The sequence below is a fragment of the Miscanthus floridulus genome, chromosome 4 (assembly GCF_019320115.1).
Source record: "Miscanthus floridulus cultivar M001 chromosome 4, ASM1932011v1, whole genome shotgun sequence".
NCBI lineage: Eukaryota > Viridiplantae > Streptophyta > Magnoliopsida > Poales > Poaceae > Miscanthus > Miscanthus floridulus.
The window spans coordinates 122,250,336-122,322,203 of NC_089583.1; the positions used below are offsets into that span (position 1 = coordinate 122,250,336).

General features: G+C 45.6%; 3 protein-coding genes and 1 long non-coding RNA gene across 7 annotated transcripts in view; 2 read left to right on the top strand and 2 right to left on the bottom strand.

Moving 5' to 3' along the window:
• Positions 1-11,471: 11,471 nt before the first annotated feature.
• On the bottom strand, positions 11,472-14,996 carry LOC136550607 (myb-related protein 1-like). The gene is made up of 7 exons (XM_066542236.1): positions 14,278-14,996; positions 13,974-14,175; positions 13,782-13,858; positions 13,625-13,682; positions 13,449-13,536; positions 13,299-13,368; positions 11,472-12,282 (listed from the first exon to the last, which is right to left on the bottom strand). Exons 2-7 carry the CDS (start codon positions 14,173-14,175, stop codon positions 11,722-11,724), a joined length of 1,056 nt encoding a protein of 351 aa, XP_066398333.1. The 5' UTR covers positions 14,278-14,996; the 3' UTR covers positions 11,472-11,721.
• On the top strand, positions 12,289-16,874 carry LOC136550608 (uncharacterized). Its single transcript, XR_010782355.1, has 3 exons — positions 12,289-12,630; positions 16,436-16,518; positions 16,609-16,874. It is a non-coding gene; the product is annotated as an uncharacterized lncRNA (long non-coding RNA).
• A 1,144-nt stretch (positions 16,875-18,018) lies between these two features.
• On the bottom strand, positions 18,019-30,655 carry LOC136550606 (nuclear pore complex protein NUP214-like). Of its 3 annotated transcripts, none has more exons than XM_066542235.1 (18): positions 30,262-30,655; positions 29,960-30,177; positions 29,397-29,565; positions 28,486-28,635; positions 27,211-27,335; positions 26,496-26,608; positions 25,398-25,540; positions 25,135-25,297; positions 24,834-25,006; positions 23,959-24,725; positions 23,613-23,765; positions 23,470-23,527; positions 22,950-23,083; positions 22,752-22,870; positions 21,938-22,253; positions 21,433-21,640; positions 19,370-21,319; positions 18,019-18,614 (listed from the first exon to the last, which is right to left on the bottom strand). In XM_066542235.1, the coding sequence occupies exons 1-18, from the start codon at positions 30,470-30,472 to the stop codon at positions 18,505-18,507; spliced, it is 5,280 nt and encodes a 1,759-aa protein (XP_066398332.1). In that variant the 5' UTR covers positions 30,473-30,655; the 3' UTR covers positions 18,019-18,504. The 3 variants fall into 3 exon arrangements, with proteins under 3 accessions (XP_066398332.1, XP_066398330.1, XP_066398329.1); XM_066542233.1 differs by having other exon boundaries at positions 19,370-21,313; positions 22,746-22,870; XM_066542232.1 differs by having other exon boundaries at positions 22,746-22,870.
• Positions 30,656-71,354: 40,699 nt separating this feature from the next.
• LOC136552943 (probable lysophospholipase BODYGUARD 4) overlaps positions 71,355-71,868 on the top strand; it is a 2,017-nt gene continuing 1,503 nt past the window's right edge. The window contains exon 1 of one of the 2 annotated variants that reach the window (XM_066544519.1): positions 71,355-71,868. This exon is cut by the window's right edge and continues 442 nt beyond it. In XM_066544519.1, coding sequence (XP_066400616.1) covers positions 71,420-71,868 — 449 coding nt within the window. In that variant the 5' untranslated portion in view covers positions 71,355-71,419. The other variant, XM_066544518.1, reaches the window with a different exon arrangement.

Consider the following 71,868-nt stretch of genomic DNA (forward strand, 5'->3'; position numbering starts at 1 on the left):
CGTCATTGCTAATCTGTTGCCTCAGGTGACGGGGAAGCTGGCAGTGGATTGGTACCAAAGATGACCCCGAGGGCTAGGTAGAGTTGGCCCTTTGATTCGAAGCGATGGGAGCACCCCAAGATGCGTCCTTTTGACGATGAGGGCATTGGTGTGATGGTGTGGATCCGTTGTGGGTTTCTTCAGTACACCTCCTTGTTGTTCTCCATGACCTTAAACCTACGGAAAAGTAGAGGATGTACTGAAGACGAAGAGGAGTTGAGACAAATAGGGTTGTTTTTCGGTTCACAGCCATAGCCCGTATATATAGCCCGGGAAAGCGAGAAGATAGATTTCGATGGAGGTATGAACTTGAAATCAGAAACAGAAACAGATCAACACTCCGGGAATTCAGGGGACGGATAATGAAGAGATAACAGATTCGCATTTATTGCTTCCCTAGATAACAAAATATCGTGGGATGGATACATTAACTAAAGATTAACCCACTAGAACTTCTTTGGATTGAAGGGAGTCTAGATTTCTGCAAGGCCGAAACTCATTGTGAGCCAAGTTGCATCAACCCATCAATAAATTATACCAGAGAAGAAGAAAGTTTGCCCGCCTAACATATGCTCAACAGATTTCTCGATAAATTGAGGAACTATGGGAAAGAAGCATGAGGCTTTCCTGGTGGGCATTTGGAGGAGCAACAAGGGGAAGGTGATCACACCCTTTAGCCCTCACAAACACTAAAACAACCTTGTGAGCATGAAGAGAAGACTCATGTGATATCACAAGAATTCTTCTAACCGCAATGGCTGGTCTTCTTGCCCACCGAGGCGCTAGAATAAGTGACACAATCACCCTATGCATAAGAATTCTTCTAATTGCTCAAGATCTTCATAACAAGACCATGGAGGGTCCAGCGGAGTCGGGGACACTCAAAGAGATAGGAAGAAGAAAGACATGGCTAAATTGTTGAGTTGCTCTCGCTAAGGTTGGATAGATATTTTATAGCCGACCCGTGAAGATGAATCCAAGTGCCCGTGAAGAAGTGATAAGTTTTGAGGCATAGGCTCATGAGTGGACGCAAGCAGTGACAAGCAGTAGACCTCAGATCAAGGTTCTCTACCCGTGACTATGGACCAATCAGGGATACATACATGATAATTTTGGAATAAAATTACTTTTATCCCAAAATTGGAGGGCATGTATTTACACCAAAATTTGAAAGAAGAGTCATAGGGACTTGAAGGCTCCTAAGGTTATGTCATCAGAGAATCAATTGCGTGCAGATCGGAACCAGCTGATTCGAGCACAAAACTAGAATCGACTTTCTTTAGATAGCGCCAGTGGATAATGACAAAGGTTATGATCAGCGTCAAGACGAGACATGCTGGACTCTATAAAAAGGGAAAGATTAGAGTCCAAGTTATCTTAAATTAGGAATATTTTTGTTTATGCTAAGGATTGTAACGAATCATGGTCGAGTAGGATTCATGTTTAGGTCCCGGATATAAATATCAAACCCTAGCTATTGTAAAAACAATCAATCAAATACAAGTCAATTACTTTTTTTTGGCTCCGGCCACCCCTTAGGAGTAGGAGTAGAGTAGATCTCGACGAGTTCTTCAGCGAGTATGGCTGCATCGATCTGGTCAACCTCTACTGCTTGTCTATAAGTACCATCATGGTTTATACCTCTGTTCGTATGGCTGCATCGATCCGGTCGACCCCCACTGCGACTCTGGTATAGGCTAGTTATCGACTCTTGTCTAATTCAAGTATGGTCTGTATGATTCTACCTCATACCCCACTGCTTGAATTAGATCAAGGTCAAGTTATCGGCTCTACCTTAGTATGGCAGTCTTTAGTAGATTCATTAAGTTACTGATATTGCTTATTGCTTTCATCGTTTATCTAATTACACTAATATCACTCTGTCCGATTGAGATTGATCTGGATCGGTCTTATATCTTGTTTAGCTCATCGTTTGCTAATTTAAAGTTGATCTAATCTACACCTTAAACGATGAATTATTTTTTATCGGCTGTTTTACATCAATCTTAATCGTGCATAGCGTGCGGTTAAGGCATATCCGATCTCAAGTAGAACTATTAGTTAATGAAAATTGTTCCATGGTCCGTCATCATGGCCTGTGGGATTCTGCCTCTCACCCCACTGTTAGCACCATGGAGTGGGATCGTTAGTTGGTACACTCATTTCTGAGGAGGCATGACCTTAACTGTGCGCTATGCCTGAATCGGCTGTTTAGCCGATATCGAGTGCTTTCACGAACAGTTCATATTACGAGATCATTAAAGTAGAGATAAGTTGAAAGATATGTTAGCCCCATGATCTTATTATTGTATTACGGTCTGCACGATTCTGCCTCATGCCCCACTGATATTAGTAATGAGTTAGGATCGTCGAGTCTATTATTGTTACTATGGCCTACATGATTCTGCCTCATGCCCCACTGGTCATGGTGATGGATGAGATCTAACATGTTCATTAGATTTATTTTTATTAAATGGTTAAGTGGTGTTGAATTGTCTCTTTATATAAAAAAGAGTTTGATTACTTGTAATCATTGGCTCAGTATAAATCGATCATCATTGATATTTTATTGCCATTGATTAATATTTGCTTAAATAATATTTATCCTGAATGATAACTGATTCTTCGTGTACGACCCCATGAGCTTTAATCGATTTATTCTTATGAATATACTGGAATTGACTATTTAGTCGATCTCCTCTCATATTGGCTCTTAGAGCCACACATGCCGTGGGCTACAAAAAGAAGGCCAAGGCTCTCAGAGTCCTCCCATCCAAAAAAGCCTCCAAAGGAGTATTCTACTCCTCTACAGGCTCAGGGGCTAATGTTGGGTATCGATATTAGGGATACCCAAACCAAGGAAGTTAGCACCCATGTTGATTTTCCTGGATGGCTCGAGACGTATTAAAAGGTCTTGCCCAACCCCAAGGTCACGGGTTTCGTCTCGCCCGACCTTGAGGCCGCGGGCTCCGTCTCGTCTAACCCCTTATGTGTGGGATCCATCTCGCCCGACCATAAGGACGTGGGTTCCATCTTGCCCAAAGTCACAGGCTTTGTCTCGCTCGACCTCGAGGCCGCGGGCTCCGTCTCGCTCGACCTCGAGGCCACGGGCTCCGTCTTGCCCAACTCCAAGGACACGGGTTCCATCTCGTCCGACAGGGACCCATACCGCCGCCAACCACTCTAGGTCCAAACGTATGGGCCTAGGTTAAAACTCTAACGCCAGGGAAGAGGCTGGCACACCTTGATATAACTTGTGGCCATGACGGGCCATACATGGAGATTCACATCAAGAACACTATCGGGCGTGCTGGTGCTGTTCTGCATAATCCTCATACGGACGTTGATAGGCGCGTTAGTTCACCACGACGTCCACCGGGGTGGAGTGGAATGCCTTGATCGACAGATAACGCCTGCGCATGGCGCTAGTGACGAATAGGGCCATGACATAAAGGAGAAGAAGGACCTAGCAACCCTAAAAGCCTTCTTCTCTCTCTCATTCTTCTCCCTTTTCTCCTCTATAACCCACACTTTTCCTTCGCCTATAAAAGGGGAAGCAGGGTGCCCCGTGAAAAGGGGGATCTTGAGACAAGAGAACGACACGAGCACACGGTAGAGCGGCAAGTGAGCTCTCAGCATCCGTTCACTCCTTCCACCAAAGACTTGGGATCCTTTCTCTCTCTCTCTCCTATTTATAACCCTTACTATAAACCAAGTGCCGGTAACATGAGCAGCAGCGAACTGGACATAGGGACGTTCTGCCCGAACCAGTATAAACCCTTGTAACCTCCAAGCACACCATTCGAGCAAGACACGTAAATACAAATTTACTCATCGGTGGTCCGAAAACACCGACAAGACTATTCCTAAACCTTAGGCATTATGGTTCTGGTAGAATGGATGACAAAGCTCCAAGCTGGCTGAAAAGGCAACACATTTCCAGCTTGCTGATGACTCTGAGATTGAGAGCCCCAACTAACCCAACCCATGCATGAGGGCTTCCCAACGTACCACCGTGCATGTCAGCTCCTAAGTCCATATCATCCAGTTTGACCATAGATGGCCAACAGGCTAGCCTGGCCCGACCCGACACGGCAACGGGCCGACACGACCCGATGGGGATCGGGGCGACAAGGCACGACATGCCCTGCGGGCCGTGCCGCCATGGGCTTCGTGCCTGGTCGATGGCTCAGGCATGGCCTGCTGGGCCATTTTTCATATCGGGCCGCCCCAAGAAGCATGGCTAATCCTGCGTGCCGGGTCAGCCCAAGGCCCACTACACCGACAGAGAGAGGGGGGAGGCCAAGTTGTCGTCGTTGCGAAGGTCGTGGACGACGCAACCTCTCCACACCTCGACTTGGCTAGATCCGCGGAGGATGAGCGATGAGGAGGCCAGATCCACGGAGAATGAGGCTGGATCCACGGAGAACGAGGCCAGATCTACGCAGAGGAGGCATGGGGAACAACAGAAACGCATGGCAGTGAGGAGGAGGTGGCCACCGTCGGTGGCAGTGCGGGGTGGTGAGGAGGCGGTACCACCATCGGTGGCTCACCGCTGGGGGACGCGGAGGCAAGTTGGGAGAGTGCGGTGGCCAACAGGAAGACGAGTCGTGCGGGGAGAGAGTGGGGCGGGGAGGTAACGTGGCGAGCGAGTCGCGGCGCCGACTCGCGACCGCGACCGCGAGCGGTAGGGAGTGCGGCGGCGGGATTGGAGTGGAGGTGGGAGGTGGCGATAGGAGGAGAGGAGCCCACGGCGGTGCACCCTGCCGGCGAGTCATGAAGAAGAGGGTGCGAGCGAGAGCAGGAAGGAGGCGAGGCGAGCGACTGGGCGAGAGAGAGCAGAGTACGGTGGGGTTAAGAGAGGAGGGTTGGGCTACTGGGCTGTTGTTGGGCCTTTGGCCATTTTCCTCACCGGGCCTCACCAGGCCTTTGGCCATTTTACGGTCCAGGCCGTACCAGCCTGCATGCCTAGGGTAAGACCCAGGCACCGTCTGTTCCCTTAGACCGTGCCAGCCTGGGCCCACTAGCCATCAGGCCAGATCGGGCTTAGGTCAGAAAAAAAAACAGACCTCATGCCAAGCTGACGAGCTCAAGCTGCACGCACATCTATAAACTTGACAGTGCTTCTTGGAGAGGAGTCAGTAGCTCTGCCTGACAAAAAAGTTGAAGTATACTGTACTCCGTATATTGGAGCGCGCGTTGCAGACAGAAAGGAGTTGCCTCCGTTGGACCCAGGCTGGTTTAGATTGGAGTTAGAGTTTTGTTTAGATACCATTCAAATTCTAAGTTTTTTTACTCTCTCCATTATATTAATTTTTAGCTGTTTGTATGGAGTATTAAATGTAGATAAAAAAATAATTAATTACATAGTTTAGTTGGAAATCACGAGATGAATCTTTTGAGCCTAGTTGATCCATGATTGAACAATATTTGCCAAATAAGACGAAAATAGTACTATTCATCAGGTTCAAAAAATTTGCAAAGTGAACCAGGCCTAGGAATCAGTATTTGGTACTGTAGTACTTTTGTTTGTATTTAACAATTATTGTTCAATCATAGCCTAACTAGGCTCAAAAGATTCGTCTCGTAATTTACAATCAAATTGTGTAATTAGTTATTTTTTTTATCTATATTTAATACTCCATGTATGTGTCCAAAGATTTGATGTGATGGAGAGAGCGAAAAAACTTATCTAAACAAGGCCAGCCAATAAAGCTGAGTACTGGAGCCAGTGAAGGGACATAAAGCTGTTTGCTTGTGTCAGGCCAAAGAGCTGCCTCCGTTGTGAGTTTTGGGACCTCAATTTTTTCTTTCCTACGCGTACAGCTGTTTTTGGGTGAGGGCAAGAAACTTGACCGCCCGCGTTGGGGCTGCCCTGAACGGAGCAGGCGACATGGCCACGCTTGTCTCAGATGTTCGAAGCCTGCTCGATCCATCCATGCAAAATATATCATTTGAGAACTTTTTGGCACAACTCGCTGTCTCGCTGCGTGTAGGCACGATATCTATCCACAATCCACCCTGGCTGCCCTTGCAGCCACACAATAAAGATCTTTTGCTGTGCTGCCATAATTTGTCGACTACTCTATTCTATACACTAGAGATCATGCGCCACTTGCAAATGTACTGACCACACACTCTCACATGGACCACGGTGCATGCAGATGCAGAGTACAGTGGTCCATCTTACACTTTTCGTCGTAGATAAGAATTTTTTCCCGAGGCAAATGATATAGTGCCCACTTTTTTATATAGTTGCCGGCCACTTGAAGCCAAAAGAAATTTGCATAGCAAAACGAAATTGAGAGAGTAGTAGTATTTGTACGTGTGTCTTATTACTTATTAGAGTCGGCTGATTAGATTATTTATGGTGAAACCTATATATGTAGGGTTGAAGTATTGGACGTGACATGGATGCTTGTTATTTTTCGGCCGTAGACAACGTGCCTATAAACAGCGGGATGGCTATGGTGATGTGACGAACCCACAAAGGATGACTTGGTCGATCCCAAGACCTGACAATTTAGCCATTCATAGTGAAAAGTTTGCTTGCAAAAATATCATCATTGCCAGTCACGCCTACTCCCTCCAGTTACCTAAAAGATGTTGTTTTGGATGACGTCTCCAAAAATATAACTTTGATTGCTATTCTTTATAAAAATATTTATTAAAATATAACATATGTATATTTTTATATAAATATTTTTCAAGACAAATCTATTCATATAGTTTTTACATTTCCAATCTCAATAACTAAAAAATATTTATGATTTATATTCCAAATGTTTGACTCAAATCTTGTTCAAAACAACTTCTTTTAGAGCAAGTATAATAGAGGGCTGCAAAAAGGTTGAATGCTGAGGTGGAGGAGAGAGGAGAGGAGAGAGAAGAAGCGGGCTGTAAGTTTACAGCCGGCTTAGACATCAGAAACTAAGAAAATATATGAGAGAGATAAATAGGCTATATATTTATTGTGAAGAGCTAGTCACTATGAGTAGGTAGAGAGATGGGCTGTTATAGCCAGCAGCAGCAGTTGTATTATTAGCCTTAGCTCTTAGGAAACTGGAGGGAGTAGTATCAATTCAATAGATCAGTTATCATGTAAGTGTCAGGGAAGAATGCCCAGAACGAGAAGGGTGAGAAAGAGACCAGTGGATGAAATGTGACCAAGCATAGAACAGTTAATTAATTACACTACGTAGAAAGGGAAGGAAAAGAAAAGAAAATGACGCTGTTCAAATATCATGCTTCGACCTCATGTTTGCACAAAAATACTATTATATTTATTGCATGCATGGTACTACCCTATTTATTTTATTCCAGAAATACATAGCAACGTTGTCTGTCAAATAAGCAGTGCCCAATGAGAAAGGGAAAAAATGCAGGTGACCAGAAAGCGACTAGTGGGGGCAAGATGGCCATGAACAAACAAAAAAAAAAAACAATACCGCCACAAACAACAAGAAGCATGCCTGTTGCTAGCAACAGTGTGGCAGCGAGCTGGACAGCTCCGTTCGCCGAGGAACAGCGTACTGACTGGTGGGCCAACAGCTAGCTGCCCAAGGCAGCAGCACGGATTTGGAAAACTGCATGGATTCGTGTGCATCCGCTGCGAGCCTTGGCGTGTTCGATGGATGGTTTTTTTTTTTTGACTTATAAGGCCGCGTTTAGAAGCCAAAATTTTTTGGTTTTGGGTACTGTAGCCTAGTTTGTTTGTATTTTAGTAATTAGTATCTAATTATGGACTAATTAGGTTCGAAAGTTTCGTCTCGTGATTTCTCACCCAACTGTGTAATTAGTTTTTTTTCGTCTACGTTTAGTACTCCATGTATGTGCCGCAAGATTCGATGTGACGGGTACTGCACAAAAAATTTTGGAACTAAACAGGGCCTAAATCCGGTTGGTTCTAGTTCGTTGTGAAAGAAAAATACTATTAGTTGGTTGATAAGTCTTGACTGAAACTAACCAGCGAATAAGTTGTTTGTCCATTCCTCAAAATGAGAGGATCTAGACCATTTCAAAGAGAGCAAAAAACAGTGTGCTTTTCCATATCTCCAGTATAGAATTTCCATGTTTGCAAAAGCGGTCATGGTTCGTCAGCCTGTTCGTATGGCTGTGGCTTGTCATAAACGATCGTAAATTTCTAGCCAGAACAATATTTTTCTCTCACATAAACCAGCCAAGCAGTACTTCTTCACGAACCAGCAACGATACGAACCAGCCAACCGAACAGGGCTGCGTGCCCCCGCGCGACTGTCTTAGGGTTTGTACTACTGGTCTACTGCCTGCGTGAGATAAACTAATCCACTCTAGTGGGAGTAGTTAGATTTGAGCACAACCAAGATGAATCCATCTCAGTACAAGACACACACAGGTAGTAAGCCGTCAGTAAGTACTTACTCACTCACTGTACTTAGGGTTTCTTTGGCAGGATTTTTATTAGGACTTCTTCACTGATTTAATCAGAAGTCCTTTAAAACTTGGAGACACATCATCTCTCCCTCTCTCCCGGTGGCCGCCAATGCGGGTGCCCCCCCGGCGCGGCCTGCTCCCGGCCACGGGCCTCCGGCCCAGCGTCTTAGATCCACCCAGTACCGACGCAGGTGCCCTGCCTCGCTCCTCTCCTCTCCGCTTTAGTTCTTTAATCTTCTACGGTTGCTGGTGTGGATTAATTGCTTACCGGTAAGCAGATCAGCCTACTAAAATTAGGGTTCAAGATTTTTTTGTCCACGCATACCAAGTACTATTTCCTAAAATGTTGTGCTGCATATATGTTGGATTCTTGAAACTGCAATTTTTCTTCCTACGCAGTGGATTGTTAGTCCATACTTAGTTCATCAAACCTCCTCAAATGGTCAAACAATTCTTTAAGTTTGAGTTATGCAATTAGATGCTTTCCACTCAACTTTTAGTCTGAAATAAATTGTTGCTCCATAATTAATTAACCAATCCTTCTAGGAAGAGACAGTTCTGCAACGACTACTAATTTGGCAATGCCATTTTTGGATTATGCAGTCTTTCCAGGCCTCCATATCTTGGAGCCTTCTGTGCCGCATTGCTGCGAGGGGGCTCAGATTTAAATGCTTTTCGGCAGCTCTCCTAGCACTATTTATTTAATCAAATATCGTCATATCGTCTACGTTACGGCGTACATGTTCTCTACACCCCAGCGACAACGGTGAATCCTGCAAGCTTCATGGCTCCATTCGCTGCGGCAGCGACTGCAGCTACGACAGATCGGCGTGCTACAGGACGGTGCAACTGAGGAGCTGCGGCGATAGCCCGTCACGCTTCCTTTTCCAATCGAGTAGCACGTCCGCGCCTACTACCCGCCCACTCTCCTGACGCGCTACCTCTGCATGCAGCCACAGGTGACGTGCTTCACTGGATGCACGCGTTCAACGGAAGGGATGCCTGCACCACACCTCCACCTCCCACTTTGCTTGCTTGGGCGGGCCCCACAGCGCATGCATACAGCTCTTGCCCGCACCTATCCGCGCGCTGCTGTTGTCGCCCAGCGCTGCTGCTGCCGCGCCGCCTGTTCGGCTGGGGCTGAAAGCATGAAAGCATGGAACGATCGTATACGATCGTGGAATATTACTGCTATCTGGTTTGGTGTATGAGAGAAATACTCTTTTGACTGAAAATTTACGATCGTTTACGACCAAATGAACAGGCCGCCGGGCCCGGCCCTGCCGGCTGCTGCAGTACGCAGGCATGTGGGGGCCACCGCGCTTCTCGCACGCACGAGGGGACCACCTCCATCTGTGCCCACTTTCCGTGCCCGGTCATGCAACACTTGCAACATAAAGCATTTACTGCAACGTACGTCCGAAACAAATAATTTTTTTACAAACATACGCTTGCAACATACGTGTATAGCCAGTGCAACATATGCAACATCTAGATAAAACACTTACAACATACGTTTGAAACAACTGAAACATTTGAAACATACACTTGCAAAATACATGTATAACCATTGCAACATATATAACATCTGGATAAAACACATACAACATCCAAATGAAAACCTACATCTAAAACGCATGAAACAATCGGAGCTAGCCATGGAGCGACGAAAAAATTTAGGCTAATACTTAGCTACCACGCAGATGTGGGCCGCGCTCCTCTCACAAACAGACAAGCGTCTTGGCCAGCCCTACAACTGGCTAAGCGCCTAAGCCGGTTGGCCAAAGCAGCAACGCGGCAAGGACAACTTGCCTGGGCGTAGACAACACACACAGAGAGAAAGAGCAGCACGACAAGCAGAGCAGGCCTAGCTAGGCGCTACACAGCAAAGGGCAAGCACGGCAGAGAGGTCTGCATCTCTGGGCACGTGCAGCTAGGGGCCTAGCCGGCTGGTCCAGCTAGCGGACGCAGGAGGCAGCCGGTCCTGTCTCATGCGCATGCACGGCCCCCCACACCGCATGCACCTTGAACGAGTGATCCCACGCGCTCCCAGGGTGCGGACCCTGTCTGATTGTAACAACACGCCTCTTTTTTTTATCGGGCATAACGTGCATGGGGTCCGTCGGTCTGTTCGTACATCCTCAACTAAGCATTACTGTTTTTCAATCATCCGCTAGTGCAGAAACCGGCTGTTGATCCTAACAAGAATACCATCTGACTCATCACTCAGTTAAAAGAAAAATACAATTCTCGTTTTTTACAGAAATCAAACAATTTTAAGTCGGACTAAATCTATAAAAAATACTAACATTAATGATTTGAATTAGTATCGTTAGATTAATCATCAAATATATTTTTATAATATATTTACGTAGAGTTATAATTCTAAACTCGATATAAACTTATAGCTACTCTTTTTGGGATGAAGGTAGTATGAAATGTGGATGTTTTAGCAATTAACACATTCATGCTTCCACATCAGGAGCAACGTTTTGCTCGGCACCATCATATCAGGTGAAGCGATAGCTGAGAAGTAGAGTAAAGCTAAAGCAAAAACATTTGGCGGCGAATATGACCCCAAAAAAATGTACTACGTAGCATATATCATACACATCGATCTACAGAGTTAACTAATCAGACAGCAGAGGAGAACGTCTGGGTTCTCTTTCTCGCATGCCCTCATAGAAACTGAATTTCACCGCCAATCCATCATCATCATCAGTCACTGTCATTGCTTAGGGGTGTTTGGATCCGGCTACTAAAATTTAGGAGGTGTATTGGGAGGATATTGCATGAGGTGTTTGGATATTAATAAAAAAAACAAATTACATAATCCGTCAGTACTCCACGATACGAATTTTAAGCCTAATTAATCCGTCATTAGTATATATTTACTGTAGCAACGTTATCAAATCATGGACTAATTAGGCTCAAAATATTCGTCTCGTAAATTAGTCGTAAACTATGTAATTAGTTTCGTAATTAGTCTATATTTAATACTAATGCATGTGTCAAACATCCGATGGAACAACGACTAAAATTTAGGAAGGGCAACCAAACACCCCCCTTAGTTATTTGCTGCACATGGACGACAACGCGCAGGCTGTCGGTGATAGTACCCCAGATCTTACTGCAAATGGCTGCAGGGCACGGAAATGCACAGCACAGCGCATCTGTGAACCTTGCTGTTTTCAGTTTTCACTACTGCAGCTAATTAAGCTACGAGGAAGAAGACCTGTCTGTCTGCATCTCATTGCTAAACGACGATCATCAGTTCCAGCTCGACCCGTTCAGGTCGATCCTTTGGCTGTCGCGAGGCCTTGGTGGATTGCTCCTGCCGTTGATGCTAAGATCCAGCTCCTGCTGGCCATGGTCATCCGAGGACCCTCCTCCTCCTCCTCCTCCTCTCCTGCCGGGCTCGTCAAGAAACAGGAACTCCTTGCAGATGGCGGTGGCGGTGGCGCCGCCTCTGTCGTTGTTGTAGCCTCCGCTGGGAGTGGGAGGCGGTGCAGCAGACGAGAGGCCGATGGACAGCAGGTCCTGGTCCCTCTCCCTCTCCCTCTGGCACTGGGACCCCTCGCATGCGGTCAGGCAGCTGTCTACCGATCCATCGCCGCCTAGGTGGCGCTGGTGCTGGTGGAGGTGCTCCTGCTGGACATGGGCGCGCCTCGTCGCCGTGGCTCTCGAGATGAGCTCCGACAGCTGCTGTGTCGGCGTCTCGCCGCCGTCGAGGTGGACGCTCTGCTTGGCCAGCGCCTCCTGCGCCTTCTCCAGCACGGACTGCAGGTACTTGCCCTGCGCTTCGATCCGCAGCTGCAGGTGTCTCTGAACCTGCGCCATCAATGGAAATTGAAAAGTATAAATGGGCCTAAAGTGGAGGTAATGGGCCGAGCCCATCTGAGCCGTGCAGGTGCAGCACAAGGAAAATTTGGCTTCGAAACTGTCGCGGACGGGCTACTGTGATCCAGTTTATAGGCCGAAATTACGGTGCGTGCGTGCCTCTGGAATGGGCCCAATACCCCATTTGCTGGATGAATCTGAGACGTACTGTGCTCGGTAAGATCCAATGGCTGCACGATGGCCGGAGTGGCAGGCCAGGGCAGATGGCTCCAACTCCGGCCGCCGGCGCCGCCTCTCGCCGGTGGCCAGCTTACAGCACTCTACTCTGTGGAGGCCGAGGTATCGTGATCCGACCAGAGGGCTTGTCATGCCCTTTTACTTTCTTTTAGCTCTTCCATTTGTTTCCTTGGCTGGTGAGAATTCGACGCCCATGGGGCTCTAGACCTCTAGCCTATAATGCTCTCTTTTGCGTGTAGCATTTCTTGTTAAGCCCTCTAATATAGTTTATAGTATAACTATTTAGTGTCATAAATGTTGCTGATTTTCTCTATGAAATCAGTCAAACTTATGATAGTTTGACTTGGACTAAATCTATGAGGTCTGTTTTTTTTCTACTATGGAAGGAGTAGTATTATGTTAGTTAAAGATTTTGACATGGAAACATTTTTACAAAGTGTTCTCATTTTTTTATTTTCCCCTGCAGTTGTAATTTTGCACGATCGGAAGCTATTAGTGTTCCTGGCGCTAATAGCTACTAGTGTTCCTGACGCTACACAATTTTTGCTTTTGCATTGCTTATACGTTCACACTTCTCTTCTGATTTTGTTGTTATTGTTTAACTATATAGAAAAAATGTGAATTGTCTTGTCCTTTTAATTGTATTAGTTGGGTTCCTGGAAATTCAGGCAACTCAAATATAGCAACTTCCATGTGTTTATAATATGGAGACACTGAGTTAGGCAGGGTATGCAATAGATTTTAATTAAATTACAGAGTTGATTGTATACCTCTAGCTGCTCATGAAGCCGTCTCTGAACTTCGATCTGCATCTGGAGGGATTCACTTATGTGCATTGACCTGATAAATTTCTGAATTATGTCAGCTTCTGAAAGTTGGAGGAGAATGTTTGCAATTAACAATTTTTACTCGCTTCCCACCTGTTTATCTGGGGCTCTAGGTTCAAGTGTGGTGGTGGTGATCCGCTCCCTTCGCATGGGTTGTCTGTTCCTGTCCTGCAGCTTAACACTGCGAAACAAAGGCAAGTTTAGTATCTCCACCATTGGACGGTTGGGATTTTAGTTACTTCAGGTTTAAGAAGCATTTAGTAGCCTACCATTCTTTGCGTTGACAGCATTAGCTTGGGCCTGGAGATTCTTGCTGAGTCTGTATTTCTATGAGACAAACAGAAAAGCATCTACCTTAGTTTGTGACGGTGACGGCAAGCCAATTTTTTCATGCCATACAGCAGTAGCAGAGAACTCAAGATGTACCTGGAGATGGCTCTTAAGATGGTACAGGGTGAGTCCAGGGATTCCCATCAGCCTCATGATTGTTTTTGGCGTAGCTTCTGCAAGAGTTCCGCATGCGGAGTTTAGAAGGTACCATCATTGTGTTAATTCAGGCTTCCTGCCATGTGCCGTGTACGAGTGACAGATATAAGTTTTGATCACATGTATACTCACTGTCTGGCCCTCCTAGCTGATGTACTGCCTCCACAAAACGTTCATGCAGCTCTGGTGTCCATTTCAATCTAGGATTAGCATCGGTGGAGAGGACGAGTCCTGCATCTCCTCCTCCTTGCAGGAGAAACTGCTTCTCAGGAGGTAAGCCCGGGCTTGAGGACAGGTGCTGGTTACGGTTGTGGAGCTGTTGCTGATGATACATCTGTCACCAAGAACTCCATGTCAGTACGTTTCTTACTCGGAATACATCCTAGGTGATGCCTTCCTTCAGTCATGTAAACAAAAGAGTAGAAGCACATCTCACCTGTTCAGTTCCTGTTATGTACTGAAATGTCTGCTTACAGGCTGCACATTCCTGACTGCTGGGATCCTTGGCAGCTTTACCGGTGTTCAGCCTCAGTGCCTCTATTTCTAGTAACCAAAATAGTTGTTGTGCGGTCTTCTGGGAGTGAGACAACCTTTGGCTTCTCAAACTAAACTACCTACCTCCTGTCCTCTCCTCCCCTCTCCTCTCCTCTTGCCGAGATCTTACGCAGAGTCCCGTCTTATAAGGCAGAGGGAGAATGTCGAATCATCTGAAGAAGCACTCAACCCTGACTGCCCAATCTTTGCAGCAACTGAAAAGAGATATTATCCTTATTCCCCTGGGGTACCCGTGGACCCTACGCCCACCAGTCTTTTTCTTTGTCAATTCCAGCAACCCTCTCTAGCTCTTGCATTGTGTTCTGATCATAAACACTAGTACCAGCTTTTGGTTGAAATTACTTGCCACATGAGAAGGGCGAAAGCGAAGCACAATCTTTTCTCCTCTTTTCTTTTCTTTTGAAAAACTAGAGGGAATGGAGCACCTTATTCTCATGAGAACCTTTTGGGGGCTGTGGTCTGCAATCTGATGTCGTAGAACTTGCCAGCCTCCTCTCTCAGATTCCTCAATGATATCTTCGTTTGAGAACCAATTCCAGTCTCCACTGAGTTTCTGGCCTCCAGTTTGCCGAAATGAAAGGGCGGACAGCATTGGCGGTCGATCAGTTGTTGTTAGGATCCATTGCGGTCCGTGATCACATGAGTTATATTGTTTCATCCTCTTACACTGTTGGGCTGTATGTATTCAGAAGCAAGGGAGGGACACAGTACGGCGGCCTAAGAATATCGGTTATGTGGACAAAGCTTGAAACTTCCTTCTTTTGACTGCAGGCATCCGGAAGAAGAATTGCACAAAGCTTTGCATAGAGATAAAGCGAAGGTGGCCATTGTATTACTCTTTGATGCCTTCTTGGGACTGCACAAAGGCAACGAATGGAATAACAGAATAAGCATAGAATTCCCCTTTGTCTCCTTTGGTAAGTTTGGCACCTGTTTAGCTTAGCTACTAGGCAGCCAGGCCAAAGGGATCATAAGGCAACGTCTGTTGGACCCTGGATCTCCGGCGAGGGTGACCTGATCGCTCATCAGTGCCGACCATCTAGCTAGAGGCAGAAGAAGGGAAGATGAATAGAACGTGTACACGTACAGCACAAGCACCAGCGTTGGCCGGAGCTCTGCAGAGGAGATTGCAAAACTGAACTTGCTCTCTTTACTAAGTTGCGGTTGAAAACTATATATACAACGCTACTAATCCTAGTACACAGACATGTCAGACTGCTACAGTAACTAGATGTGACAACATAACTGATTTTGGCGCATGCCCCTGCTGTGGCTACAGTGCGGCAGGGGAGCCTTTCGACGCCTACCCCTGCAGCGGCTACAGTGCAACAACAGAGAGCCTTTCGACGCCTGTCCCTGCCGCGCGTTCATACAGGGGAGCAGCAGATTACTTAACAAGTCTTTCCCTAATTCTGCTGCTAACCCTAGAATCTCCTTCATACCGATCATCTTCTTCAGCTCCGTAAACCGAAGACAACCGAGCGGCTTTCGACGAACTCGATAACGATCTGCCCTCCATCGACAGTCCCCTGAGGAAGTGGAACTTAACGTCAATGTACTTGCTCCGGTCATGCAGAACCGAATTCTTCGCGAGGGCGATGACAGGCTGGTTGTCCACCATCAATGTTGGTGGGTGAGCTTCCACACCGGTCAGCTCGCCTAGCAACCGGCGTAGCCACACAACTTGGCACGTCGCTGTGGCCGCCGCCACGTACTCTGCCTCGTACGTGGACAGTGTCATCACCTTCTGTTTCAACGACAACCATGAAATTGGAGCTGACCCGAGGAAAACGAGCACGCCAGAGGTGCTCCGCCGTCCGTCTATGTAACGATATCGAACAACAGGGCTGATTTAGGTGCCTGCCCCTACTATGGCTACAGTGCGACAGGGGAGCCTTTCGACGTCTGCCCCTGCAGCGGCTATAGTGCAACAGTAGAGAGCCTTCCGATGTCTGTCCCTGCCGGAGTTCATACGGCCCTGCATCCTTCTTTTGCTTTATGCTTGCACTTGTTCTGACCATGATTTGTCCTCCGTGCAGAGAGTAGAGATGCTTCTTCTTACATGAGTAACTGCATGGGCATGGCCTCAGGACTTTGGCCTTTGGCCTTTGCCTTCCGGAAGGTTGTGTGTCCCACATAGCTATCTAGTTATGATGCATACGTCGTGAGCACGCATGATTGCATCAGCGTAATTTCTAGTCTCCTTGGCCAGGGCACGCATGTGAATGAAGAAGAAAAAGGAAAAGGGTTAGTTGCAGCTGCAGCATCTATAGGCTCTGATGTTTCTCGGAGCAGAGTGACCGGTTTCTATCCTGATAATAGTAAAAGGTGGCCTGTTTATTGTTACTATTTAATTTTTCTTCTTTGTTCTTTTATTTTTTTAGAGATTTTTTCTTGGTCTTCTGTTGGGCTCATTTTGTAGCCTTTAAATTATAAGTTGTTTTAGCTTTGTTATAAGTCAAACTTCTCTAATTTTAACTAAGTTTATGGAAGAAAAATCAACAGACATCTACGATATTGGATAAGATCAATTAGATACACCATCAAATATATTTTGCATTTATTTGGTATTGTAGGTGCTAACTTTTTTTCCTCAAACTTGAGCAAAACTAAAATAGACTTATAATATGCGACAGAGGATGTAAGATAGCGATGTGTGTTCACTTGTATATACTGATACTGTTGCTTCAGGTGTGAAGAAGTTATGGAGGCGACACGTGCACCAATAACACGATAACCCACACCACCAGGTCATTGCATTACCCAGCCTGTTCGCTTGTTGGTTTCAGCCAGGGCTTATTAGTCATGGTACAATATTTTTCTCTCATAACAAACCAGCATCAGCCAGGCTTATCAGCCCAGAAACCAACCAGCGAACAGGCCGACTGCATTCAATTCAAGTACTGGAAAAGCTTGACAAGGAGCAAGAATAGATGTGCTCTCTTGGAATAAGTTGGTAAGGGAATAATCCTTGCGACTAATAACCAAGTGATATATATAGCCACCACCAGGGTATATATATATTACGATAAGCAACGAGGCCGGCCCCTGACCCTGAGTGATGATCGATCGATATATATGGTATCTATACCATGCCTGTACTTCACTGTTGAGGAATTGAATTGGATTGAAGCGAGGTCGAGACATGTGTGCGCTGCATATGTTCCGTTTCCAAATAGCTGCGGAGTACATGATTCCCTGAGCATTGGCTCCGATGAGTTGTCAGCAAAGATGACCGGCCGGCCGATGAACATAAGAAGAAACCGATCCAGACCACGTCGTATATATTCCCCGGGCATTAGTTGGGGTTCGTTCGCCTACAGTTTGATTGCAGATGCCTCCGTAGAGCATGCATGCAGTGGGATTAATCAGCTCATCGACCAAGGCCGTAACCTTCGCTGCTCACCCTTTTTCCTTGTTCCATTCTTATATTATTATAGATATATGTGGCGAAACATTGCGTGAATACATTCGGTTGTTACTTGTTTAAGCGTTTGGGTATCATATGCTCTTGTTTCTCTCGATCCCTTTCTCCATGCCTTTGCAAATTGCAGCAAGCTGGCTCGTGACAGGGAATATGGGAAAGAGGCCGGGAATTGTATTGACAAAGCTGGAGGAGGAATCACGTTCAAGCAAGGGCCTTCACACGACCTCTTTTCATTTCATGCAGCCATGGAGCCTGAGCTTAGCAAGTTGGTAGCCCTGGAGAGAAACCCGCAGGAATCCAAGACCAACCGTCGATGCTATGGGCATCTCTACTGTGTTTTGCAAAAGAAGAGAAAACAATAAGGTGCCCAAATCGTAGCCTCCATCATCAATAGATGGAGCGAAGCGAGGGCATCCTGCGGTAATGTGTCTGCAACAGCTCCGCCTAGGAGGAAGGTTTCCACACTTTTTCATGCTAAGGCCTCAAGCTCTGATGGCTGTGCCTGCAACTGTGCTGATAGCAACGCTTAAGGGATACACGGGCAGGCCTGCCTAACAAGTCTATACAGGTGAAGAGTGGAACATAAACGTAACTTTGTGACATCACAATTGAAATTATCTCCGAGGCCTCTTGCATCTAGCCATAGCTAATGCGTAAACTTGTCTGGGGATTGCCTGGAGCCTACTTTCGCATCTGTGTCAAGAAATCAACTGGCGGTCTTCCAGTTCCGCTTGCTCCAAATGCCGAGAACCCAGCTCCTTGATTACCACCGAAGGATCCGAATCCACCACCTTCAAACCAACCAAATTCTGTTAGTTGCCAAAACAGGCTGCTGGCACCAGACAAAACAGAGAAATTTATCACTGTAAATTAATTCTTTCAGTGCTTTGCACCGAGATAGCAAAGGCTATGTACCTAGAAAAAACAAAACAACTTATAATTTGGAATAGATGGAGTATCTGACATGACAAGTACTTGCAGACAACAAACCTAATATCTGGTAATGCAGATTGATCAATAATTAGTACACTTAACATTTAAGACTACAAACTGATTGAAATGGGTTTATGTATTACTGCTTGAAAAAATTGTCTGTGAGACTTAAAATCAATATATAGTATTCCTAAAGCTCAAGATCAAATACTTAATATAGGCTTTTTCAGGACAGCCGAAATGAGTAAACCTAATAGAAACTGATCAGTGATAATTGCTGACAAGGGAGAGCATAATTTTTTTTTGTAAGCCTAACGGAGCCTATGCATTATATGCTAGCATCTTCTATCTAGAAGAACTGAGAAATGCAACCTAGCAGTTCCAACTCCAAATACCAATAGTTAACCAAACAATAAAATCAATCTGGGTGTATTTAACTGCCAGCAACTAGCAAAACTTTAAATTGATGACCACAGGTTGGAATGTTGGATGATTAATTAAACACTTATGCAAACCATATGCGATCTGCACTGTCACACATTAGCATTTATCCAAAACTTCCCTCCAAAAGTAAGTATTTGTTCAAAACAGAACACAACTTCAGAGATCTCACCAGTGCCAAAGCCACCTCCCTGGGCAGCACCTCCAAAACCACCACCAAATGAAGCTGCACCAGCAAAACCACCACTTTTGGAGGCAAGAGAAGCAAAACCTCCACCAGTAGCAGCAGCAGCAAAACCACCACCTGCAGAAGCAGCGGGTGCTGAAAAGCCCCCACCTGATGCAGCACCAGAAAATCCAGCATTACTTGAAGATAAAGAACCAAAACCCCCAGATGTAGAAGCACTAGCAAATCCACCAAATCCTCCAGAACCTACGCCTCCTAACTGGCGCGATTGTCCAAAAGAACCCAGCACTGATCCAAGTACCTGTTGAGCACCAAACTGTGCAGGCTGCCCAAATCCTGACTGGACAGCCCCAATTTGTGCAGGCTGCCCAAATCCTGACTGTTGCCCAGATCCAATTTGTGCTGACTGACCAAAACCAGATTGAATTTGTGCAGGCTGACCAAATCCAGATTGAATTTGTGCTGTCTGCCCAAATCCTGCCTGCTGACCAGCTCCAATCTGTGCAGGCTTCCCAAATGCTGACTGCTGGCCAGATCCAATTTGTGCAGGCTGTCCAAATCCAGTAAGCCCACTTGAGAACGTACTAGAAAAAGAACTAGAACTAGTTGATTGAGATGGTTGGGCTGGCTGAGCTGAAGGAATGCTTAGCGACGCTGGTCGGAAAAGCTGTCCTGGACTGGTTGTCAAAGTAAATGGTGTGCCTGAACTTTTATTGTCAGATGTACCAAAGGAGGCACCAAAAGGATTAGACTTTTGAGGACTTGAAGAAGGCTGGGACCCGAGGCTGAATCCACCAAGGGCTCCCAAGTTGAGTTCGGCACTTGCAGAAGGCGCCTCCTCTTCCATATCATCTTCATCGGTTGCGATGGCGTCAGTGTTTGGTCCTACATCTTTTCCTGTGGAAGTGACAACTGATTCTGATGTTGTTGGCGCTGTTTTAGGAGCAGAGACATGAGCAGAAGGCAAGCTGGCGCCAGTTGTTGGAGGCACTGAAGGTTTGCTTTCAGTGGTCGATATGACTGAAGTCGAACTTGCAGAAACTATGGTACCAGTTACCTCTGTTTTTAGCATTTCAGGTTTGGAAGCATTTTGACTCAAGCCAGTTGACGAATCCTTAGCAGGAGTAGGGATTGAGCTAGACACAGTACCCCCGGGCACTATTGGAGAAACTTTCTGCATTGCGCTAGATAAAACATCCGAAGTTTTCGCACCTGATGAGGCTGATGTGGCTGAAGAGGAAATAGTCGACCTTAAGGAGTATGAATCAGTCTGAGTAACAGGAGCTGGCGAGAATGCAGAAGGTTGAGGTGCCATCTTGGGGGTATCTTTCACAGTGTTCTGCACAGCATCGCCAACCCCACTAAGCTGGCCAGTCTTCTCATGTAATACAGCCGGCTTGGAATGTTCAGAAGTAAAAGACGATTTGCCAAGATCTGTAAATATGCCACCCTTGTTCTGCAGAGAAGCACCCGGTCCTTTTATGTTCCCCAAAGATGGCATTGACTGACTATCCTGTCTGTTCTTCATAGTTAATGTAGGCAAATCTCCAGACTCCCCAGTAGTTTTCACAGACAGTGGACTCTGAGAAGTTTTTGCAGCTGTTATGGAAGGTAATATATTTGGCTCTGTCTTGGCATTACTTTTAGGGGTTATAGTGGTTTTGAAGGTTAAAGTATTTGGCTTAGACACAGTATTTTTTGTTCCAAACGATGGCACACTGGATGGGTTGATACTATCTTGTGCACCCATTCGGGTGTAACTGAATGATGGTGGTGAAGATGGTGTCAGTTTTGAAGATTGTGCAGTGCTTTTCATTTGCCCTGGTAACTCAAAATGCTTTTGCTCTGAGATTTGAGATGACCCAGTTGATTCCTTTACCCATTTGAACAAAGGGTTCTGTTGGGGTCCTGAGGGTTTTTCTTTTACATCTGAAACTGTCAGAAAATGTTCCAAGTTAAGAATTACAAAGACTGATGATATAATAAGAATCTTCGTGATCTTAATAGAAACCCCAGAAAATTGATGTCTAAGGCTTGTAAAAACTTACCTTCACTCAGAGAATGCAGTCTGCTTACATATGATTCTACTATAGATGAATTGGAGCTATCGCTTGACTTTTCCTGTGATATTGCTGCCATTTGAGAATCAAAATTTTTCTTGTTTGACCTGAATGGTAGATCACTGCTGATTTTGAGGCGTTGTTGCTGTGCTATTCTTTTAACAGTTGTTTTCTGAGGTTCCAAACTAGCCAGGCTCTAAAAAATTGACAAATAATTTGTAGTCAGATTTATTGCTTATCCACCACATGAAGAACAATACTCCGTTCCAAATTATAAGACGTTTTGATTTTTCTAGATACGTAGTTTTTGCTATGCACCGTACACTATGTCTAGATATATAGAAAAAACAACATATCTAGAAAAGGCAAAATGTCTTACAATTTGGAATGGAGCGAGGATGTAATAGAAAACAAAGACCCACATCTTCTTTCCAAGTCATTTGATGTTACATGAGAAAATGCGATGTTTTGGGTCTCAAGCTCAATAACTTACCATATCCAGTGATTCTCTCCTCCTTCGAGCGGTCTCAGGCTCACCACTCTTGGAAGGCCCTAATATTCCCTTTGAATGCTCATTCACTGATGGAAACCGCTTAACTGGCTTAGGAGTGCTGCCTGAAAATTTGGTTGCATCAGTTGTGTGGGCTAAACCAATTGACTCAAACAACTCTTTGGTCACCGCCCCCTGCTTCCTAGTAGGAGAACCAATATTTAACACAGATATCTGCTTTGAAAGGCATTCAGATAGCTGCTCAGCAGCTGCCAACTGCGAGTTCAGTGCATTATATACACTGGATAATTGTGTCTGACTGAAAAAGTAAAAGCGAGAATATGTTTAAAATCATCATATTCATGAAAAGATCCACAAAAGAAAAGGTAAAACAAAACACACATACTATTGAAATATAGAGAATAGCACTGAGAAATAGAACTACATACACGACAAACTTAGTTATTATCCAGAAAGAGCATCTAAAAAATAGCAAAGCATACTATATAGCTTAATCGATATGAATGATGCTAGCCATACAATGATATGAATGATGCTAGCCATACAATGTGCAGAGAATTTGAATTTGTTATTACAAACAGAAAAATACAAAGCAAAAGAGTATTTTCATCAAAATATTCTGATGAGAACAAACATTAAAGTGAAAGACTACATGCATTTATGAGCTACATAGTCGCTTTGAAAGGAGCAGAGCACAACAAGGCCACTCGTTCGGTTGTTTGTCATCCAATTGATGATAATCACTAAATGTATATGAAATTTGTAGCAAGATGGTCTAACAGTTAAATACCTCGACCTTGTCTTATTAGAATAAACAGCTCTTCGATTAGAAGCCACTCTTCCTGTTTCACTGGATCTGTTCATCTCCAGATTATTGAAGTGCCTCTCCAGCTCGACCAACTGATTTGTCAAATTCTGTATGATAAAGGACTTATTATTCTCCTCCGATGTCATACAAACAAATGAAGTTAGTCAGAATGTCAGATACTGATACCTGGTTAGCTTTGAGAATATTTTGTCTCTTCACTTCGAATTCTGGACTCAATTTCTGACGGTTCCATATATCCCAGTACTGATTATCTGAAGACTGGCTAACAATTCCTTTCATGTAAGTTTGCCTAGCAGAAACTGAAGAGAACAAAAAATATGTAACATATCAGCCCAAGTTTTCTGGTGGCTTCATTCATTTGTAAGTGACCCAATAAAGCAAATTAAACATAGCTATTAATCAAGAATAATCACTTGTATTTCTTCAAAATTATGTCCAGACCATGTTGGTATGCATAATTGCATACGTGTTTCCCCTGATTATATACATTACAAACAGTGGCAAAAATGACATGAACTATTTATCCTGCAAAAGCATATCATTTTGATCAAATAATTTCTTTCAGGTATGTAAGGAAGCAAAAAAAAAGGTGGGGCGGGGGGGGGGGGGGGGGGGGGGGGGGGGGGGGTTACCCTGTTCTACCAACTTACTAAAAGAGAGCCAAAAGAACATATGAATGTCTCACCTTGAAACATCTTGTTCCTCAGATCTTCAATTTTTGAACATTGTTCCTCTACTTTGCCCTGCATATACATTTTGTGAAGTTTTTATAAGAGAGGACTGGACAGAGGGAGTAAGAGTTGGGGGGCGCTCGCAATTATGATATACCTTGAAGACCTGCAACAACTCCAAAAAGTTTTGCAAGCCATCCTCAAACATAGAAAGAGGACGCTGCTGGAAGGTTATGCAGGCATCTCTGAAACCACCATCCTTTTCTATATATGCTAGTAGGGCATCTAACTCCTTCGTCATTTCATTTATCTGTAACGAAGGGGACAAGAAGATGCCAAAGTATATAAGTATGTAGGTGATGCTCCATGAGGCAACAAATAAGATGTGCACTTATATTACTTAAAAGTTTTTTGCATTGATGATAGTATTTCCTAGAGGTCTGAGGAAAGTAAATAAAGGTAGAAAAATTAATATAATAATTAAACATGTTCAGCTGTCTTACACTATAAAACTTTTTAGATAAGTCTTGTTCAGAATCAAATCTTGTGCCCATCTTGGAGTTTCTAGAATAGTCTGCTGGTGCTTGTGTCCTGCTGTTATGTGATTTGCCCATAGATTGCTGTGACGGAGATGATCCACGCAATGATTGAGGAGCTTCAGAGTTTCCTGTCCGAACTCCACTTGATGAAGATCCAATTGGGGCAGGTTTAGCTGGAGATATCGATGGTGAAGGTACAGAACTTAAGGCAACTGGAGCACCAAAAACTTTTCTATCAGCGGTGTAGCTGGTTTGAGGTGAAGGAACTCCAAAACCAACCTCATTCCTTTCTCTGATCTTGGCAGGGACAGATCCACTAGAGGTGAACACCGAAGACTTGAAACCATAGACATCACCATCTTTATTGGAGTTTTGAGATCCACCAAATATTCCCACTGATTGAGCTGAATCCAGACCTTCTTTACCAGTTTGGCTGTTTCCAAAACTTCTGCTGCCTGGTTGCAAGGAAGGAGCTAATCCATTAGGTGCATTGCCTCCTGTTGGATTCATGCCTTCATTATTGACAGTAGAAAAGCTGGAAGATATTGTAGGTTTTGTGTTTCCTGTTAATTCTAAGCTAGGCAAGGCTGCAGGTGGAGCAGTCACATTCAGTTGCCTGGTGTCTATGGGCTTCTTATTGGAAGAGATAAGCAACGAATTGCCAGTTGTTTCCTGTTCTTTTGAAGCTGAGCTACTGTTTTTCACATTCATTGATTCCTGCTGGTCGCTACCTGCAAGGATATAACATAAGGGTACTTTAGTTTTCGAAAGCACTTGGAGAAACAAAAAGATAGCTCATCAAAGTGCAACTTAGAAGCTCTTGGCTAGCATCATTTTACCTGTTTGTGCACTAGAGGCCTCAGCACCATGTTCAGTGAGAGTACTCTTAGATACCGAGCCTACACTTGGAGTCAACTCCTTTTCAGATACAGTTGCAGGTGAAATATGTTTTTCACCATAGTCCTCATTGGTAGACACAGTAGCATGAGGTAAATCAGAAGGGTCCGAAATCCTAAACAATAAACAGTGTCAATACAAAAATGTTTCTCCAACAAAAGTTCAGTATTTAGAAGTTAAAGTAGCTAAAGTGACCAAATTTTCACAATATTACGCTGACAAGTATCAACAAACAATATTTACCGTGCAAGGTAATATACAGCTAGTTTGCCTTCACCAGTCAAACAGAGTAGAATATGTTGAGGGGCAACCTCCTTTTGTTCAGGTCCAACTGTTACAGTGATCTTTTGAAATAATGAAACATTCTCAACACCAAACCCTAGTATGACGTTGTCATCGCCATTCTCTGAAAAAAATCACAAAAGAAGACTGAACTGTTTAGACTTCATTTTCGAAGAGAAGCAACAGCATATCATAAAAGCGATGTTTCCTGGGATAGGATTTACCTTGCAAGTCAATCCTAGGACTGTATTTATCCTCCAACATTTCTAGATATGTTACAGTTTTTTCATCATCATGTGCGGATGGCCACTTCAGAAGGGCAATGTGGTCTTCAATGCTCTTTTTATTGGAAGCCACCATGAGATCCCTAAAAAATTTTTTTTTTAAAAAAAAATCCCCACTAAAAAGTTCCCACCGGTTAGAAGAGAAATGCAATAGCAAGCAAATAAATATCACCGTGGACAGCAGACGGGCTAGCAAAAAGGGGTGGACCTCACCTGACCGTATCCCTCTTTTTATCTAATGTAATCCCTCAATTTCAAATTATAAGACACTTTGGCTTTTCTAGATTCGATAGCTTTTGCTATGTATTTAGATATACACTGCGTCTAGATACACAGTAAAAGCAATGTATCTAGAAAAGTCAAAACGTCTTATAATATGGAACAGAGGGAGTAGTAATATTGAAAACCAACAAAGCAGCACCAGCAGAAGAATAAATAAAAGACTAATAGATTGTTATCCTAAGTTCCATATAAAAGGCCCCCATTGCATGGTAAGACCGTAAGAGAACCTAGCAAGCAAACAAGGTAAGAGAAGACAAAATACACATGGTTACTACCTTGTTGACACATACAATTAACTGGTTTGTGCCATCCTGTATCATATGTATTGCTATAGGGGTAGTGCCTGGAAAATACTAAGTCACTATATACTCCCTTGATTACAAATCAAGTGGTAAATGGGAACTATTAAAAAAACGAGACCTGGGGGAGAAATGTCCCCCTGATTTTGTTCTTTAAGAAGTTTTTGCTAGCCATCGAACCTGGACTGCTAACCGCGCGTGCGCGGGAGGGGGGGGGGGGGGGGGGGGGGGCACAATTGACAAATGGACCTATAGCATGACTAGTAACTGTGTACAGTGCCATATTTTAAATCAGGTTAGTTGATGGATTAAGGATTTCCTTCTCGGAAGATTTTTGGTGAAATCCATGCAGAAAATTCATTTTCCATTTCAGTACTCATAAAATCTGTCCAATAACCGGCCAACATACATGTTGAGAATACTCAATAGAGCTTCTCAAGGGCTTAGGTTCACATACCAGCGATGCAGATAACCCAAAAGCAGATTAGGTCCAACTCCGGATGGTAAAACATCATCCATAATGCCATGGAAAAAATCGACATAGGTATAAACATCTGGCTTGCCTGCGCTCTAAAGCACATTGCAAAAGTAACACATTCAGTTCAACCAATTAGTACTGTAATATTTCATATTTGTTAACGCAAAAAATACATAAATATGTTTTATTAACCCTTGCCAATAAATGATATGACAATAAACCAATTGTAGGATTTATTTTTTGTCATCCGAGAGTTCCGTATGAATCCAATGGACGGCTATACATTTTGGATATTAAGACAAAAACATAGACACAATTTTAACTTGCATAAATCCCAACCAAGAACATGATCTTGGTAAACATTCAGATTATATCCTTGAAACATGATTTGCCATTTGCTGTGGTCATGGCCTGACTATGCCCAGAGAGATATATGTAGCTATTGAAGCAACTTTATATACACATGTTCCTAAAAATATATGCAAATGAAACTTTGCCTATGTGCCCAAGGAGATATCTCTAGCTATTGAAGCAACTTTATACAAGCATGTTGCTAAAAAATATATGAAAATGAAACTTTGGATAAATAGCACATCGCATGTGATATGAATCCGAGTATCCAACGACAGCAAAAAAAAAAAAAAAAAAAAAAAAAAAAAAAAAAAAAAAAAAACCGTCTAGAGGACCAACTAACCTCACAAAATGTGCTTTCTTCAGTCCTTATAACTTGAACAAGATAGCCTTCTTCATTGTCATCTTCATTTAATCGAACACACCCAATAACAATACTATCACCATGTACCCAGCCAATGGAATCCACTGCTCGCAAATAGAAAATCATCAATAATGAACAATAAAAGTACATACTAAATGCAATTTCAGCTGCAAGTAAACCAGTAACATACAAAAACGAACGGATGACTCTATGTCCAATGTATAGTTCTATACATCTCAATGTTTATGGAGCAAATGTCAAGAAACAACACTTTCCTAAGGGTTCTGGATGACAAGATATCTCACAGTTTCCTAAGGGGCTATCAATTTTATCATTGGTTCTTCAATATATAATTGTACAGGATGACTAAGGAACGATGATATACGTGATCGCCTAGAGGTAGCACCAATTGAAGAAAAGCTTGTCCAACATCGGTTGAGGTGGTTTGGCCATGTACAAAGGAGACCTCCAGAGGCACCAGTGCATTGTGGAGTCCTAAGCCAAGCTGATAATATGAAGAGAGGTAGAGGAAGACCGAAATTGACATGGGGGGAGGCAATAAAAAGAGATTTGAAAGCTTGGATATACCTAGAGATCTATGTTTGAATAGGAGTACTTGGAAAGCAGCTATTGAAGTGCCTGAACCGTGACTTGGGGCTCTTGGTGGGTTTCAACTCTAGCCTACCCCAACTTGCTTGGGACTGAAAGGATATGTTGTTGTTGTTGTATTCATAAACTTGTTCCAAGAATCCCTGGTCATCCAATAAGTGGGCATCATACATATAGACTCTGGTGCTCGCAATTTCTTCATAAAGACGAAATCAATTGGTCAAAGGGTAAAAACATGTAAGAAACACGTGATACTCGTGAATTCAGGTCCTGATGAGAACCAAACCTATCACTTTCATCTACCATAGACCACAAATCAACTTTACATATCAGTGACTCAGTGTAAGCACGTAGCTGTTTTTTGACAGAGAAGGACTATAGTATATGGTGATGATCACCTCCATTTTACTAGTGTTTCAACTAACTAGTGGACCATCTCGATCAACTGACAGCCTTACATGACTGATGAAAAATATAGAACAAAAAAGCCTTAGTCCCTACCAAGCTGCCAAGCTGGGGTAGGCTATGAAGAAGAAAAAAATATGAACAAAAACAACAATAAGATTAAAATTAGAGCATTTCATTCTGTATCCAGGGATTGTAATATAGACTACACAAGAGAAAGGTGTATGGTTAGTTGGTTACCTTTGATGGCAGTGCCCTCTGAATCACTTTCATCAGACCACAACTGGAACAAGAGGGACATGGAGCATGTTTCCTTAAAATCTGGTGATAATATGGTAAGTTTGTTCCCTCTTGCAACGGCAATAAGATTTCCTTCCTTGCAACAATCAACTATATACATTTCAAAAAGATAGCTTACTTCAGTTTGAGAACCAAGACAGTGATGGTTAACTTCAGTTACAACATTGCATCAGCGATGGTTAGCAAAGAACTAACTTTGCAAAAAAAAAAAAAAAACTAATGATTCTGTTCGCTATGACTTTAAGCCACTGCGGCTGTAAGCTTTCAGGTGATACAATAGTACTTAGCACAGGAGAAAATATTTACAGGTAGCTGCAACGGCTGCGGCTTAAAAATGCAACGAACAGACCCCATGCTTCAAAGCAGAATGCATAAAGACCTCAGAGTAAACAATGCATCTGAAGATAAATATAATATTTTTCATTACTATTGATGTATACTTGTACAGACCTCTGATAAGTTTAATGTAGTCAGCCTTGTTAAGGTAAAGGATTTGTTGTTGTTGTTGAGATGTTGTTAAGAGTAGCCACTAGAGAAAATAGATCACGAGATTACTCTATTGGTTGACTGCAATTTCCTTTATTTTGAAACTTGTAGCATGTAAGTAATGGGCTTGTTTTCATTTGCCTGTATCATCTATGCTATAACATTTGGAAACTACAGAATCATCATAGAACAATGAACATTCTCACCAGCAAACACCAAAGCATCATTCGTACCACTGAACTTCGCTTAAGTGGAATTAATTAGTTTACATGACATATCTCACACACTAAGAATGTCATAGCAGCAGTTCATGATATGTGCCTCATTCAAATGCAGTAGGAATAATATTAGGAAAAGACATGGACCTGCATCGACGTTTTCCATCACATCCTTCAGGCCTTCGCCCAAACTCCCATGACACAGCAACCCACCGTTTGAGAGTACAATATATGCTGCAGAGGCATGATTTAACCACTTGAAATCTTTCACAGTGCCAGCTCGTCCCAGGCTACATGATGAGGATGGTACAACATCCTGTGCAGCACAATTGTTAAGAAATGTTATAATCTTGACAAAAGCCATAACACCTTCTCTAACAGAAGCTTGTGAACAAGCTAATGGCACTGAAAACAGACCAGATCAATAAACAGCACAATGCAGGCCTTATGCAACAGCGTGAAAGGAGTAACCAATGCTGAACTCCCACAAGTCCTACTACTAAGAGAGAAGCATACATGGATATGCCCCTACCCCCTCGTCCATTACTGACTATAGTGCTCTTACATGAAAAAGTCACTCAAGTTTGTGAAGAAACTGAATTAATCAGTCTCGGCGAAACTAGTCTTCTCATTTCACGTACTACTGCACTAGCCTATATAGAAATACAGCATGCACAAATTTTGCAGAGATCCTGAGAAAAACTGATAACCTTATGTGTGAGCAGAGACGCCAACGAGAAGAACTGGATCTCAGTATCCGTGCAGGCTGCTAACACGGACTCATCATGGGAGAGCGCGATGAGGGATACACTGGGGAGGGGCACATCGGCGACGCAGCAGTCCTGCGCGCAGCGGGTGCTCGCCTTGCCCTTCTCGCGCGCCTCCTTGCTGGCTTCGATCAACTCCTTCGTCCTCACAGCTAGAAACCCTGTAAACCGAATGAGAACCCCTAGTTAGGCGGTGAGATCGAGACGGGAATGCCGAGCGGAGTAAGCATTCGGCTCGGTGATACCGCTGGGGTGGGCGAGGAAGACGGTGGCGTGGCGGTCGGAGACGGCGAGCGGGCGCGCGGGAGGGGACAGCAGGTCGAAGAGCGGGAGCGGGTTGGAGTCGGTCGGGAGTAGCGGGATGGGGTCGCCGGCGAGGCGGAATACGAAGTCGTCGGTGCCGTCCTCCTCGCCCTCCACCTCGTCGGTGAGCTCGAGCTCGCGCGGCGACCCCATGGCCAGCGGGCGCGCGCGGAGGCGGTGGCTGTGGGGGTTAGGGTTTTGGGCGGGAGGGGAGGTGAAGGAGTTTGGGAATTTTTCGCGGCGATGCTTTTAGCGGGCGGCTTGGCGTGGTGTGTAAGCAGAGTGACCGCCGCAGCGGGGCGGAGGCGGAAGGATACCGGCGGCGACGGTGGTGGCCTGCTGGGTTCGTCAGTTTTTATTTTTATTTATTTTATTTATAGGTAGCGTGCTCGTACGTGGCTACGAAATAACTAAACTTTATATTAAAAACATACGGATCGCACGATAAGATAATAATATTATAAGACATTAAGCTGACATTTAATCCAAAAAGTAAAGTTTATGAAATTAACAGTCACTAAGAGCACGGCACCGCAGACTCACAAACTCTACTATATAGATCTTTCCGTAATATGGCTAAAATAATATTTTATATCGGCAAGAAGTCTTCGATATTACAAACTAAATAAAGCAATCAAATATGTCAGACAAACATTGTTCAATCCACATATTTTGAACCAGACCAATAAAAATGCACAAAATGACTATTATATTAAACTAAATTCATATTCATCATCTATTCAAAGTGCACAAAATGACTATTATATTAAACTAAATTCATGTTGCTATGGGTTTACAAAACATTTCATGACATACAACTACACAAATAAAATATATGTAAAATCTCATGTCATCACAAATAATTAACATTAAAACACATAATTCAAACTAATTTATTTGAAATAAAGAAAACCAGTACAATGTTATTGACTTCACCAAGACAGAGGAAAAGTAAGCGATAATTCATATTATTTTTTGTTTGTGAGACTAATATAACATCGAAGATAATCTCGTACACTTATAGGTATGTTGGCTCTGGTTTTGGTTCCCCGTGTATGTGAGCGGTTGTAGCAAGATGTGCTTCCTCACTTCATATGCATCCTACTAGATTTTTATACGCATATATAGTTAAAATGTAAGTAGGTGATAAAAAAGGAAATTATGTACAAAGAAGAATACTCACAGTGAAAATGGATGTTTCTATCCTTTTGCCATTTCACCCACACATGGCAAGTAGAACATTATAACCAGATGACTTTCTGAGGAAGCATTAGATTGTTACTATTGTATATATATAGTAAAATATAAAAGGAGGATGTTCCATTGCAAAAGTAGTTACCACTTTAAGTCAAATTAGCCTGCATCTGTAACTCTATGGTCAAAGTGGATTAAATCATGTTTCCACCAAGGGCATGATACTTCCATGACTTTACTTAGGACAGTAGAAACCCGTTGAATTATGGTTGTACATTTTCTTAGTGATTGAATCTTGAATTCATCAGGTAAAGGATGAGGGTCTAATATGTAGAGAGTTCTGCTAGAAATGTGTATAGTAAAAGGATGATTTGTTTTGTTTACCTCCATTAGTAGTGTTTGTCTTGTCACCCAATGCTCCAGGAGAGCCACTATTTTTCATTGAATTAACCCACAATGACGTGTAGTGTACCTTTTGGAGTATTTAGTTATCCAGGAGTCATACGGTAACCATTAGTTAGTTGAAAAGTATGAATATGAAAGATAACATATATATTTTTAAATATTACAAAAAAGTTAAACACAATTTAACCACAACACAATTTAACCACTGGTCTCATATGAAGCACAACAAGAATCAGCACCCATTAATTTGAAATTTATTTCTTTTCCTTCCAGAATGATTAAGAATTCCTTTTTGTAGGAAAAAAATGGTGTAAGATTAGAGCTCCTACATTGATCTGCACCTATGCAGAGCTGTTGGCTGCTGCATTGGTGTCTGCAGCTTATCCATAGGAAGTGACGGCTGCAGCTGACAAACCAGTACAGACCAGTACATCTATTAATTTATGGTTTTGTATGTAGAGATGATCATTTAATCGTTTCAAAGACCAGAGCTGTCATCCCAAGTCCAAACTTCACACTGAGACTACTACTTTCAGTATATTAAAAACAATGGTACAACTCCACATTAGGGGATTAGAAAAAAAATTCTCATAGGATTCATACCCTATACTGTACATCTAAAAGTTAGCACAACAGTCACAGGTGGAACAAGATAGCTATGCATATATATATCTGATGTCTTACACCCAAAGTAACTATAGGGAAAGAAAATTGATATGTGGAGTATCTGAACAAACCTGGGAAATAGGTAGCTTATACTAACGGCTGCTCACCTCCTGAATTGGCCTATAAAAAAATTAGCATCAATAAGCATATGACTGCATGTGACATTTGTGGTTTAATATAAAGTCCCAAGACAAAGAAAAAATTAAATGGCCACCTGGATGCCCTATTCTCGCCTTAGCACTGGCCTTCTTCCCTAGCATAAACAACAAAACAAGCAATAAAACAGAGTTCAAAAAAATTATCTGACCGGAAACCAAGCTGAGGTAGATGTAGTCATATATATAGATATTAATGATAGAAAAAATGAATTCTCTTGGTTTGTATTCTTTTGAACATTGTAGATGAAGGACAGACAGCTTAGACGAAAAAAAGTACTCATCAGTGCCGCTGCATATCTAGGCAAGTGAACAAATTGGTGCTGATGCAATACACTCAGGCAACAATGGTGCAGAGTCCTCAAGTACTAAACGACCACCATCAAAGAAGCAGAGGGTATATACTAAAATTGATTATTTTGTTATGATTATGAGTCAGAATTTGGAGAACTTTCTTCGGCTATAAAAAAACTTGCTTAACAACATGATCTTCCTGTTCGAAGGGGTTGTATGAAGAGCTGAAGAGCATTCCAGACAAGTTGTATAAAAAGATAGATAGTGCATAAAAAGACTGAAGTCAGATGCACGGTCAGTTTCCCTTGCTAAATGGTACTATTGCCAATTGCTAACATTGGGGAAAATTACCTGAAACTGTTTTTTTGTGTTATTTAGTAGCAACAAATCGAATCTAAAAATAGGCTCAGTCGTACCACTGGCATCATTGATCAGTCTAGGACGTTCAAGAAAAAGCAGTGGTTGCTCATGAGTTGTGGATTCCCACAGGCACAAAACATCTGTACGTGTTCACTTACAACTGATCCAACTTATACTGACCTGATAAATGACGACACTATAGACTGTTTTGTAGGTCTTTCATTTTGATTTTTGTGACATGTCTTCTCGTGGTAAAAGCTTCACTGCAGTTAAGCTTTGAAGTTACAAGGTACCTTCATTAGATTTTTCAATACTACTATCTGAGCCTATGCCAGTAAAAGTAATATCTTGTTCTAGAGCGATTTAATGATTGGTACATGATCTTCTATGTTTTCAAGAATAATGTCTCACGACCTTTTCATAGGTCTCTTTTTAGAAGTGTATTGGTAATCATAGCTGCCTACCTTACAAAGGTCAGGCCCTATCTGGAACACATGAAGTTTTCAGAGTTTGACTCCTGCTAGATTTGAAATGTATCCTAAGTGTTGCTGGAGGAAACATTTTGGTGAGCATGTTAGGAGCACAAGCAAAACACCTCAGTGGACTTGGCGTTGAGAAGATCCTCGTTGTAGGCGGCCTGTCAGGCCAGATGCTGTGGCCTTGGGCCCTAGGACGGCCTTCTGGGTCGGGGAGGACGCCAAAGAGGAGGTCGGGGGAGGCGCCATGGGCCGAAAGAGGAGGAGGCGGCGACAACGGAGTCGTCGGAGGTTGTGCCCTAGGCGCTGGTGTTGGGGATGCGCCCAAGGTCATGGTGGGCGGCCTTCTAGGTCGGGGAGGGTGCCGGAGAGGAGGCCGGGTGAGCGTCGCTGGAGGAGATGTTGACAGAGAGGGACGGGTTGGTTGCGTTCATAGCATTGACGTTTGCCACAGCCCCTGCGGCAGCGGTTCGGCGATCGAGGGCGGGGGTAGTCGCGGCACGTCGGGGTCTCCGGCGACTTCCAACTTGACGAGGTGCCAGTGTAGGCGCGGAGTGGTCTCCGGTATAGGGCAGGGAGGGAGAGGAGGAGGCGACGTGGGCGAGCATGGTGATGGAGCGGCGGCGCAAGGGCAAGGAGAGAGAGAGGAGGCATCGGCGTGCGCGAGCGTGAAGATGGGGATGGGGTGGGTGGGGGCGGTGATTGCGGCGTTTTAGCGACCTACGCGGATAGGAGGCGGGTATCACAGGGGAGGCGGAGCGAAGATGACCCCAAAAAAGGTCGTACGAAAAATAGTCTTACTTTTGTTCTTTTTAGTTGTAGGAGATTCATGATAAAATAATGGGCCTTTTGAGCTACTTTTTGATTAATGGCCCGCGGGCCGTGGATTTGGACCATCGAATTACAACTTCAATTTCGCATTAGCTTGTTTCTTCTTTAGAAAAAGTATTTTATCGCTCTTGATTCGCTCGCCCATGCCGCCACCGCTCCTTCTCCGGTCCCAACTCGCGTGGCACCGCTCCTCCCCCTCCCGATCCTGATGCACGCGCTATGCCCGCATTGGGAGGCGGCGCACGGTGGCAGGCAGGCAGGTGAGCCAGGCGGCGGCGGCTCCTACGCAGGAGCAGGAGCCCAAGCTCCCATCTAGGGTCGCCGCCAGTGCTGGCGTTTAAGTGGAAGTGGACTGCGCCATCTGCCTGTCCGACCTGGAAGGCGGTGAGCGCGTTCGAGTACGGCCATGGGTTCCACACCGCCTGTGTGGAGGGGTGGCTCGCGGCGCAAGCGTCCTGCCCCACCTACCAGGCTACTATTGCACTGTCATCACTGTCACTGAGCTCTGCCTATGGCTGTGGCACGTACGGGAAGTGACGGCCGGCGAGTACTCATTACTCTGAAAGTCTGGACAGTAGCGAGGCACGAAGTTTCATTGATTTTTGGGTTTCCACGCCATTATAATTCTTCAACTTTGGAGATCTACCGTTATAATTCACCTATTCTGAAACTTGCCATTACAATTCTTCTTCTACGTGATACTTGACATTTTCTACGTCTTTCGGGTGTCTGGGCCCACTGTCAAGCCATATACATGTACACATCTTCCGTATGGACCAAACACCCCTGTTGCTTCTCTCCCTCCACTCACTGACGTGTGGGCCCCACACGTTAGATTCTCCTTCAACCTCCCCGACGCTCTCCTTCGCTTGGTTCCTTCGCCGGTAGTGCCAGGGATGTCGTGGTTGACTCCGCGCCGGGGAAGGTTGTGCCCACTACCGGGGATGGCGTGGCCGCGCCACTACCAGGGATGCTGCGCCCGCTGTCGAGGATGCCGTGACCGCACACGAGAAAGACGCGCCCACCGAGGAAGAAGCCCCTCACCGTCGGGGAAGCTGCACCCGCCGCCGAGGATGTCGTGTGGCCACGGGAGGGGAAGCCGCGCCCGCCGCCGGGGATGCCGTGGCCACACGCGGGGAAGCCACGCCCACCGGGGAAGAAGCCCCCTCGTCGCCAGGGAAGCTGCACCCGCCGTTGAGGATGCCGTGTGGCCACGCGCGGGGAAGTCGCGCCCGCTGCCGGGGATGCCGTGGCCACACACGGGGAAGAAGCCCCCTCGTCGTTGGGGAAGCTGCACCCATCGCCGAGGATACCGTGTGGCCACACGCAGGGAAGCCGCGCCCGCCGCCAGGGATGCCGTGGCCACACGCGGGAAAGCCGCGCCCGCCGGGGAAGAAGGCCCCTCGCCGCCGGTGTTGGACGGGGCAAATAGAGGAGGTGGGATCCATGGCCGCCATCGGGCTATTGCGTGCCGCAGTGAAGGAACCGAGCGACAAAGGAGGTGAAGGAGAATATGACGTGTGGGGCCCACATGTCAGTGAGTGGAAGGAGAGAAGCAACAAGGGGTGTTTTGGTCCATACAGAAGATGTGTACACGTATACGGCCTGACAGTGGGCCCAGACACCCGGAAAGACGTAGAAAATGGCAAGTATCAGGTAGAAGAAGAATTGTAATGGCAAGTTTCAGAATAGGTGAATTGTAATGGCAGATCTCCAAAGTTGAAGAATTATAATGGCGTGGATCCAAATAACCCTTGATTTTTCTCTCTTCTCTTGCAGGTGGAGACAACATCTTGAGCTGAACAGCCCTGCAATACAATACCCTTCTGCCATCCTCAGTCTATTTTCTTACTGTTTGGATTCTTGATTAATCTAAAGCCCCGTTTGGTAGCGCTCTCGGACCGGCTTCGAGAGTTGTTTCGCGACTCCTCCTACCAAACGGGTACCAAGAGAACAACTTTTTTGGAGAAGTCCCGTGATTTGCGCTGAGAGGGAGTGAAGATGAGAGATGGAGCCGAAAAAACTAGCTTCCCTCGGCTCCTGCTCAGATGCACGGGCCCTGGGCGAGTTTGCCCCTCAGCGTGCGTGGGTAAGACGGGGCATTGTCGCCGGTGCAGCCACTGGCCATCGAGAAGGATCCACCGGGCCGGGCTGCGCGGGCACAGTTGTCCAGGGGTGCGCGACCGTCTGGAGGCACGCCGGCCACGCGCTCGCTTGGGTGTTAGAGCCACGACGAGGTGAAGGCGTGGAGCACGACCGCGCGGCGAGGAGGAAAGGGGCGCGGTGGCCGGCGCAACTGGGGGAGGAGGAGGATGAAGGGGCACCGGCAGAGATCAGCCGAGCCGCGTCGCACTTCCTGGCGGCGGCGATTGAGATTGGGAAGGAGAGTGTGGCCGCGTGATGAGGAGATAAGGTTGAAGGAGATGCGGTCATGCGGATGCGGTGGGACTGCGTATGGCTACGATGGTGTGGGGGGCCAGATAACACTAGAAAAGAAAAGAAAAGAAAAGAAAATAGAAAAAAAAAAGAGGGATATTATAGACATTTTGTCATTTTAGACTAGCTGCGGTGGGACTGTTTTGCCAAACGGTTTAAAAAATTGATTCAGCTCCACAACTGTATATGCCCCACAAGTGAAGCTATAACTGAAGCTGTTTTGGTTGAAGCCGGAGCTCTACCAAACAGACCCTGATAATAGTTTGTGCTTTTTCAGGATGTCCCATTGAGGCCTGGCATGACGAATCAGGCTTGGATTTTCTGTTGTAGCTGTCTGAATGCTCGATTTATGCTTAGTTCTCCTGTGTCACATGAATTCATGTTGCTTCTGTTTTTCTGAATGTTAACTGCATAATTTTCATTTATTTGGTTGATTTATCAGTCCTCAGGCTTAGGTATAGGTCTTGCATAATTAGAGTAAATTTTAATTCATATTATTCAGAGACAGGCATAAAAAACAGCATTGTACTATGGCATGATAAGCATGATAAATTGGGCGTAGATTCCTCTTGCAGCCTTGTTTTCTGAATGCTCGACTCATCCATAATGCTCCTGTCACACGAATTTCTGTTGCTTCTCTTTTTCTGAATGCTGACTACATGTACTTCCATTACTTTGGATGATTATAAGTCCTTCAGGCGTACCTGTTCGTTCATAGTGCCCATCGTCTTCATTAGGTGTGTCATGTTTAATAGTGTGGAACTAAATTTTCTAACACTATTGTAACTTTGATTGTTTTTGTATTTACTGCATGTATTAGTGTTTTCTAATTAGCATAAATTTTTATTAATCCTAGTAACTCAGGGACAGACTCTATAAAAACTTGCTTATGGTATCTTTGTTTGGTTATGTGGTTATCCTTCATCTACTCTATATTTTTTTAACCGAAGCTACTCACAATCTTCGGTATTAGAAATTAGAATCAGATGATTAGATAACCCTGATGTGTTTAGTGCTTATGAGTGTTGGTAGTACTATTCTTGTTTTAGCCAAATTACCGTCATAATTATTTTGTTAAATAGCTTTGGTGGTGCATTACTACATGAGCCTGTAACTGTGATGCAAGGATGCAGAAAATTGTTACCTATTAATCTTATTATATGATTATAGTAGTTAATTCTCTGTCTTACAATACTTCTAATCATTTTGATTAAGTATATCAGAAGGGATTATAATCCAATCCAATATAAAAAAGTTTCTACTTTTTGAACTGGACAATGATAGAAAAAAATATGAACTACTACAGTTTTTGGTTGTAAGTCCATGTGCACTCAATTTATACTTTGTAGTTAGTTCCTTTTTTTCTTTGAGGAGACAGGAGGGCTGAGGCCCCTATTGAAGAGGAAGCCAATACAGAATATAGGAGTGTTCAAGAGGCTCCTATTGAAGAGGTTGCGATAAGCTTGAAGACATGCTTGGTTATAAATGTGAACACTAATGTTGAAAAATGTTGATATTTATATTTTGATCAAGTAAGATGGACTTCCTTTTTAGTTTTTCTTTTTTACGTGAATCATAAATATATCTCAAAGTTGCTTAATAACTTGATATATATGTCTTTTGGTTATTCGCTTTGCACGGTTGTATGTTGCCGTAGCATTAGCACGGGCATTATACTAGTGAACTATAACAGTCGAAGTCTAGATTTCCTCAAACATCAGCAAATTTTGGCAAATAAAGTTTGGCAACACATGGCGAACAAATTTTTAGCCACACATTTGACAAAGTTTGGCAGGACCAACACTTAATAACTATCTAATTATACTCTATAAATTAGAATACCGACACAATGCATATGCGTATAAGGACCAGATCACGATAAAAAAAACAAAACAAGATAAACTGACATCATGACATGATACACTGATGCAGCACATGATGTGGAGACTGTTGCTTGACTGAAACCTGAATGCGTTGCTCTTGAAGTGTAAGAACAAGCCACGATAACTTGGAATCATACTTCAGCTATAAAAGGGACATGCCAAAATAACTTGAGAGTGTAGTGTCAGATTCATTCAATCATCAAGTCAGAGAAGTACTGCTACTTAGCAACTATTCTAAGCATATATAGGCCATTTCGCTTACAGTTAGGCCACAAAAATGCTATAGGCCCTGTTCGGTTTGCTGAATCTTGATTGAAACTGGCTGAAAAATACTGTTCTGGCTGAGTTGTTGTGAGAGAAAAATACTATTCCAGCTAAAAAAACAAACCGAATAAGCCGACTATGGGATAAGCCAAACTGCGTCATAGTTGGTGGTTATAAGGTCCATCATCCAGAGTGTAGTGTAGGTCACAGGGTAATTCATTCGCTCAGCAAATATATATACAAGTTACAGAAGTGCTACTACCTACTAAACAACTATTTTAAGGCTAGCCACAACGTATGAATATGCTGATGCTGAAAGAAGAGAGAGCCTTCAAGCATCCGAATCATCACGTTGCAGCGAGCGATGCTGACTTCGAAATTCCAAGCATCGAGGCTAGAAGGTGACTCGATGCTACCCAAATAAAAAAACGATTTCTCAGGCAGCTCACGAACAGACGTAAGAAACATTGATAGGGCCGGTTAGCTTTCCTTATAATCCATATTTTTCAACTTATTTTTTTTAGTCGAAACAATATTTTTCTCTTATAACAAATCAGTTAGAATAATGTTGCAGTTTGTTTTTTCAGCGAAGCCATCGGACCTTCTCTGACAGGTTTGGCCCATATGCCCATGCACCTTGATGTCCTAGATGCTGAACGTTGTGCGGCAGGAGGATCTTTGAGCATCGGTGTTGATGGCATGCGCATTAAATTTTTTTTTTGGCATGGAGCACAGTGTGGCTAGTCTAAGTATAGTCTATTTCGCTTGTACAGTTAAACCATACAGCCGGACATCAAAAAGCTCTAGACCACGCTTGACACATTGGCTCCATCGGTGATCAGAATTGGATGAATCTTCAGTAGCAATTTATACTCCCGTAGCAATTGTTCTGAAAAGCTATCATCAAGAAAGAAAAACGTGTCATTCAATGAGCATCTAAAAAAGGTAAGCGCTATGTTCGTTTGGGCTAGTTTGGCTTATAAGGCATGACTAAAAGTACTGTTGGTTGGTTTGGCATGAGAAAAAAATATTATTCGTTAGTTGATAAGCCATGGCTTATAAGCCAAATACGACCAAACAAACAGGCTGAAGATAGTTGATAGAACTATGAAATCATATAGTTGGCTATTTCTTAACAAAAGGATTGACTACATAGAGTACATGATGAATTCACATGAACGATGTACCAAAAGTTTGGAAGACAAGTTGAATAATAAGGATTGTTTGAGGCTTCTCAATGATGCGGATTTCTTGTCATTTGTTGATTTCTTTGAACAATAATATATCTCCCAATTTGGAGTGTTTTTGCCAATGCAGTTGCAATTGTTAATAAATCACTACAAGATATATGACCTTTTACGACGATTTTCTCATGACGACGGCTAAATTTGTCGCTAAGTTAGTTTGTTTTACGACATTTTCAATTTGCTTGTTGGTTATAAACTGATTTTGTTAGTTGCAATGTATATAGTTTGCTACAATATATTGAATTACCAAGTTATATGACAATATTTTATGATATTTTAATATCCTAATGGCACCTGCATAGACATCCATGGTCAATGGTTCACGACGTTTTCTTTACTTAATAACGATGATAATCGAGCGTCGTAAATCAATGACGCAAGTATGAATGTCGCAAAAATTACGATAATAATATCAGTTTTGTCGCAGAACACCTTTAGCTACAGGGAATAGGCGACGAATGCATTTTCGTCGCGCGTGCGTTGTAAACTATGAAACACGACAATTTTTTTAGTTTCTACGGTTCATAAACCCGGGGTCCCCTAATGGACCCGCTTCCCTACAAAAACTCGGCCCAACAGACGACGTAGCGACAACGCGCGCCTCCCGGACCGGCCCAGATACATAATGACAGGCCGGGAGAACGATCTGGTCCCCGATCGGAAGATCTGGCCAAGGTGGGGACACAATCCGACTCCAACCTCCTTTTTCGACCAGGGATACGCCGGACCTCTGCTCGCGGCTCTTCCTTGACCGACACGGTCGGGGCCGACTAGGAATGACCGACCGAGGACGCCCTCTCGGTGAGGGCTCGGGGTTAGGCGGAGCAGATAAGGTAAGGTGCTCAAGTCAAACTGCAATACCGAGGACCGTACCCTACCATACCCTGTGCACCTGCAGGACGGTGCCACCAGGCCATGCCAGATGGGCACTATGCATCCTTCCAGGCGTGTCAGAACACAAACAGTATTGTAGGCGTCGATGTTTGCCATATCAGGCGAACACGGTAGAGCCTGCCACATGCATCTGGACATAAACAGTATTGTGGGCGCCGACGACCGTCTCGTACCCGACAGCGTAGGCAACAAGACTAGATAGCACATGTATACATTCTCTCTTTCTCTAACTTATAAGGCCATCCCCTTCGACTACAAAAGGAGATGAACTCTCTCCTAAAAAGCTCTCTCTGGCTCTCTAGCTCTCCTAAAAAAGAGAAGCTAGACGATTCGAGCACTCGAGGGCCTGAGAACTCGAATAGCTCAATAGCTCTAAAGTTACACAGAGCATACGCTCTAATACTTAGTGCACGTTAGAGCCTCCATCATTCTTGGCCCTTCGGTTTAGAGTCTGACTAGGCCTTTAACACCCCCTTCTTATTTCTACTTGTTTGTAACCCTACAGCAAACTTTGAGTGCTTAGGCTCAGGAATAAAGTCACCGACTGACTAAAACTAGATGTAGGGCACGTTGCCTGAACCAGTATAAATCCTGTGTCATTGAGTACTAGGCCACATTCGATCACAACGTACGACAAAACTACAAATATTTACTTGTTGGTCACTTTTCGCACCGACAGTTGGCATCGTCCGTGGGGAGGATGCTGTGCGTTAACGCTTTTGGTCATCGGATGGCCCATCTTTCCACCATCTTTGTTATGGCGGGCTCGAGCGATACGATTCGCTTTGGCTCGCTAGAGTTCCCCACGCTCCCACCTATTGGGATGTGGGTTCCTCCCGTCTTCGTGCCACTCCAGACCTTCCTCTTCGGGAGTCAGGACTTCGTCGCTGACTGGCTTAGCATACTCTGCATCCACGAGGAGGCGCTCGTCCCGGCATCCACTAGAGGAAGAGCGCCCTCCACCGGCCCTGGGCCACCCGACGACCTCAACATCAAAACCCTCACGCTTCACCTCGAGCCCATGCTGGGCTCAAACTCCACGGTGAGTAACGTATATATTGTTCTTTCCTCATTATTTAACACCTTCCACTGACTCTCTGGAGGGACCCTGTTGTCCCCACTGTTACCGCCGTGCGACCGGTTCCCCTACAACTTCGTGTCTCCCGGGGACACGTACGTGAGGGGGCTTCAAAGGATGCTGACGCCGCCCCCTCTCACATCCGAATTCGTGGGGATGGTGGGCTATGCTCCCGCCTCCTTTCACGACCTTGTAGATGACAAGGTCGAAAGCGACGACTCTAGCATCGGCGACGTCGTGGCACCTAGCCACCCTCTATCTTAGGAGTGCACTATGGCGGACACCCCGAGACAGCCACTGGTGGTAGCAGAATCTCTACAGACTTACACCCCTCTGGACCCTCATATGAAGGCCCTCATGCGTGCGCAATAGCATGGCGAGGAGTTATGACAAAGGCGGCAGAGTCAACCGCCACCTGCGCTGGTGCACTCGGCGTAGCACGCTGCGCCACATGCGTGTAACTCGATGAGCGGCGCTCGGGGTCACGCCCGCCAAGTCCAGCGTAACATCCTAGATGGAGGGAACAATCCCCCATAATTTGCTCGGGCTGGCCAGAACATTGCTGCTGCGGCGATGCTTCTGCGTGGCCTTCCTAAGCCTGTTGACCCTAGGAACAGGCAATCCACTAGAACCTCCAGGTGCTGGTGGAAACCACTGCCGTTCAACAGGCGGAGAACTCCGTGTCGCGGCCTCTTGCCCCACTGAGGGAATGGGGCCACACCAGTCGAATTGCTCTATCCACTCACCACTACAGTTGCTGGGTGTGGGGCAGGAGGCCATGGCTGCACCATAGCTCGACCCAACGCCCGCTCCACACCGACCACCTATGCGCGAACAGCTTCGGGCTTAACCGTGACTGCTCGCAGCATCATCAACAATCAACGCCATGCCTGGTACAATGATGACGTCCATCAAGTGGTGGCGAGAGTAGGTGGCACGAGCCCTGGCCTAACCATCGAGGAGTGCGAGGACACACATCCCAGGCATGGTGGCTGACCAAACGATCGGAGCCCCAGCCCGGATGGCCTGGGGCCATGGGCCTTTGGTCATCGCATCTAGAGAGTGCCATTCCCACAGCGCTTCTGACCACCCACCAATATTGCCAGATACACTAGGGGAACGAACCCTGGTATATGGCTTGAAGAGTTTTAGCTTGCCTGCCGAGCCAGAGGAGTGGATGATGACCACTTCATCATTCAGTATCTCCCCATGTGTGTGGGGGAGCATGTTCGAGCATGGCTCGAGTTCCTCCTACCCGACAACATTCATCCTAGGAATTTTGTGGAACCTAAAGAGGGTCTTCGTCGGAAATTTCTAAGGGACATATATCTATCCTAGGAATTCGTGGAACCTCAAGAGCTGCCAGCAGGAGCCTAACGAGTCCCTATGGGATTACATCCATAGGTTCTCAAAGCGATGCAACTCTCTTTCTAATGTCGTCGACACAGACGTCATTAGCGCATTCCTCTCTGGGACAACCTGTGAGTCCTTGATCCACAAGCATGGCTGTCTGAAGCCCTATACCACCCACGACCTACTCGACATCACCACAAACCATGCCTCCCATGTGGAGGCGGTTGGGGCAGTCTTCAGCGGCGGTCGGGAAAGGGGCAAGGCCAAGCGTGAGGACCAAAGCAAGGACCCCTCCATGTAAAAGGGTAAGAAGAACAAGAAGGATCAACGTCGACCAGCCAACCCAACTTTTGTCGCCGCAGCCGATCGTGCGGGCAAGTAGCCCTAGTAGGGCTAGCCCGACCACTTTGATAAGCTCATGGAGAGTCCATGCACCAACCACACCTACCCCGTTAAGTACCTCTACAAGGACTGTGAGCTCCTCAAGCATTTTTTGTGATAGGACGACAAGCCGAAGGAAGGGAAGGGCAAGGAGGAGGCCAAGAAAGGAGGCACAATGGGCAAGGATGATGATGGCTTCCCCAACCCCGAGGAATGCCTCATGATCTTTGGGGGATCCGATGCCATCCACTCTAAGCGCCAGCACAAGGTATGCTATAGAGAGGCATGTGCCACCCAGTCGACCGTTCCCTCTTTCCTTAGTTGGTCGGACTCCCCAATCACTTTTGATCAGAGAGACCATCCTTCCCATGTCGCCCAACCGGGTCGCTACCCGCTCATCGTCAACCCCATCATCCACAAGAAGTGCCTCACCAAGGTGCTGATGGACAGAGGCAGCGGCCTCAACATTCTCTATGTCTATACCCTCAACGCCATGTGCATCCCTTGGTCGAAGCTCCGCCTAGTGAGCTCTCCCATCCACGATGTGATCCTAGGGATGCAGGCATACCCACTCGGGGCAGATCGACCTGACCATCATATTTGGCAACTGAGCCAACTTTCGCTCGGAGGTCCTCACCTTCGAGGTTGTGGACTTTCTAGAGTCCTACCACGCCATCTTGGGATGGCCATGCTATGCCAAGTTCATAGCAATCCCCAACTACACCTACCTCAAGTTGAAGATGCCAGGACCAAATGGCGTCATCACCGTGGGTAGCACCTTTTTGCACACCTACACATGCGACCACGAGCATTATGAGCTCACCACAGGCGTCATCAACTCTGTCGAGCTTCCAGAGCTTAGGAATTTGTTGACTCTAGCAGTCCCAGACTGCAATGAGCTAACCTCCTTGAGTGCCTTCCACCCGACCAAGGAAACCAAGGTGGTGGGGATCGACCCCGCCGACCTGACCAAGATGGTGCGGATCGGGACCAAGCTCTCGACCAAATAGGAAAGCGAGCTCGCTGACTTTCTACGCGCCAATCACGATGTCTTATCGTGGAAACCTTTTGACATGCCGGGCATACCAAGGGAGGTCACCGAGCATGCATTATGCCTTGTCCCAGGCTCAAAGCCCACCAAGCAATGCTTGCGTCGCTTTGATGACAAGAGGCGTAGGGCCATAGGTGAGGAGATCGCCAAACTCCTAGCAGCTGGGTTCATCAAAGAGGTATACCACTTTAGCTGACTAGCTAATCCTGTTCTTGTGAAAAAGAGGACCGGGAAATGGAGAATGTGTGTTGATTATATTGGCCTCAACAAGACATGTCCAAAGGACCATTTTCCTTTGCCACGCATAGACTAGATAGTCGACTCCACCTCAGGATGCGAAATCCTCTCCTTTTTGGATGCCTACTCTGGCTACCACCAGATCATGATGAAAGAGTCTGACCAGGTCATGACTTTATTCATCACCCCATATGGTTCGTATTGCTACGTAACCATGCCTTTTGGTCTAAAGAACGTCGATGCCACCTATCAATGGTGCATGTAGCGATGCTTCGCTAACCAAATCGACCCGTCTGACTAGCCTGACCAAGTCGAGCGGCCGAAACCAACAATCGTCATCTATGTAGATAACATTCGCAAACCTTTGAAGGTCCAATATCAAATTGAATCCCAAAAAATATGTTTTCAGAGTTCCGAAGGGGAAGCTCCTTGGATACATCATGTCTGAGCACGGCATCGAAGCCAACCTCAAAAAAATCACGGCCATATCCAACATGGGCCCTATATGCAATGTCAAGGGCATACAGAGGCCCACTGACCATTTGGCCGCCCTAAGCTAATTCATCTCTCGACTAGGGGAATAGGGGATGCCTCTCTATAAACTTCTCAAGAAGACAAACGCATTTGTTTGGACAAAGGAGGCACAACAGGCTTTGGAAAGCCTCAAAGCATCACTGACGTCGGCCCTAGTCCTCATCGCTCTTGAACGGAGAGAACCTCTCCTCCTCTACATCGCAGCAAACAAACACGTTGTGAGTGCCGCCCTCATCGTCGAAAGGGAGGAGCCAGGATGCCCCCTAAAGGTTCAATGATCGGTGTACTTCATTAGTGAGGTACTGTGGGGGGTATGACCCTAGATACCCATAGTAGACCACATGGGCTGCGCACCCAGGGGTGGCCTAGCCCACAAGACGAAGCCTTGCGAGGCATGACTCTGCTCGGCGCCTCCCACAAGACATCTAGAGGATATCCTAAAGATACTGTGAGATCTGTTAGGATATGTATGATCCCTAGATTCTTGTAATTAGTTATTACTTTCTGGTTATCCCCTAGATCTAACCGACTTGTAACCCTACTCCCCGGACTATATAAGGCGGGCAGGGACCCCCTCCAAACTCATGCAATATCAGACGATAGACAATACAAACCAATAGACCATAAAGTAGGATATTATGTCATACTGGCGGCCTAAACCTGTCTAACTCGTGTGTCTCTGTTGCCTTCTTATTCTTGATCTCATGCTCCCCTGTCGATCAATCTACCTTCGTGGAATACCCCTTGGAGGACTGTCAACGATATTCTATTGACAGTTGGCGCGCTAGGTAGGGGCTGTGCGTGCTGTTTTCCTTATCAAACAAGATAATTTTTTCCACAGGCTCTTCATCCCTCCCACAGTCCGGCCAGATCTTCACGGTCGGATCGATCTCGTGGATCATCAACGCTGACGGAGTCGGAGAGCTCCTTGAGCCGGTGCAGATCGATTCTGCTCCGACCACCCCCACGCCTACAATAGTAGATTCGATCTTGGAACCACTTCTGAGGTCGCCTTCATCAACGACTCGCCACCCGCTTCCTCACTACCAGAGGAGGCAGATCAACAACGACGATCTGATCATATCAATCGATTAGATCTATTAGAGGCTACTCGGAAAACTCCAGGAGTTGCGGCTCTACCCTTCGGGTTCACCAACGCCACCACCGCTTACCAACATGCCCTGAGGGGTAGATTTGCCGACCAGGTTGAAGACGTCCATCCTCTCGCTGGCCCGATAGCGCCATACACCACCGACCAGTCTTTCTGTCTAAAGCTAAGTCACATTTTAATATTCTTCTAAATATTCTCCAATCTCCGTATATCACTATAATGTTTCTCTGAACTGTTTTCTCCATATTTGTGCTCCGAACGATTTTCCGAACCTCCGAATAGTTATGTTGATGCTCGGACGCCTCCAGAGATGACCTTGTCTTCGGCTCCTCCCTACACGTGCTACGGGCTCCGCGCTCTGCATTATGGGTGGTCGGCTGCGGTTCCTTGGTCACGCCTGTTCCTCCTACACGTGCATGGGCTCTGCGCTCGATGTTATGGTTAACAAGCTAGCTAGGGCTAGAGACTCAGCTACACACTAACTATTCGGGCGATTTATATTAAACATAAATAAATCTTCACACCAACTAATCGCCAAGCTATTTACGCTATTTCATCGCCATTGCTGATTTTTCTCTGGAGCTCATATATTTTTACATCATGTACTACCCATTCTACATGTTTGTATTGCAGGGTCATCGTCCAGGTGATCAGGACCACCTGGTGCTTGGACTTCTCCATCGATCAACTAGGTCGGACCGCTTGGTTCATGGACTCCGTCGCCGACTAGTTGATCGGACTATTCACCGATTGCTTTTACTCAATGCTCACTTCACCGCCGACAAGTTGACCAGACTGTTCATCGCTCGTGCTTCATCGTTAGCTCAACCAAGGACTCCTCAGCGCTTGGTTTCTTCATGCTTGAGGAGTAAGTGGGCACACTTCACCGCACGGACATCGCCAACTACGTCGGGGACTCCTCAGTCCTCGGACCTCGCCAGCTATGCCAAAGACTCCTTAGTCCTCAGACCTTGCCAGCTTCGCCTAGGACTCCTCGGTGCTCAGACATCGCCGCCTACGCTGGGGACTCCTCGGTGCTTGGTCATCGTCGGCGACACCGGGGACTCCTTGCTCCTCGGTGCTCGGACATCGCCGTGATGCCGAGGACTCCTCGGTGCTTGGTCATCGCCAGCGATGCCAGGGACTCCTCGCTCCTCAGTGCTCGGTCATCGCCAGCGACGTCAGGGACTCCTCGTTCCTCAGTGCTTAGACATCGCCAGCGACGCTAGGGACTCCCCGCTCCTCGGTGCTCGGTCATCGCCAGCGACGCCAGGGACTCCTCGCTCCTCGGTGCTCAGTCATCGCCAGCAACGTTGGGGATTCCTCGCTCCTCGGTGCTCGGTCATTGCTAGCGACATTGGGGACTCCTCGGTGCTCTGTTATCGCCGGCGACGTCGGGGACTCCTTACTCCTTGGTGCCCGGACATCGCCAGCGACGCCGAGGACTCCTCGCTCCTCGGTGCTCGATCATCGCCAGTGATGCTGGAGATTCCTCGTTCCTTAGTGCTTAGACATCACCAGTGACACTAGGGACTCCCCGCTCCTCGGTGCTCGATCATCGCCAGCGACGCTAGGGACTCCTCGCTCCTCGGTGCTCGGTCATCATCGGCGACGTCGAGGACTCCTCACTCCTCAGTGCTCAGACATCGCCAGCAACGCCGGGGACTCCTCGGTGCTCAGTCATCACCAACAACGCCAAGGACTCCTCGCTCCTTGGTGCTCTATCATCGCCAGTGACACCGAGGACTCCTCGCTCCTCGGTGCTCAGACATCGCCAGCGATGTTGGGGACTCCTAGCTCCTCGATGCTCGGTCATCGCCAGCGATGCTAGGGACTCTTTGCTCCTCGGTGCTCGGTCATCGCCAGCGACGCTAGGGACTCCTCGCTCCTCGGTGCTCGGTCATCACCAGCAATGCTAGGGACTCCTCGCTCCTCGGTGCTTGGACATCACCAGCGACGCCGGGGACTCCTCACTCCTCGATGCTCGATCATCGCCAGCGACACCAGGGACTCCTCGCTCCTCGGTGCTCGATCATCGCCAACGATGCTGGGGACTCCTCGCTCCTCGGTGCTCGATCATCGCCAGCGACCCCAGGGACTCCTCGCTCCTTGGTGCTCGATCATCACTAGCGATGTCGGGGACTCCTCACTCCTCGATGCTCGGTCATCACCCACGACACCGGGGACTCCTCGCTCCTCGGTGCTTGGTCATCGCCAGCGACGCTGAGGACTCCTCACTCCTCGGTGCTCAGACATCACCAGCAACGCTAGGGACTCCTCGCTCCTCAGTGCTCAATCATCGCCAGCGACATCAGGGACTCCTTGCTCCTTGGTGCTCAATCATCGCTAGTGACGTCGTGGACTCCTCACTCCTCGGTGCTTGGTCATCGCCAGCGACGCTAAGGACTCCTCACTCCTCGATGCTCGGTTATCACCAGCGACATCGGGGACTCCTCGCTCCTTGGTGCTCGGACATCACCAGTGACACCGAGGACTCCTCGCTCCTTGGTGCTTGATCATCGCCAGCAATGCTGGGGACTCCTTGCTCCTCAGTGCTCAGTCATCGCCAGTGACATCGGGGACTCCTTGCTCCTCGGTGCTCGATCATCGCCAGCAACGCTGGGGACTCCTCGCTCCTCGGTGCTCAGTCATCGCCAGCGACGTCGGAGACTCCTCGCTCCTCGGTGCTCAGACATCGCCAATGATGCTGGGGACTCCTCTCTCCTCGATGCTCAGTCATCGCTAGCGATGCTGGGGACTCCTCACTCCTCGATGCTCGGATCTTGCTACATCTCATTAGTGTGCTATCAAGCTGCTCCATGTTGTTCGGATCAGGGTGCTGATCTTGGGCGGTGCGTCTAGGGTCTTAATACGCGCATGTCAAACAACGTCGGCAAGCTTTCTTTTTCTTTGACCCTGCTACAAGATTCATTCTTCATCTTCCAGCAGGCTCAGGGACTAAGTGGGCACACTTCACCTTACGGTGAATGTGCTTGTTCTCATCTCGAGGCTACGCTCGAGGACTGGCTGCCTGCTCGACTGGTCTTCTACTTTCTGACCCTGGCACCACATGACTACGTCACCTACTGTTAGGCTCGGGGACTAGCTATGGGGGGTATGACCCCGGATACCCATAGTAGACCACATGGGCTATGCCCCCAAGGGTGGCCTAACCCACAAGACGAAGTATTGCGAGGCACGGCTCTGCTCGGTGCCTCCTACAAGACATCTAGAGGATATCCTGAAGATACTGTGAGATCTGTTAGGATATGTATGATCCCTAGATTCTTTTAATCAGTTATTACTTTCCGGTTATCTCCTAGATCTAACCGACTTGTAACCCTGCTCCTCGGACTATATAAGGCAGGCAGGGACCCCCTCCAAATTCATGCAATATCAGATAATAGACAATACAAACCAACAGACCACAGGAGTAGGGTATTACATCATACTGATGGCCTAAACATGTCTAACTCGTGCGTCTCTGTTGCCTTCTTGTTCTTGATCTCACGCTCCCCTGCTGATCAATCTAACATCATGGGATACCCCTCGGAGGACTGCCGATGATATTCTGTCGATAGGTACTCACTGACGCTAAGGCTCGATACCCTTAGGTGTAGAAGCTTCTGTATGCCATGCTGATGGTGACCCGAAAGCTCCTGCACTACTTCACCGACCACAAGGTCATGGTTGTCATCTCGTACCCACTGGGAGACATCATCCACAACCACGATGTCGTGGGATGAATCTCCAAGTGGGCTCTTAAGCTCATGGGTCACGACATCAGGTATGTCCCTTGCACCACTATCAAGTCTCATGCTCTCGCTGACTTCATCAGTCGAATGGATGGAAGTCCACCTCTTGACCCTAGACATCACCCATGAGTACTGGACAATGTACTTCGATGGGTCGGTTATGGCACCTGGCTCAGGGACTAGAGTGGTTGTGATCTCCCTAGATGGGAGCAGGTTCTGCTACACAATCCTGTCTCCACTTTTCGCCCTTAAACAACACCATGGAGTATGAGACCCTCATCAACGGACTGCGCGTTACCATCGAGCTTGGCGCTATGCGGCTGTACGTCTATGGTGACTTGGAGTTGGTCATCAACCAAGTCATGAAGGAGTCCTCCTACAAAAGCCCTCTCATGGCAGCATACTACTTGGAGGTGCGCAAGCTCGAGGACAAGTTTCGAGGGATCGAACTACATCATGTCCTCCGAAAGGACAATGATGCCACTGATTTCCTCATAAAATTGGCCGCTAGGTGGGTTCCATCTCTAGATGGGGTCTTTATCAATGATCACCATGAGTCGTCTGCCCACGTTCTAGAGAATCTGATCTAGACACACTCCGACACCAATCTAGCACTCGGGGGCTCTGACCTCCTAACGTGCCTCGACCCCGACCAAGTGCTCGGGGGCTCTGAACCTCGGTGCCTCCATGACAATGTCGCCCACTGATATCACCATGGTGGCACTCGACCAGGCTGATTGGAGAGCACCACTACTCGCCTACCTCCTCGAGGAGTTTCTCCCACTAGAAAGGACTAAAGCGCGACAAATCACTCGATGCGTCAAGACATTTGTCGCCTTCGGTGACAAACTTTACAAGCGAAGTCCATCGGGAGTACTCATGAAGTGCATCCTGACCGAATAAGGGAAACAGCTCCTCCTTGAGGTCCATGTCGGAATCTATGGACATCACGCGACCCCAAGGTCATTGGTCGGGAAAGCCTTTCACCAATGTTTTTACTAGCCACTACGCTGTGAGATATAGAGGAAGTTGTTTGTAGGTGTGAAGGATGCTAGTTCTATGCTTGGCACACTCATCTACCAACATAGGAGCTTCAGACCATCCCCATCACCTGGCCATTTGTAGTCTAGGGCCTCAACATGGTTGAACCCCTCAAAAAGCCCCAGGCGGCTTCACTCACCTGCTCATAGCGGTGGACAAATTCTCCAAGTGGATAGAGGCAAAGCCTATCACCAATATCCACTCAGAAGAGGCGGTCATGTTCTTCCTCGATATCATCTATTGGTTTGGTGTTCCAAACTATATCATCACCGACCATGAAACAAATTTCACCGGGAAGAAGTTCCTAGACTTCTATGTCGGATATGGCATCAGGATTGATTGGGCCTTGGTCGGGCACCCGCATACCAACGGTCAGGTTAAGCGGGTCAATGGCATGATCCTCCAAGGACTCAAGTCCCGCATCTTCGACCGACTCAAGAAGTATGTCGGGTGATGGGTTGTAGAGGTTCCAACGATCCTCTAGAGCCTAAGAATGATGCCAAACTGGTCCATAGGGTTCACCCCTTTCTTCCTTGCATACAGAGCCGAAGCAGTGTTGCCCTCTGACCTCGATCATAGCTCCCTGAGAGTAAAGGCCTTCGACCAAGATTGAGCCATAGAGGCTCAGTAGGATGCAGTCAACCTGCTCGAGGCTCATGAGATGACCATTATCTGCTCTGCTTGTTACCAGCAAACTCTCCGTAGGTACCATGAAAGAAAAATTAAGGGGAGAATCCTCGAGGTTAGTGACCTTGTACTCCAAAGGAACCAGTCAACCAAAGAGAAACATAAACTCTCTCCACCATGGAAAGGACCCTACATAGTGACGAAGGTGATCTAGTTGGGTGCCTACCGGCTGAAGGACGATAACGACAACATTCTCACCAACACATGGAATATCGAATAGTTATGTCATTTCTTCCCTTAAAACTCGGTCTTACCATTCTCTTTCCATTCAACATTTGCTCCTACAGCCACCCCAGCCTGAGCACTCTTGGTCTGGGTCACTTGGGGGCTCCATGGGGGTGCGATACCACCCTCCTCTTTTACTATCATATAGTAATACTTTTCGCCGAAACGAAAGGGCGTCACCCAAACAAAAGGGCATTATGTTCCTTTGATTACCCTATGTAACTTGTGTTTTAACCTCCCAACCGATCACAACCCACCATGACCTATGGTTACAAGTAGCTAAGCCTCATGGGCCATGCTTGGATTCTTAATGTTGCAGCCTATGGGTCAATGGGTAGGTGCGAAAAAGAAAGGACAAAAAACAAAGCTACGCTAGGGTAAAAACAAGGGCGGATGGGATAAGCTTCCCCTCATGAGTGATTTCATCACAAAACAAACTTAGAATATTCACAAATGTAAAGTTATTCACACTGGGCTCCCCCCCAAACTCATCTCTTACATGAACTGACTATTTCTACTCTAAACTCTATTATGGCCTCCCAGCGGCATCGGCTGACGGTACAGTCGATAAGGACAAAGGCAGCTCGCTTCCGGTCGGGACGACATTTGGCTCTATTGGGGGTGGGACAACGCTCACCTCTAACCCGATCTCCACTCCCTCCATAGGCTAAACGACATCTTCCTGGCACATGTCTTCATCCATGGATGAACGATGAGCCTCCATCACCCACTGCGTGGTGACATGCTCGGCAACCATCTATGCATGTGGCACCAAACTCTCCCGCAATGCATGGATTTCATCTACTGCTCCACCCATTGGTGTATCCTCTGCAGATGGCCACAAAGTCTAGATCAGGGTGATGGGTCACCATCGAGGTTAGCACCCTTGTCGTTCCGTAGAACATGCCGTCGGAGATGAGCGCCCAAACTTCATTCGGGACCTCCGCCAGCTGGACGATGGGCATACTAGTGCTTGGTCCCAACCCAAACACCTCAGAGAAGACCACCTGCGTGATCTTGTGAATCTAGGCGAGCTCCCCCTCAAGAGCGCATTGCTCCTCAAGGGACCAGGCTAGCGCCTCCACGCCTCGACCAACCACCGCTTTGATCGTCTCTAGCTCTTGCTCCAGAGAGTCGATCTTTCCACCCAGTTCTAGAAAAAGACAACAAATTTAGAAGCAAAGGAAAGGAAAAATCAAGGCATCAACCAAGGATAGAACATATACGTACCAAGGTGAGCACTTTTGAGAATGGAGAGCAATTCCTCTTGCCGGGTCACCCTCTTGAGCAGTCGAGCATTTGAAAGCTCTAGTTTGATTTTGGTGAATTGATGGAATCCTAAGTGCTAACCTAGTTTATCAAGTGATCATGATATAGGTAGCACACTCCAAGTGGTGAAGCAAATGAAGATCATGACATGATGATGGTAATGCCATGATGATGATCAAGTGCTTGGACTTGAAAAGAAGAAAGAGAAAAACAAAAGGCTCAAGACAAAGGTATAAATGATAGGAGCCATTTTGTTTTGGTGATCGAGACACTTAGTGAGTGTGAGCACATTTAGGATCGATAGCCATACTATTAAGAGGGGTAAAACTCATATCGAAATGTGGTTATCAAAGTGTCACTAGATGCTCTAACTAATTGCATATGCATTAGGATCTAGTAGAGTGCTAACACCCTTGAAAATATTTGTGAAAATATGCTAACACATGTGCACAAGGTGATACACTTGGTGGTTGGCACATTTGAGCAAGGGTTAGAAACTTCACCGGTAGAGTGTCCGCCCATAGAGTGCGGATAGTCCAATGGTGCCATCGGCGCTCTAAACTTAGGTGAATGTGGTCACTGTAAGTGACCGGATGCTGGTCTCTAAAGGACCGACGCGTTCGGTCAGTAGCAGCAGAAGAAGCACAGCGTTGGTCATTCGACTGGACGCTGGCGCTGAAACGACCGAACACTAGCTGGCTATGTTCGGTCACACTGACATGGTCATGCACATGGGAAATGCCAAGTGACCGGATGTTGGGTGAGTCCGGTCAGTGAAAAATCATCTCTGGATGCTTATTGGAAATGATCGGACACTGAGGTCCAGCGTCCGGTCACTTCGCAGCAGCAGCGTCCGGTCATCACTTGATCATTGAGATCGAGCGCTCAGTATTTAAAGAGAGGAGACATGTGGCACGTATCGCGTGACCGAAAGCTAAGGTCCAACGATTCGGTCAATATGACTGGAGCGTCCGGTAGCCCCGTGTTGTGCCCAGTGAAGGGGTACAATGACTCTATTTCATGGGGACTTCTATTTAAGCCCCATGGCCGGCTCTAGCTCACTCTCTTGGCCATTTACATTGACATAGCAACCTTGTGAGCTTAGCCAAAGCCCTCCCACTCATCTCCATCATTAATTCATCATCTTTGTGAGATTGGGAGAGAATCTAAGTGCACTTGCTTGAGTGTTTATATCTAGAGGCACTTGGTGTTCGTGTTTTGCTGTGGGATTCGCTTGTTACTCTTGGTGGTTGCCACCACCTAGATGGCTTGGAGCAGTGAGGATCATCGAGTGGAGACTGGTGATTGTCTCTGGCTCTGATCATGGTGATTGTGAGGGGTTCTTGACCTTTCCCTGGTAGAGAGCCAAAAGATACTCTAGTGGATTGCTCATGACTTGTGTGATCCTCATCTTGTGTTGCTTGTGTGGCACCCTATTGAGGGTTTGGCATGTGATGCCAATTAGCTCATGAACCTCCAAGTGAGTGAATCGCCACAACGAGGAGTAGCTTACCAGCAAGCAAGTGAACCTCGATAAAAAATCATTGTGTTCATCATTTGATTCTGAGGTGATTGGTCTTTATTGGTATTCATTCTTGTGATTGATTGGCTCCTTCTTCGACACAGCGGTATAAACAAATTGCTCACTCTCTTTACTATTACCGTAAACTAGTTGTCAAGCTCTTTAGTGTAGCTAGTTGTGAGAGCTTGTTAGTTTGGTTAGTGTGGCTCTTTAGTTAGCTTTTGAGAGCACACTAACTTAGTGTAGTGTCATAGCTATTGTGTGGATAGAAACTATATAAACTAGAATTGTGGTAGGTGGCTTGCATTTTTAGAAGGCTAGCGCAACACTTGCTTCACCTCATAATTATCCTAACCGGTTTGTTAAGTGTTGTTATAGAAATTTTTAATAGGCTATTCACCCCCCTAGCCATTAGGACCTTTCAGCGTTTGACTCCTCTACCCTGAGTATCTACCCCCAGAGCGTAACCACTTCTTGTTTGACGTTTGACTAGGCCTTCCACTCTGCCTCTAGAGCCTCCAAGGACTTCCGAAGCGCCACCTCGGTCTTCACCAAATGGACCTTCATCGCGTCAAGTTCCTGCTCGGCAGCAGTCGTTCGCTCGACTGCACGTAGCTCCACGACACGTGCTCCTGTCGCCTCGGCCGCTCAATCTTGAGACTCATGGTGGATGGACTCTGGCTAGTGCTAGAGCTCGTCAACCCACCACAACGCCGTTGCTTCTTGCTCCATCCAATCGTGCTCCTCCTGAAGAAATCGAGACTTACGGATCGATATCATCTCAAGATCCTATGAGACAAGAAGTAGCCATGCTGAGACAGCCATTGAAAGGCCAAGGAGTCAAGGACAACACCAAAAACACAGAGAACTTACCTCTACAATGCATGGTAGGTCGACTATCATGGCCTGATGGACGAGCTCAACCCTCTCCAAGGCCTCCTTGAGCCTCGCCTTAGTAAGGGCGAGATCGGACTCAATCGATAGTCCTCTCTCCCCTGAGCAGGTGCTAGAGCTTCACCTCCTCCTCATCACAAAGGATGAACCGAGCCTTTCCCAACTCACTAGGGTAAGGCTACAGTAGCTCACAGGGTCGCCCCCGACCCACTAGAAGATCTAGCCATCGTAGTATCATGCGATGACCAGATCATCACCAGCTCTCGAGACAGTAGGATGGCTGATGGCTCCACCCTAGTGTCTTCCTCATCTGAAGAAGGGGATGTCCACCGCTAGGACTCCATAGCTCACCGATAGATGCACTACCTCTGGCCTGGTCGTGGTTCCTCCCGACCCCTCTAGCTCTGACCAAGCGGGCAAACCATGCACTCCTCTGCTAGGTGAGGCAGGGAGCCTAGTTTCCCTCCTCTCCTCCTCCACAACTGTTGGGGGAGGAACTGCAAGAGTCACCTTCGACCCGACCTCCGTCGTCACCACGAGGATCACCGCCACCACTACCGTAACCCGGGCATAGGAAATAAGGCGCAACCACACACAAACAATACTCCACCTTCTCAGGTAGGGTTTGGAAGGGCCCACCAATGGAATCTCCATCGAGGAGAGGCCAATGGGTCACCCAAGTCGATGGGATGGCTCGGGCATCTACCGAGAGATAGGTAAGGAGTAGCAGGGATGCCTCATGCGGGTTGTGTTGACCCTATCATGAACAACGAACATGAATCTCATTCGGACATATCTGATAGGAGCTCCCTAGACCTGTCACTCGAGCCATCGAGGTAACCTTACCAAACCCCCTTTTTTGTTTTCTAGTGCATAATCATTCATTCATCTATTCTCATGCATGCATTCATACATTCATCCATACATTCATCCCATACATTCAAGCATTGCATATGTAGTTGTTGCATCATAGAGCTTCGTGTTGTGTCATGAAGCAGTAGTCGCCTCATTCGATATGAGTGACGACTGACCAAGGTTCGAAGGCCAACCCGCAAAGGCCTCGAGGCGACCTCGCGTCAAATAGAGCCAGGGGAGAAAATGTAGATGAGCCCCAGTGGCCCTCGCCTGGTCCACTCATAAGCGGATAGGGTCATCTCGACCTTCTTATTTGATCCTAACGTCGAGCCATGCCCATAGAATCTCTTTCGAGGGCAAGCCAGCGGGCCACCTGAGTCGATCTCTAGAACGGCTCGGACATCTACCAGGAGGCAGGTTAAGGAGTAGTGAAATGCCACATTAGGGCTATGCCAACCCCATTACAAACAACGGACCCTAGATTCCACTTGGACATACCTATTATTAAGCTTATCGAGCGCGTCACTCAAGCCATCGAGGCAAGCGACATTACCTCAACCCCTCCTGGTTGTGGAAACCGTGGACGGGGTAACACACAAAACTAGACCGACGCCTCAGCCATGCCTGACACTTGGGTTGGCGCCCAACACTCGGGTTGGTGCTCCGTCTCGCTGATCAGCCTAGATACATAATGACAGGCCGAAAGAACGATCTGGTCCCTAATTGGAAGGCCTAGCCAAGGTGGGGACACAGTCTGACTCCAACCTCCTTTTCCGACCGGGGATACACTGGACCTCTTCTCATGGCTCTTCCCCGACCGATATGGTCGGGGCCGACTGTGAACGACCGACCAGGGGACACCCGCTCAGTGAGGGCCCAAAGATCAGGCAGAGCAGATAAGGTAAGGCGCTCAAGTCAAACCGCAATACCGAGGACCGTACCTACCATACCCTACTGCACCTGCAAGACGGTGCCACCAGGCCATGCCAGATGGGCACTATGCAACCTTCCAAGCATGTTAGAACACAAATAGTATTGTAGGTATCCGACGTTTGCCATACCAGGCGAACACAGTAGAGCCTGCCACATGCATCTAGACATAAACAACACTATGGGCGCCGATGACCGTCTCGTACCCGACAGCGTGGACAACAAGACTAGGTAGCACATGTATACATTCTCTCTCTTTCTCTGACTTGTAAGGCCATCCCCTTTGACTATAAAAGGGGATGGGCTCTCTCCTAAAAAGCTCTCTGGCTCTCTAGCTCTCCTCAAAAAAGAGAAGCTAGACAATTCGAGCACTCGAGGACCTAAGAACTCGAATAACTCAATAGCTCTATAACTCTAAAGCTACACAGAGCATACGCTCCAATACTTAGCGCATGATAGAGCCCCCGTCATTCTTGGCCCTTCGGTTCAGAGTCCGACCGGGCCTTTAACACCCCCTTCTTATTCCTACTCGTTTGTAACCCCACAACAAACTTCGAGCACCTGAGCTTAGGAATAAAGTCACCGACCAACTAAAACTGGACGTAGGGCACGTTGCCTGAACTAGTATAAATACTATGTCATTGAGTGCTAGGCCACATCCGATCACAACACATGACAAAACTATAAATATTTACTTGTTGATCACTTTTCGCACCGACAACGACATTAATGCAACATCGTAGAAGGTCATATCTCTTGTAGTGAATATTAGCACTCATGTAAATCTATTATCTAACTTTCATGGTTGTCAAATTGAAAGTGCCATGCTAGGCATTAACATATTTTTGTTTGTTACTACGTTTTCATGTCAGAAACATGCAATGCTATGATACTATTAAAAAACAATACTATGATTCCTTATTTAAGAAGCTGCAACTGGACACTATTCTCTTCATTATTTGAGTGTACATATTCCCAATAGCCATCGCAACTACTTTCAAATTGATTTGGTTACCCAACACCAAGTTTCACCATATTTTTGCCATGCTTCAGTTTAATTAATACACTAAACCATGCAACAATCCTTACATGGTTGCTAAGATCTAAAATTCTAACTCATGCTTATCATCCCATTTTCATTATTAAAAAAGGTAGTTCAGATTCCTTGGCTACCACAATCACATATAGTCTGTGGTATTCACCCATCAACCTCAGGTGCTACCGGTGTAGGTTTGCAAGTCTGCTCTCCCATTAAGACATTTTGGACCAAGATTATGTTGCTTGCACTGCTCCAAAGGCCCCCACTATGACTAGGGCTGGGTGGGTGTTAGATATGTATATATCTAGGGGTCCTTTTGTAATTATACCGACATCCTTGTGACTATATATATGAAAGTCAACCCTCCATAATGGGTGTGCGGTGTTGTGTTATCTCTCTACACATACCATGACATCAGTTTTTCTCCCGCATAAAGATCATCTAACAGTGAAACATGGATTGGCATTAAATGTTCAAATTTTGGTTCCATCACGAGAGAAACCATATATTTCAATCATGAGGTGTTATATCCAAAGAGAATACTTCTTGGCAAATCATTTCATTTAAGCGCTCCATGTCCATCCTAGCATTTTCTAAATTGCATCTCCTTAAATCACTAGTTTGGATGTTTGAAAACCAAACATTCTTTTCCATTTTTGCTTCATCGATGACAAAATTTTTAGCGCTAAATAGCCCGCACAAGGAAAACTCGAGCTTGTGCAGAGTTTTCATCAAAACATACACCAATCCAACAATTATTTTCAACTATTTATTCGTCTGGAAGGAAAACTATTGTGCTAAGCTATGTGGGACTACGACAATATCTATTTTCCCTCTTCTTCACATAAAAACTGGTGATGTTTATTAATCAGTGTGCACTCTGATCATTAGCTTCACCAGAAAGCCCTTGTAAACCAAAAGCATGAAGATGAATAATTTTAGCAAAAAAATGATGGTTACATCGAAGGATTTGAGTTTGATAGTTACTGTTTACAGCATAAAAGAATAATTTCATCATATAAAACTTACTTCTTCATCAAAAAGTACCCTTTTCAACCAATCTCTTCTTATCACTTTTTTTATCATCGATACAAATATGCGCGGCATGATTATGATCAGACATGGGAATAATTATGCCTCCTCTTCAAGTAATCTGCTTAAGATGAAAAAAATATGAATACTTCAAGATAACAACTTGTGAAATGGAGTTTCCAATAAGTGTGGAAAGATAAGCCACTTTTCTAAAGTTTATCCCAATCCATCAATGTGTGGACGATGTAACAAGGAGGGTCATGTACCTAGAACCCATACAACCAAAATGCCATGGGAATACATCTCCCCTTTCTTTGATTTTTTTTGCTTATCGGGGATTTCACTTCTATCAATAGTGTTGTGTTTGATCTTGGTATCAACTGCTAAATGATATGTCCAATACAACCCTTATAACTATCATTGTTCGGGTAGCAACTGCTAAATAGGTTAAAAATGAATTTAAACTCAAAGTTGATCCTACATCCTCATGGAGATGGTTTGCAAAGAAAATAAATATAAAATGAGGTTCCCTGCTGCCAAGGCAATTGAGGATATAGCTTACTTCAAAGAAATGAGGTGTTCAAAGTTGAAAAATGGAACTCTGCTACTAGTTCCAAGGCCCCCCTTGATGTGGCTTGGTTTAGAATTAAAGGTGTACTAGAGAAGGTATGCATGGTTGTCTCAAAAGTGGGGTTCCACTTGAAGTGGATCAGGAGAATTTGACAAGCAAGAATATGTCAAGGTTGAAGGGGACCGTGACGCCTAAGAGGGGGGGGTGAATTAGGCAACTTAAAATTCTAATTCTAAACTATGGCCTCTTTTTCTAACCTTAGCAAAACCCATGCAAAAGATAAACTATCTAAATGTGCAACTACAGTTTTGCTAGTGTGTTGCTATCTCTACCATAAAAGGAGTAATACAATCAATGTAAATACGGAAGCTAAAGAGCAAGGTAGGGATATGCAAACTCCCATCAACGACTCTGGTATTTTTACCAAGGTATCGAGAAGCACGCAAGCTTCCCCCTAGTCCTCGTTGGAGCCTCTCACAAGGAATCCCTCATAAGGGCCAAGCTCCCAGTCAGGTAACTCCATGGATAGCCTCAGGCCTTCCCCACGCACAAGTGGGTCTCCGACGTGCCTTCCGACAAGCCTCTCCCTGGATGCTCCCCACCGTCTTCACTATCAAGCTTCCAGTCGAAATGCCGTGGATCTTGTTCCCTCCTGGTACATGGTGGTGGACCACACCACAACCACGGTTGGTGTGATCTCGCAAGACTACAAGCCCCTCTAATGTACAACAATGGTGCACACAAGCACCGAGTGGTAAGAGGTATGTAAACCTCACTAAACACTAGGCCTAAACCTAGAGCAAGCGCATAAGCGGTAGTCTAATCAATCCTAAGCACTTCGCAAAGCACCTACGCTAATTACCTAATAAAACACTATGCACTATGCAAGTGGAGATCACTAAAATGGTGTATCAACACCCTAGATATGTTTCCTCAACTCCACACATCTCATTCGGCCGGTTGGGGGTTGTATTTATAAGCCCCACTGAGAAAGTAGCTGTTGGGGACGAAATTCCGCTTTTCTCCTACTGATCGAACGCTGATCACGTCCTGACCGGACGCGTTCGGTTGTCCCGACTGTTGGAGCCGCGATCTACTGATCGGACGCTGCCAACGTCCGGTCACATGCCACCGGACGCGTCTGATCACAAATTCACCGCTCTAGAACCTCTCTGTACTTGATCGGACACTGCTGTCCTATGTCCGGTCAGTTTGCCGTCAGTGTCCGGTCCAGCGTCTGGTCGCTACTACTGTTGCCGAGCCTCCTAATTGGAGCGTCCAGTCGCTTTTCTCCAGCGTGCGGTCCAGCGTCCAGTCACCTTTATGAGCTCGTTTTTTTGTGATCTTGCGTGCGGCTTAGTTCCTATCTTCGTGCTTGGACTTTGCTTGATATCTTAGGTCTTCTCTTGTGCTCCTAAGGTCTTCTTTGAGGTGTTGATCATCGGATCATCACGTCGCCTTTGTCCAAGTCACATCTTGCATCCTATTGAACTATAAAACAATCACTTGCAAATTCATTAGTCCAATTTGGTTGTGTTGGTCATCAAACACCAAAATCCAAAGTAAATGGGCCTAGGGTCTATTTTCCTTACAATCTCCCCCTTTTTGGTGATTGATGACAACACGACCAAAGCAAGCAAATAATAAAAAAAATGAATTTAAAACCTATCTACTTGCTAGGATGCAATGCAAGGGGACAAGGTTATATGATGCTAAAAGATACTACTTGTAAGACTACATAAAAACTTATCTTGCCCTTGCAAATGTCCCTATGTGGTATTATGGATTTAAGCCTTGTTTTCTACAAATTCTCCCTATTACAAAGACTAATCCATAATCCACTATCCTCCCTTTCTCGAACCATTATTACAAATTAATGTTTGTTTTTGGTCCTCTAAATTCTCCCCCTTTGGAATCAAACACCAAAAAGGAAGATATTAGTAGCACAAGTGAGGGTCAAACTTTGTGATCCTTTATGTGTAGAGTGGAATAGGTCACAAAATTTGACTCTCGCATTTTATAGATTAAGCTCCCCCTAAATATATGCATACATATGGTAGAAGGCAAAGCATATGCATAACTGGCAAATTATTGCACAAGGAAATTTAGTCTATATAATGCATGGAGAAAGCATATAAATATCAAAATAAAATCAACATGATGATATCAGTTTAGAAATACCACATGTGAAAACCAATTTGATTTCTACTACTTGCAATAGGTGGTGGATATTTGAAGTATGATGCTTATCTCCGGGGACTCCTATTTTCCTTGCAATGAGACTACTACACACATGATAAGCTTGAAAAGGTGTTAGTCTCAAAGTATCCAACTTGTAGAGTAACCTCCCACTAAATTTGTGCACACAAGTGTGGAATACTTGTAGGAAACGTGCACACTGATTTTAGAAAAATAAATACCACTTGAAAGATAACATCATATGAATGTGAGAGTCATTTTCGAAGGTGATATCGGGGAGAGATTATCTACAATTTAGACTTTGGCACATATTAGATGAACAATTGTAAGACAAGTTATGTGCCATGCTCCTAAACAATTTTAAACCATGTAGGATTGCTCCAAGGAATAAGAATGAAACCGAGCAAGCCTACCATATGAAATACCTAGTGTATGCATGAAAAAATATATAAGAATGCAAATGCAAACCTAGGCATGAAGAGTAACTAGATGCTAAAAGATACCAATTATAGGAAAAATCAAATCTAATACCAATTGAAATAAATTGAATCTAGTTACCTAACATGGGAAGGGGAATTTGAATCCATAGTATTCACTAACCCACTTAGCAATGTCTTTGTCTATCATGATGCACCCCATGAAATGCATCCACACTTTGCCAAGTCTCCAAATTCCCGAAGTCCATAGGACTTCTCACTTCCCTTTTGGGATCCAAACCTTCTTGGTGCTCTTCATATTAGAAATAATTTCCTTTGGCACCCAAAAGCGTTTGGCCCCATTGTTGGCTTGCTTGTTCACCTTGATGGCCACCACCTTGTCATTTTTCTTCATCTTCAAGAGATAAGGTGTGGAGGCCTTCTTGTCCACCTTGTTGGTGTAGGTATTGGAGAGCTTGCTTGTTTGCTTCTTCTCTTTCTTCTTTGCTCCTCCTCCATTCTTCACCTTGCACTCATAGGACTTGTGACCTTCCTTGTGGAGTTGTGGCACACGTAGCAAACCACGGTTTGTCCTTCATTAAGCTTCTTCACTCCCTTGACGGTGTTATCTTGATGAAGTTGGGCTTGCTTCGCCTTACCTTTCACTTAAGTCAAGTCCTTGGTGAGGCGAGCTACTTCTTGCTTGAGTTGCTCATTCTCCTTTGCAACCTCTTGTGTGCATGTATCTACAATAACTTTCTCAACACAAACTTGGTTGCACAAAGGTGAGTCTAAACATAAATCATTACAAGAAGTAGAGACATCCTTTTTAGACATGTTAGAACTTTTCCTTTTAGATGCCTTAGTAGGAGTTGTACTAACGGCTTCAAGATTAGCAACTTTATTAGTTAGCTCATCACAATGTTTGCACATGGTTTCTATTTTAGCAAGCAAACTTTTATATGCATCTTGTGAGCTAGCTAACTTTTCTTTTTAATTTTTCATTTTTCTTTACAAGTTGCTCATCATTGATTATGCATGCATTTGTTGTTGCGCTAGCCTCAAGTTGCTCAATTTTAGTAGATAGTTGAACATTAAGATTAGCAAAATTCTCATATTGTTCAAGCAAAGTTTTGTACGCTTCTTGTGAACTATCTAGCTTTTCTTTTATTTTCCCTAGCTTCATTTGTTGACTAGTACAAACTTTAGCATAATTAAGGTTTTGTTGCACAATTTCTTCATAAGAAGGCATATCATCATCACTATCACTCTCACTAGAGGATGAGCTTTCATTACCTCATGTCATAAGACACACACGAGAAGAGCTTGATGATGAGTGCTTGCACCCTCGCCTCTTGTGATGTTCTTCTTCACTTGAAGAATCATCCCATGTCCTTATTGATGTGAGGGCTTATTTCTTGCATGCCTTCTTCTTTTTCTTGGGTGTGGGCTTATTTGGACAAGCTTACACAAAGTGCCCCAACTCACCGCATCCATAGCATCCTCTCTTTCTTTGCTCATTTCTTTGATTTGTGAAAATGAGATCTTGGATTTGGATGGGCACACCCTTGACATTGAGCTTTTGGATCATCTTCTCCACCTTGTTGATTAGTTTGATTGATTCTTCATCAAGGTCGGAGGTGGAGGAGGAAGATTGATCATCATCACTTGAGTCTCCATCATCATCATCATCATCATCTTCTTCTTCTTCATCTTCACTTGAGGAGCTTGAGCTTTAGCTTGTCTCAACTTGCTTGCCCTTCATCTTCTTTTTCTCGCCACACACGAGAGCTTTGCCTTTGCTTGATGAAGAGGCTTCTTCTTGACCCATATTGCATGACATTTCAAATGCCACTATCTTGCCAATGACTATGGCTGGGGTCATGGTGCTCAAGTTCTCCATATTGTGAAGGATGGTGATGATGCTTGCATATTTCTTTTGTGGTAGCATGGAGATGATCTTCCTTATGATGTCTGCATCATCTAGCTTTGTTAGTCCTATTGAATGGAGCTCATTGATAATTAGATTCAAACGAGAATACATATCACGAACAAGCTCATCATCATTCATTGTAAAGGAATCATAATTTTGTTTAGCTAGACAATGTTTTTACTCATGAACATTAGATGTGCCGTCATAGAGCTCTTGAAGTTTTAACCAAATTTCATGTGCTGTATTTAAAGTGAACACTTGGTTAAACACATCCATACTAAAAGATTCAAACAAGCAATTTTTAGCTCTAGCATTGAAGTGCATTTCTTTTTCATCACTCTTTGTGGGTTTTTCAGGATTCTTAATGGGTTTCATCCCATCATGAGTGACTCTCCAAATACCTAAATCAACCGTCTCAAAGTAGCAAGCCATTCTAGCTTTATAATAGGGGAAGTTAGTGCCATCAAAGTGCGGAGGCCTAGAGGTATCCATCCCAACCACTCTAAATAGCGTCGGCTCAACGGCGGTTAAGCCAAAGGTCCAAATTGAGCCAACCAGCTCTGATATCAATTGAAGGGGACCGTGATGCCTAAGAGAGGGGGGGGTGAATTAGGCAACTTAAAATTCTAATTCTAAACTATGGCCTCTTTTTCTAACCTTAGCAAAACCTATGCAAAAGATAAACTATCTAAATGTGCAACTATGGTTTTGCTAGTGTGTTGCTATCTCTACCACAAAAGGAGTAATACAATCAATGTAAATGCAGAAGCTAAAGAGCAAGGTAGAGATATGCAAACTCCCGTCGACGACTCTGGTATTTTTACTGAGGTATCGAGAAGCACGCAAGCTTCCCCCTAGTCCTCGCTGGAGCCCCTCGCAAGGAATCCCTCGCAAGGGCCAAGCTCCTGGTCAGGTAACTCCGTGGATAGCCTCAGGCCTTCCCCACGCGCAAGTGGGTCTCCGACGTGCCTTCCGACAAGCCTCTCCCGGATGCTCCTATCAAGCTTCTGGCCAAAACGCCACGGGCCTTGTTCCCTCCGGTACACGGTGGCGGCCACACCATAACCGTGGTTGGTGTGATCTTGCAAGACTACAAGCCCTTCCGATGTACAACAATGGTGCGCGCAAGCATCGAGTGGTAAGAGGTATGCAAACATCACTAAACACTAGGCCTAAACCTAGAGCAAGCGCATAAGCGGTGGTCTAATCAACCTAAGCACTTCGCAAAGCACCTACGCTAGTTACCTAATAAAACACTATGCACTATGTAAGTGGAGATCACTAAAATGGTGTATCAACACCCTAGATATGTTTCCTCAACTCCACACATCTCATTTGGCCGGTTGGGGGTTGTATTTATAAGCCCCACTGAGAAAGTAGCCGTTGGGGACGAAATCCCGCTTTTCTGCTGCTGACCGGACGCGTCCGGTCGTCCCGACCGTTGGAGCCACGATCTACTGATCGGAAGCTGCCAACGTCCGGTCGCAAATTCGCCGCTCTAGAACCTCTCTGTACTTGATCAGACGCTGCTGCTTGCGTCCGGTCGGTTTGCCGCCAGCGTCCGGTCGCTGCTGCTGTTGCCGAGCCTCCTGATCGGAGCGTCCGGTCGCTTTTCTCCAGCGTCCGGTCACCTTTGTGAGCTTGTTTCTTCGTGATCTTGCGTGCGGCTTGGTTCCTATCTTCGTGCTTGGACTTTGCTTGATATCTTAGGTCTTCTCTTGTGCTCCTAAGGTCTTCTTTGAGGTGTTGATCATCGGATCATCACGTCGCCTTTGTCCAAGTCACATCTTGCATCCTATTGAACTACAAAACAATCACTTGCAAATTCATTAGTCTAATTTGGTTGTGTTGGTCATCAAACACTAAAATCCAAAGTAAATGGGCCTAGGGTCCATTTTCCTTACAAAGGTGAAAACTTGTTGCAGGGATGTGACAAAGGTGCCTGCAGTTGTGGATGGAGTTTAGATTTCTTTTTTATGACTTATTCCAGAGGGGTGGTGCAGGGGGTACACCAAATTTTATCCTCTTGCTGCTGTTGAAGCCAAGAGAACTATCCTTGTAGCAAAGGAGGTGGAGGAGAGCAATATAAGTACTATGGAGGAACAAGATGAATCAATTAACACAAAACCTGGAAAGGAAAGAGATGTTTCAATGAGCCCTAGAAAGGGGACTCAAGAACCTCCTTGGGAGGGATATAATTAGGAAGATGGCTAGGAAAAGGAAATAACTACCCAGACTACAATGCAAGACAGTGAGGAGGAGAATCATGTTTTAGCTGGCTATATGAAATAAGAACTAGGGCAGAAGGTATGAAAGTGAATGAGAAAACCAATGATACTCTATAGAATGATATGCCAGAGAAGGCTAAATGGAAGCAGGTCAGACAGAGCAAGAAAATCAAGGTGCAGAACACTTCTATGCTGACTTGTTGTAAGCTTCATATCCTCCTTCTTAATGAAACACGTTTCAACGGACACGTTCTCGAAAAAACTTCTATGCTAACTATAAATGAGAAGATAAAGCTAAAAATGACCAAGGCTTCAATGAAGATATGAAACAAAATAACAAGGACTCCTTTGCGGTTCTTAATAATTCTAAAATAATTTCCATAGGGAATAAAATGGGCGTCGATCCTGAGACCATATCTTTTTAGAAAATAGACACTTTGAAGGACTTAGAATTTGCTAGATCTAATTTAGATGAAGTGAACTTGGTATTATCTAGTAGGAAGAACCTCTTGTCCTAGATGAACATAAGGGCTTAATTTGGCAAACCGGTGGATTTGAAGCAGAAATTGTTAGAATTATGTCTAGTAAGAAGAAAAAGAGAACCCAAAGGTGCCAAGAAAAGTAAAATTATGGTCAAAGTTGTTGGTTTGTTTGGCAAACCCATCTCTGAAGGAGAGGAATATAAGGTTTGCCCTAGATTCAATCTCAGAAATAAAGGAGATATAAAAACCTATTAAATGATAGGCATAATTTGGAATTGCAGAGGGGTTGAGCAAAAAGGCCTTAGTACCTTTCTCAAAGACATAGTATGTGAATATCAGGCTGACTTTGTGGGGCTGCAGGAAACTATAAAGAAAACTTATACCAACATTTTTTTTTTCTGAAATTGGATGCTGAAAAGAGGTTTGCTTGGCTTTCTGATGGTGTCTAATGGCAAGTGTGTGTGTGTGTGTGTTTAGGGAGGGGGAGGGGGTATATTTGAAACAAAAGATTTGATTTAGAAAGTTTTGATGATAGTGGTTTTGTGATTATAGCTAATGTATATGATAAAATTAGTTTATGACTGAACTGGCAAGTTTCTGTTCCAAAAAAAGGGCGTGTTTGGTTGGAGCCCTGGATGACTTGCCTAGCAAAAAATGTTGCCTAGGAGTTGTTTGGAAATTTGATGAAATCTGCCTGGCCAGGCAAGTTGGGAGTTGATCTCTTTGGTTGGAATCCTATGCCTGGAAAGGCTAATGAAAGACATAACAATATTTTCTTGTCTAATGGAGTGGTAATAAGTTATTTTTTAGAAGACATAATATACTTAAGTATATAAATAATATTAATACTACTTTTCATAGACGACTGTTGTCCATGCACATCCCTGTGTACCCACATAAAAGAGAAAAAAATCACAAGAGAATAGTTTGCGTAGTTTAGAAATAATTGAGAATAGTTTGTGTAGTTTAGAAATAATTATTTTTATTTGTTGCAAGAAAGCTACCTGTAGTATGTACTCCATCATGAGCAAGAGATTTATGCTGCACATGTGATCAGGCCAGGCAACTTCCGTGCTCCAGCCAGGTGACCAATTTCTTACGCCTGGTGTTGCCTGCACCTGGTTTGTTGTCACAGGCAGCTCCCAAGCCAGGCAATTCCACCATAGGCCTTCATCCAAACACCCCCAAAATACCCCTGATTATGGGCGGATATTTTAATATCCTCAGTTTTAGCAATGAAAAAACAAAAAAAATATGGTAAATATTTTTTCTGATATGTTCAATTTGGTTATCAATACCTATGAGTTTAAGGATTTGCCCCTTGGGGGAGGGAAATGCACCTAGAGTAACAACAAAGTTGATCCTACTTTGGAAAAGTTGATAGAGTGCTGAATTTAGGCGTGGTGTTTGACAGGGCTCCTCCTGAGGAGCCAGAGCCGTTTTCGAGGCCGGCTCCTCTATTTTTCACAAAAAAACGGTTTCTCTGAAAAAAGGTTTGGCAGGGCTCCTATGAAGGAGCCAGAGCCAGAGCCGGAGCTGGGGAGGAGCCCTGCCAAACAGGCCCTTATTTTCCCTTATGCAATCTTCAAAATCCCTAGATACATGTTTGATCACAACCCTTTGGTGTTCAATTCGGATCCAAACTTGCATATTCACAAAAAAAAAGAACTCTGATCACAACGTCTTATGATTTGGAATGGAGAAAGTATCTTTTACTCAAATCTATTGTCAAAAGAATAGATAGAACTCAAAAATGATTTTTTTTTGCATGGAGGCAACATGAAAAGAAAATACCATCTGGTGAAATAGGAAAGAATAACAAAATCCAAGAACAAGGGGGGTTTGGGATACGTGATTTAAGAAAAGTGACATTTTACAATGGTTGGAAAAAAACATGGGCTACACATTGGGCGATAGGATGATGAAAAAATGGAAAGAACCTAGCTCAAAGTATCTGGAGGTAACATATAGGTGAGGATAATACCGAATTAGGTGGAACTAATACCAAAATATGTGGAACAAGATCTATTTTTATTTTTGTATTTTATTTTTGAATATGGGTAAATCAGTTATTTTAGTACTGTCATTTAAGGGCAAAAATAGGATTTCCCGTGTCATCTCTGTCTTAATCTGAACCAATGCCATGCCTGGTGGCTCCCATCTCAGTCTCTCTTGACACCGGCGCAGCCTTGCCGACGGCCGCCGATTGCGCCGCCAGCCCGCCACCTCGCACCATCGTGCCTTTCCTGGCTGCTAGCGGAGTGGCTCCTCCGTCGTGGCCGCTCGTTTCCTGTCGGCGCTTGCACGGGCAGCCTCGTTGCTTGATATCGTCATGGACTGAGTATAGACATGCAGGCACCACACCGAACATATAGCTAGCTAAGCACACGACAAAGACGATAATAGAGCAAAAAATGCAAAATAGAAGTGATTGAATATTTGGATGGACCATCTCACTGAGCACCTCAAACCCTGAATGCCGATGCCCGCTCTGCCCTGAATCCATTACTCGAGGAAGGAGAGAAGCGCCTAACGGCGGCCCTGGTGGTAGCGGCGGAAAAAAAGAGAACACATGAGACGAGAGGCTTCAGGCACGTCGTCAATTACCAAATTGTCATCTATAATATAGATTACATTTTATAAATAACCTTCCTCAATTAATTAGTTAGAAAAGAGAATATTTGAAAGTACCTAGAGGTACCGTGATTCTTAACTATTAAGAAAAGATGTAAGTTTACTCGTGGAACACATGTTGCGGCTCCTTGAGTGGACATTCAAAGTTTACCCGTGCTGCTGAGGATCCCGACGCCAAGTTGGTTTTCGGAAGGAAACAGTAAACAACATATGATGATGATTCATGAGCTGCTGAATCGAAATGGACGACAACTCCGACGAGACGAAACGATGTGCTGCACGGCACGTACGAGAAACACACGGTGTGAAACGACGCAAAGCAGGCGGGACCCGGTCAAAAAGATCGTTGCCTGGTTGCCTTTGGCTTTTGCTTGCGGATTCTGTCGTCCGCGCACACCGACGACGTGGAGCAACGGCCAGCGCACGGCCTTCCAGCCCCACGCACGGCTCGCGTTGTCGATCTATTCCATCCGCTTTGTGACTTGTCTCCTCAGTTCGCCCCCACGCCTCCCTCCCGTCCCTTCTGGCACCACCTACCATGCGAACGTTCCCGAGCTCCGGCCGGTGGTCCACCTCCACCACATGGCCACGGAGGGCCGCCGGCGCGGCGTCCACGGCGCTGGCCAGCACCGTTTTCGCGGTCCTGGACGTCGCAGACGTGATCCTCTGCTTCGTGTACGCCCTCCTCGACGGCGTCCTCGAGGACAACCCCGTGCACTGCTACTGCCACAGGAGCTACGACGACGACGACGGCATCAGCGAGGCAACCGCTGCAGCAGTGGACGGCGGTGACCACGAGGAGGTCTCCGACACGCTGTACGCGCACGGTCGGAGGAGCGCCGTCAGGGACGCGCTGCTGGGGCTCCTGCGACTCGTCGTCGGGAGGAGGGGAGCGGCGCCGCCGGATGAGCCGATGCCCCCCTGCAAGTGGCGCAGCCCCAGGTGGTCTGACTGCGCGTGCAAGTCGTGCGTCGCATGGCGAGGCGC

Coding starts and splice junctions, on each gene's coding strand:
- LOC136550606 (XM_066542232.1), bottom strand. CDS start 30,472: ATGGGGTCGCCGCGCGAGCTCGAGCTCACCGACGAGGTGGAGGGCGAG. Junction 28,636..29,396: donor GATGGAAAACGTCGATGCAG/GTCCATGTCTTT, acceptor AAATGTATATAG/TTGATTGTTGCAAGGAAGGA. Junction 21,641..21,937: donor GGAGAGAATCACTGGATATG/GTAAGTTATTGA, acceptor TCAATTTTTTAG/AGCCTGGCTAGTTTGGAACC.
- LOC136550607 (XM_066542236.1), bottom strand. CDS start 14,175: ATGTATCATCAGCAACAGCTCCACAACCGTAACCAGCACCTGTCCTCA. Junction 13,683..13,781: donor ATCTTAAGAGCCATCTCCAG/GTACATCTTGAG, acceptor TTTGTCTCATAG/AAATACAGACTCAGCAAGAA. Junction 13,537..13,624: donor TGCTGTCAACGCAAAGAATG/GTAGGCTACTAA, acceptor TTTGTTTCGCAG/TGTTAAGCTGCAGGACAGGA.